The 72,089-nt window shown below is 36.7% G+C and overlaps 4 protein-coding genes and 1 long non-coding RNA gene across 5 annotated transcripts; 3 read left to right on the forward strand and 2 right to left on the reverse strand.

Moving 5' to 3' along the window:
- Nucleotides 1–23,865: 23,865 nt before the first annotated feature.
- On the forward strand, nt 23,866–26,845 carry LOC113066808 (carbohydrate sulfotransferase 1). The gene is made up of 2 exons (XM_026238851.1): nt 23,866–24,354; nt 25,124–26,845. The coding sequence occupies exon 2, from the start codon at nt 25,183–25,185 to the stop codon at nt 26,443–26,445; it is 1,263 nt and encodes a 420-aa protein (XP_026094636.1). The 5' UTR covers nt 23,866–24,354; nt 25,124–25,182; the 3' UTR covers nt 26,446–26,845.
- Nucleotides 26,846–32,222: 5,377 nt separating this feature from the next.
- LOC113066809 (transmembrane protein 263-B-like) lies at nt 32,223–52,318 on the reverse strand. The gene is made up of 3 exons (XM_026238852.1): nt 52,142–52,318; nt 50,946–51,039; nt 32,223–32,931 (listed from the first exon to the last, which is right to left on the reverse strand). Exons 1-3 carry the CDS (start codon nt 52,145–52,147, stop codon nt 32,651–32,653), a joined length of 381 nt encoding a protein of 126 aa, XP_026094637.1. The 5' UTR covers nt 52,148–52,318; the 3' UTR covers nt 32,223–32,650.
- Nucleotides 40,876–44,467, reverse strand: LOC113066810 (uncharacterized). The gene is made up of 3 exons (XR_003279223.1): nt 43,359–44,467; nt 41,845–41,892; nt 40,876–41,762 (listed from the first exon to the last, which is right to left on the reverse strand). It is a non-coding gene; the product is annotated as an uncharacterized LOC113066810 (long non-coding RNA).
- Nucleotides 52,319–55,047: 2,729 nt separating the features above from the next.
- Nucleotides 55,048–57,406, forward strand: LOC113066389 (guanylyl cyclase-activating protein 2-like). The gene is made up of 4 exons (XM_026238295.1): nt 55,048–55,362; nt 55,539–55,688; nt 55,768–55,858; nt 57,255–57,406. The coding sequence occupies exons 1-4, from the start codon at nt 55,123–55,125 to the stop codon at nt 57,404–57,406; spliced, it is 633 nt and encodes a 210-aa protein (XP_026094080.1). The 5' UTR covers nt 55,048–55,122.
- Nucleotides 57,407–63,094: 5,688 nt separating this feature from the next.
- LOC113066811 (actin, alpha cardiac muscle 1-like) lies at nt 63,095–70,599 on the forward strand. The gene is made up of 9 exons (XM_026238854.1): nt 63,095–63,227; nt 64,308–64,450; nt 64,731–64,859; nt 66,422–66,532; nt 66,621–66,705; nt 66,801–66,962; nt 67,412–67,603; nt 69,213–69,394; nt 70,286–70,599. The coding sequence occupies exons 2-9, from the start codon at nt 64,322–64,324 to the stop codon at nt 70,427–70,429; spliced, it is 1,134 nt and encodes a 377-aa protein (XP_026094639.1). The 5' UTR covers nt 63,095–63,227; nt 64,308–64,321; the 3' UTR covers nt 70,430–70,599.
- Nucleotides 70,600–72,089: the final 1,490 nt, after the last annotated feature.

Genomic DNA, 72,089 nt, shown 5'->3' on the forward strand with positions numbered 1-72,089 from the left:
GAAGGATTTCTCTTAAATCAGATCTCTGAGGACAAATTCTGCTGTTACTGGAAAAACGAGTAACATGAAGTCTTTCTAAATCATTGCAATAATATTTGTGTGTATAATAACAAGGAAATGAAAACAGTATCTATGAACAATTAAGCACTGATGTATTAAGAGGTGCAAGTTGCCCTTGAATTCCAAACAATCAAACATATTTTAATCATGATAATTAAAAAAAATAATAATATATTAACTTTCTCGAAAATTAAAGAGCATTTATCACTCTCCTGTGACATTTGGTACCATACTGAAGTGTTATTTTCATGCCATCTGGACGTCTCATTTCATTTGTTAATGGAGGATTTGTCTTAATGTGACAGATGGGCAATTCACTACAAACACTAAACAATTTCAGAAAGCAGCATTGTGCATTCATTCCTCTAAAAATATGGCTGTGGAGTAAACCATAAACTTCAGAAGAATGAATAGATCTGATAGTGGTACTCAAAGCTGCTCACAGCTGTTCAAACATCTCTAGTTGCTTTGCTCCCTGTTTGAACAGACATGAAATATTATTCATCATTTAATTTCCTGTACATTCTGGGGGAACATTTCAGAAGGTAACAGCCAAAAATCACTTGCAGCCGGTGACTGCACACACTGCTTGCATTGTTTTATTAGTTTATTTATTTATCAATTAATAATTTAAAGGAATCGTTCACTTAAAATTTTTTAATTTGATACAAATTTACTCACCCCCAGGCTATCCAGGGTGTAGATGAATTTGTTTCTTCATCAGAACGGATTTGGAAAAATGTATCATTACAGCAGTGTCTTTCTCTCCTGATTCATATGAGATGACTTGTCCCTGGAGAAAGCAATATCAAGGATAGGGGATAGAGATTGAGATGTTTTTATCAGCTGTCTGGACTCTCATACTGACGGCACCCATTCACTGCAGATGATCCATTGGTGAGCGAGTGATGTAATGCTTTATTTCTTCAAATCTGTACTGATGAAGAAACAAACACATCTATATCTTGGATAGCCTGAGGAGGAGTAAATGTTCAGCAAATTTTAATTTTCCAGCTGAACTATTGCTTTAAATTCTCATGGTTTAATTGGAATTTGGGTGGTTATGAATAATCCACATTTCTAAAGCGACGATAATGGGTGCAATACTGGCCCAACTTAAACAACAACTGAACCGAGAGGTTAGGAATGATTTAGCTGTGATTCCCTAAAACGCACCCTTTCAAACCTCAATATGCAAACCTCTGCTTTTTGGTTCCATCATCCCACTTTTATGCGATTTTCATCCTCCCTCTCTCAGCCTCTCTTTACAAAAATAAGATTGCTTTCTTACTCATTTATCTGAAGCCCATCAACAGCCAAAGGCTAAGAAGTGCTTCCTCCAAAATAGATGCATAAGTGTTTTAAGATGTTGAGGGACAGATTGATGCTGTGCACAGCTAAATCTCATAATCTGATCTCATATACTGATCTGCAGAATGTTTCCAGAAAATATACAAATAATTTATTGTCAAATTGTGTGTTATTTTGCAAGCATTTTGAACTCATCTAATGGACCATTTTCTTTCCATCCGATCTTTTGGGCTATTTAAAGTGATCATACAAGGGGAACAATGATTACAAATTAAATCAGCCAACAAATAGTTTTTTCTGTAATTTATAATTCAGTGAAATTATGATGTCTGTTCATTCTTACTGCTGCTAAAGAGGGTCATTTCTTTCTTTTGTGCAACACACACACACACACACACACACACACAAAAAAGTCAATGGGGTCCAGTGCTGTTTTGGACCCCACCGACTTCAACTGTATGAAAAAATACTGTGATTTAGCAATCACTATTTCAGAAGAAAAATGCTATACATAATAGAACAACACTAATCTATCAAAGTTCACTACCTATCGAAGATCTATACTTGAGATTAAAAATAAATATATGAAGCAACATAAATACATGTGAGAAATATTAAGGAGAGCTCAAACTCAAATACTCGGATGGGGGTGTTTAAATGGGAAATCGTGGCATGTGACTGGATCTCACTGGTTTTTTTAATAGAAAGAAAGCACTGGTACAATAAAACTATTGGAGTTTCATTGTCACTTGGATTACCTTGAAGCCTGTGAAAGTTTTATTCAAGTGCGCTTAGTTTTAAGAAGTTTTAATGACCCCTTCTGATTGAGATAAACCCTCCTGGAGCAAATTCCTCAATGATAATGTCTTTGATTGTCATTGCTGGGTGGGATATCATGGGAGATTAGACTGACAGATAGGGCTCATAATATCTTTCATCCAATTAAAAGTCTACAAAAAGATTTTGGAAGTATTAAAGCGCCAGACTGATTCACACAACTCTAATACAAGGAACGTCAGACTGGATTTACCTTACGAATTGAATGATTACATTTAAAAACGAATGTGAATGTTTTACCACATGACATAGACCTGAAATTGGCAATCTTGCATTTCAATGTCTTTTATTTTGTTATAGCAAGAGTGGGTCAAAACAATCAACCAATGTATTTGTATAGGGGTGTTTAGGGGTCTTTTTTCCCTCCTGCTTACATTACGCGTGACCTTCACAGCATGCATGCATCACACGAGAGGTTGTGAAGTAATCAGAGGTGGACCATGGTGAGCATTTGTATTTAAAAAGTGTTTCATTTTCTGAAAATGCCTGAACGGTTTGCTAGAGAAGACACTTATTTGTCCGCTGGGGTCGTGTGGATTACTTTGAAGCTGCCTAAATATGGATTTTGAGTCTTTAAAAATGGTTTACATAAAGCCTGGTTCTCTTGCATTGGAGAATAATCCTGGAATGTTGTCCTCCAAAAGCTTAATTTCACTTCGGTTAAAGAAAGTAAGTCATATACATCTTGGATGGCCTGGGGGGGACATTTTTGAGTGAACTGTTCCTTTAAGGACATTTTTATTAGTATAAAATGTCATTTTACTTACTAGTCTGTCTGAATAGACTATTAGTAAATAGGTCCCATGGGGTAAATTATATAGCACTCGAACCTGGGCCAGTCACAAATTTAGAAAACTTATTGGTGATTAGTGGTAAAGCATGTTTATCATCCAGCGTCAGACAGAATAGGCTTTTTAACTAATGGTCATGAATATTTTTATAGTATCCACCATTTTCTTCAGACCCATGTGGCTTTTGCATGAATTATGGGAGTAATGAAAAGTTCTCTCTACGAATGCAATAATAAGCATTTTCAACTGGGTACAGTGAGGTGACATTATTTGACTTATCCTTCAATCTGCGGACATTAAAAGGAAATGTTAAAATGTAAAAAGCATTAACCAATTTCAACAGACTATGAAAAACCCCTAAAGCTTGATTCTATCTGCAGCCGTTTTAAAATATGACTCTACTAATATGTGTCTATATTATGTAACATGCATAATAACTTTTTAAAGAATCTGCCTGAAAACAAACCAGGAAAGAGACATGAAGATTTGGTAGAAAAATTAGAGATTCTTAGTATGTTCCAGTGAATTATTCATTAGAAATATTATAAATTAAATCAGGAGAGCAGACCACAAATGTGAGGTATTTGTTGTATTTTTCATACTGCAGGGCAATATAAAAGAAAAAAAAAAAAAATCAGGAGGAAGAGAATGCAGTGGACTGAAAATAACTCTTGCCAGATATGCATGTAGATATACCGTGTCACATTAAAGTACCAAGCGTTACATTATTCTCCCGCCATCTGAAAATAGAACATAAAGGAAAAAGCTCATTTAGTCAAACTGATGGATAAGGTTTTTTGTAGCACCACTTTATGATTTGAAATGATTTGTTTCAGTCTTCATGAGTGGAGCTTCCGCAAACCAGAAATGCTTTCTCATGAACCGCAAAATCGCATCTGCTGTCCTACAACAGAGCAATAACCAGGTAGTCACTCTTAAATGACAAAATTAAAGTCCGCTTGAACCAGAAGTTGCATACGACTTTTTGCCAGTGTTGTGACGTATTTCTGAGAGAAACGGAATACTAAATGAGGAAAAATAGTGGGCGTGGCTTTATTTTCCAACTAGCACTTGACTGGATCTAGAAAAGTAGTTAATGACAGATATCTCACAAACCCCATTTCGTGTTCTTTCCAATTTTTGAAGCATTCGCCTGTGAAGTGCTTCAAGCACACCCGTGACCTCTCTGTTATCCCTCCTTCATGGAAATGTAAAAATTCGAGCCATCTGGACCGTAACGAGGGAATTTTGGGGGAATGGGAAAAGTGTTTTGTGAGTGCCACAACCTAAAATGCACCTCCTCGCCATCGCTGTCAGTTCTCGCAAACACACATGCAGCCTGTCTACTGTCAGTTGGAGGGGTGTGGTTACGGATGCTAAGCAGACACCCAAACCGTCAAACCTACTTCATCAGGGAAGGTCCTCCAATGCAGAGGGGAGGGGCATTTTCAGATTTTGATTAAAGATTACGAAGCCAAACTTTTTTTGTGTGTGGATTGACTTGCATGGATGAATTGTTCACCACAAAATGATCAATTTAGGCAAACAAAGTAAAATGGTCAATTTTGATTTCACTTTAAGGTTGCGTTTTATATTTAAGTGAGTGAAGTGACATTCAGCCAAGTATGGTGACCCATACTCAGAATTTGTGCTCTGCATTTAACCCATCCGAAATGCACACACACAGAGCAGTGAACACACACACACACTGTGAGCACACACCCGGAGCAGTGGGCAGCCATTTATGCTGCGGCGCCCGGGGAGCAGTTGGGGGTTCGATGCCTTGCTCAAGGGCACCTAAGTCGTGGTATTGAAGGTGGAGAGAGAGCTGTTCGTGCACTACCCCCACCTACAATTCCGTCCGGCCCGAGACTAGAACTCACAACCCTTCGATTGGGAGTCCAACCCTCTAACCATTAGGCCACGACTTCCCACACGACTTACTTTTTTGAGCGGAAATGGTCTTAGATTTTAAAGAAGACATCTGGCTGTTGATGGGCAAAGGTAATAGTGGAAGCTATTATGCTCACTGTCGCTGTAGTCGATCTGTTATAAAACCCAATTTGGTGGGACAGATTGCACCGCTGGGACGAGCGACTGACCCCTGAGTCTTGTTTGGTTTGGTGTGTGTGTGGTTGAATGGAAACAGTGTCCTCTGCTGCAGCCTCATCACACACACACACACACACACACACACACACACACACACACACACGCGTACTTACACCACGCCCATTCATCATTCTCTTTCTGCCATGCACAGTTTCAGGACATTGAGAAAGTAGCGATTTGAGCCGTTGCGCACACACAGGTCACGGTCCTATTCAAGTGAATGGAAGCATGACCTGGCCTGCAAGAACATCAATTTACACGATACACAGCGCAAATGAAAACAGGACTGCTCAGAGTGAGGTGAGTCTGACTCCTGAGCTCCCGGCAGGGCAAGATGGAGCCGCTGCTAGTTTTGGTCGGAGGCTGATGTGGAACACGCCGTGACTGTACACGTCTCACTAATTTCTGTGTAATGTGCTGGTGACTTTATATACTGGTTGATGGAATAGCGTGCTGTGAGTGTGAATTAGTCATACAAGTGTTAGAAAATCTGGTAACATGAGGGCTTTTGATGGGCTGTCCAAATCTAAATGACTCTGAAGCATGTCAAAAATAATCATTATAAAGAACTACACAAGATATGTATAAACCATTAGCAGAAACCATAGCACTTCAGTGCATTTCCATGTCAGCCCAGTGGGTTTTCAATATGACCCACTGGTTATTAATAATGTGAATAATATAGAAATAGAAGAGTATAAAATTCTTCTACGTTGCGAATATGCAATGTTGGCTAAGATTATATATCGAAATACAGCTAAATTGATTACAATTTAAAATAAGTTTGAATAAAATTGTAATATATTTTACAATGTACACTATTTTTGTGATGTTAAAACTTTTAATCAGTGCTGAAAACAGCTTAATATTTTAGTGGAAACCCTGATACACTTTTCTTTCTTTTTTTTCAAGATTCTTTAAATAATAGAAAGTTGGAAAAGAAATACAAAGTTCTGCTATAAAGTTCTACCTCAATCATAACTCACATGGTGCAGCAGTTTCTTTTCACATTAGCAGCCAAATAGCTTCATGCTTAACTTTCACATACTCTCCTAGTGCTTGGTGTAGCAGTTGCAATGCGCTTCAGAAACCCTTCACCTTCCCCAGCTCCACCTGTATAGATCTGCTAATGGGTGAATTGATGTATGTTATATATGGGGGTTATTTCATTTATGTGCAGCAGCAGTATTCCTTACATGCTCACAGCAGCATGTATGTGGATGCTCTGCTGCAGCAACATAGCAGATTTATTCCACCAAGACCAAACACACTAAAGGGATAGTTCATCGAAAAATTAACATTTATCTGCTTACCCCCAGGGCATCCAAGATGTAGGTGACTTTGTTTCTTAGGTAGAACACAAAGTTTTTTAACTCAAACCATGATTTCCATTCAATTCCATCATATGACTGACAGACTGCAATGGTTTGAGTTAAAAATCTTTGTTTGTGTTCTACCTAAGAAACAAAGTCACCTACATCTTGGATGCCCTGGGGGTAAGCAGAAAAACATGTACTATCCCTTTAACATTGCCATGTATTTTTCCATGCTTTACTCTCAGAGAGTTGCCGTGACAAAACTGTATTCATTTTGAATATAAATCTTTTGTAACTTTATAATTTACTATAACTTTATTCCTGTAACTTTTAACTAATTTAATGCATGAATACAATTAATTTGCTAAATGAAAGTAGATTTCTTTTAAAAAAAGAAAAGAAACAAAAAAGAAACCTTACATCAAACTTTTAAACATAAATATGTATAGCATATTTAATATTAATATAACAATACTTTTCATTAGATAATTCTTTCTCAAGTATGTCTTGGTGCTCTGCAGGCACTTACTGAATTTTTTACCTACCCGTAGGCACTTATAAATGGTAGAAAACAGCTTTCAACGCAACTGGAATCTGACTGGCTTTAATGTAAGTATCTCCAGGTAGTCCTCTTCTATTTGTCTTGAGACGTCCAATCCTAAATCAGGGAATAGAGAGGATTTATAGGCCATCACAACCCCTCAGGTATCAACAGAGAACTACAGAGAAACATGCTTAAAATTACACTTATGTTTCTGCTCGTAACTTTCAAACCATGTGCTCTACAAATACAATTATTTGCCTTTATTGTTTTATGACTCATTTAACACACCTGGTGGTTTCAATTTGCGCCTGGCAAAACTGGCCGACATGTTCAAGTTTTTTGAATACTCAAAAAACTAATTTTAGGCGATACTCACCAAATTTGGCACAGATGATCTTCCAGACCAATCCTCATTAAGGATTGGTTCCATTCCTAACAAATGGCTTCACAAAAATGATGGCAAAGACTACGAACTTGAAGGAATGCCACTGGAAACAGTGTGGGTGCAGTGGTGTGGAAATGTGCGTCACTTTTGATATTTTTATTGTAGTCCATCTGCTGTTTTGAATTCAGAAAATGCTATATTTTTTCTTTAAAAAATGTACCATGCAAAGCACAATCTGCTGGTCATAAGGTCGTAAACTGCTTGGCCTAAAATTGTAGTTCTGGATACACTATTCTTCAGGCATGTTTATTTAGCTGTTCAGGCAGAGCTTGGCACATAACTGCTAACAAATTTTGCCAAGAGAATCCACATAAGATCATTAAAATATATATTTTTATAATAGAAAAACTATTGTTAAAAGGGCAAGGGAGGGAGACGGGTGTCAGTGTGCATAATAAAGACAAAATAATAAATCTTGAGGGCATGCTGAGTGTCACAGCGCAGAACTGTGAAATGTTTGCATGGTAAGACAAAGACACATGCAGTAAATGGGCCAGTTAGACAATAGAGTGAATGGGAGAATGCAAATGGATTTCAGTTGTTTCGGTTGTCCTCTAAGAAAAAAAAATGGTTTTAGGTTTTAGCTGCATTGTATTTCTAGACTCAATAAGGTCGGTGTCATTAACATTTGGTTAATTAAAATTTGTAAACTTTTTGACTAATTAAATCTGACTTTTGGACAACAAGCTCCCACGTGTATACTTTAATAGACCAATTATTTCATATTTTATTCCTTATCATAGCTGTGGAAAATATAGTGTGGGTTTCAGGCAAGAATAGACTATTTGGCTCTAACAACCTGACTGCTATCGTTCGTTCATTCTCTCGATTAAAACCCCTGATTGAATGTCATACCGTGTTGATCACAGTAATAAAACCTGATTGTAATCATGGTTTGGCTCTCTCTGAATAATCAACTGTATTCATGCAAAACCTACAGAGAGGGGTTTTTAACGCCGGCACTTGTGGGAGATTTGGTTATACCTCTTTAAAATCCCAGTGGGTAACCTGTCGGCCAGGTTTCGGCAATTAACAAAAGATTACGTGTTTTTGCAATTAGAGCTCTCTGATGTTTGACTGTAATCCTGTTGACTTGCATCAAGGGATGGATGAACTGACAGATGACATCTATAATCACCCTTTATGGATCTTTTAGGCTCAATTATTTTTCTCGATAATGGCCTCATCTACGTCCCATTGATGAAGCGTGTATGGTGAAAAAAACCTGTTTTTTGAAGAGAGGGAATTAACTGCTGCCGCTACAGAGACTCTGCAGTGGTGATGACCTAGATAGAGAGTAAAAAGAGAAGCAGAGAGAAGGAGGGGGGGGGGGGCGGTTATGGGATGGTAATTAATTGAATACTTTACTTTTTTTTTTGCATTAGGATTGCACTGTATAAGGTCCAAAATGCCTCGAATAACAACAAGACCTGAAATGCAAATTTAAACTTTCTTTTGTCACCAACGTATCAAAATCAGTTGGATGTCATACCACAGCACAGGTGGTTATATTGGTGTTTTTGTGGATTTATTTTGCCTTAAAGCTATAGTTTTCACTTTACACAGTCTAACAAGTCTGAAGCGCAGAAATAAAATGAATCGAGTAAATAAATGATATACCCCACCGTATATACCCCGAGACATCTGGACCGGTTTTTTGTTTTATGAAACAACCTAAATCTTTTATACACTATCAAATGGTGTGTAATACTATACCAGAGAAAGTAAGAGGAGAAGGAGATGGACCATAGAAAAATGAATAGGAGAGTATGGCTCAGAGTATGAATGCTATAGGAGTGAGTTGCAACCATAAGCTATTCAGTTTCATTAAAAATATGTTGTTCTAAACTGTAATTTGGTTAGAAAATATGATTTTAAAGTAAATAAAAAAAATGTCATTCTAACACAGGTTGTTTGCAAACGTCCTAATTATATAAAAAGTTATTAAAGATGAGAATTTGCCTGTAACACAATATAAACTGAAATAGCATGTATTGCTTACTTAATTCAGAGCTCAAAACGTTCTTTTATAAGAAACACTTCACAACAATCAGCAGCAGTTTCTGCCATAATCAAATCGCTCTGAAATAAAATGCCGAATAATACTGAAAGAACAAGTTCTGACATATAATAAATGACTTTTTTTTTGTCTGTATTTGATGAGCTGTTGTCAGTGATGTTTCACATGGTACTCACAGTTAGGAGCCCACGGAGCCCTTTGATGAATTGTCTGCAGATATATAGACATATTTTGAACTCATATAAGCTATTTTTGGTAACCAACTGGGAGAACATCTGGTGGAACAGAAACACATTAATTCTTTTAAAAAGAATCTAATGCAATACAGATCTGAATACCTAAATGAGTCTTCGCAGATCATTTAAAAAACAGCATCTGCTTAGAGTGCAGAAATGTGGAATAAACTAGAAATGCAGAAACATTTCTGGGCTAAAGATAACATATCACAAAGAAATGTAGGTTAGAGGACCAGATAGCATCCAACAACCCTATCTAAACAACCACAATACAGTACGTGAGAAGTGAACTGAATAACTCATTACTTATCTAATTATCTCTGTAGGCTTGTTTAATTCTGAACAACATGAGATATTTTACAACAGGAGAGTGTGAACTGAGCATATGCCCGGGTTAATTAACCTTGTTTAAAGTTGCGTTTACTATTTTACATCAGCTAGTTTTAAAGCGTGAACCATGAGGAGTCACAATGTCTTTCTGCCACCTGACAACACTGCTACTTGATCATTTTAATTTTTGTGTTATCAGTTGATTTACAGTAATCCAGTGCCCACTAACGGCACCGAAGACCCAAGTAGCATTTTTCAAATGTAAATATACTTCCTAGTAGTGCTGTGTTAGCACTTTACATACTGTACATTTAAATATTTTCCTGTTTGTTTCTCGAGCCTTTTTAAGGGGGATTCACAATCATAAAATGAGATGCAACCAAATATGCATTAGATGATGGCAAAGGCAATTTATATGCAAAAATAAGGGAAATTACCATTATTCATGCATAAACGAAGGTTAATATAGGCCATTACCACATCCAGAAGTCACATATGGCTGGAGATATGAACAGGTGTCACACATGCAAAAGCTTGGTCCACTTCCCAATCTCATCCAGTCTCCTCCCATTTTCCAATATCTTCTAATATCGCTCAATATTTTCCAACAATGTCTTGCCATAACCAGGCCATCATTCTCAAAGGGGTTCTCGACTGGGACAATTCGATTGTCCCTACTAGGCTGTTTTGACATACATTCCAAACGATTGGTTGAGGGTCTGTATTAAAGCACTGTGTTGGGTCACTCGTGGGATTCACCCATAATCCAGTCCAGACTGAGACTGACAGAAAATCACTGTAATCCAACAGCTTTGTGGCTAGGTTTAGAAAATGGTCTTAAGTGGCCTCTCTTCTTTTCTTTCAGAGCCGACAAAATGGTTGTGAAAAAAATACAAGCAGATTGCATCCGCTGGCCCTGACACCGTACTATGTGTGATTGGACCCTTGCCACACATGTAATTGCTTGTAAAGGGAAAACCAGTAGCTTTTGGATGAGTATTTTATGTGTACATCAAAGTGAGGGTAAAACACGATTAATGCAACGCTACAAAATCACAACACATGTTGTTTCAGAGTCTGCAGGGATTTTAGTTGCCAATTGTTCTCTAATTGCTCATAATGTATCCTGTGGCACGTTCAGATATTGAGCTTCCACATTAAGTGGATCAACTTCCCCCCATGAAAAAGAGCAGCAGAGGAAGTTACTGCGATCCCCCAATTACCGCCAGACTGCCATCCTGTTACATGCATCAGTTTCAGTGGGTTATTTTAACCTCTGCTCCAGCTCATGTCCTCCGGCCTGGCGTCCTTTCAAAATCAGTCCTGCTCTGTGTGAAAGTGACAAAGAGTGACAGCTCTGGAGTGATAAGACTGTTTAGGTGTCTTTTCCATGCATACCATGGCCTAATGCAAACACAAACAACTGGTCCTGGAAGCCAGGCGTACAATGGTGCCTTCGCGTTATTGACTGGGACAAACAACATTCTCTCCAAGCTTTGTGACCTCACATCTGGAAGTCTATGTTGGGGCTGGCATCAACCTCAAGCACAGTGTTTAGAGAATGAGGTCAAGCACCATGACATGAACAGCATGTCTCAAATCCAGCTGTCAGATCTGTCATCTTCCACTCACATGCACATGCACATGCACACACATCATTAGAGATCTTTTCAAATTTAAAGTCTTACATGAACAAGTCTGAATATGAACCATTATGGCATTAGGCTAAGAAGATGTTTCTGAATTGATCATCCAATAATAAAAGTGCTATGGGACACAATAGTAGTGTGGATTTATCAGTGAGTCTTTACATGATTCATGTTCAAAAACACTGATTCATTCGGGAACAAAACATTGTTGTGTTTATGAAAGAATCACTGAATCATTCACTCAGCCAATTCACTCAAAAACACTACTTTGTTCTGGAATAAAACAAGACAAGTAATTAAATCATTTACTCAGTTGATTCGTTAAAAAACAGTGATTGATTCAAGAACAGCAATACTGTGTTAATGGGAAAAAAATAAACTGATATCTTTGAGGCCTTATGAAAACAGTAGCATATAAAAAGCTACAGTGCTTAAACTTACAGCTATGCTATTGCTTTATCACACCAAGGGGGGTTTTACAGAAAGCCATTTCTAAAAAAAACATTGCTATTAATGACTTAGCTCTTAGTCTCGTTTATAGCTCCTGAAGCATGATTACAAGGCATTTTCTCATGGATCAAAGCCTTGGAGCAAATCAATGAGAATCAATTCAACCCCGCCTTTCCCCAGCATTCAACTTTTTACAGACAATTAATTCCACAGACGTCGAATCTCTACAGAGGCACTTAGCATTCTCCGCTCACATTGACTTCCTTTTAAAATTACAGGATGCATGACACTGGATCTTTAAAAATCCACAGGGTGCAAAAAGACTCCTACCGTCTAAACTGTAGCCGTAGAATTAGAGGATGCAAAAACTTAAACGGTTCATAAAATCAAGATTTCTTAGATCTTTGCGATTTTAAAGAGCAAGAGATTCGAAATCAACAAGGTCGCTTGCAAAGCAAAATTATGTTAGGTCCAGCCCTCGCCTTTAGGTACCCAAGCAATAGTTAAAATTGCAGCTGTGTCTCTCCAATCTTGGAAAAAGAGTAAGGCGAAACTTGAATATGAACCAGAAGGGCTCTGATGTGAAGGGCTAGAGGATAAATTGAGGACAAGCCAGTCAGCTTCTTAAAATGCAACACTCATGATTATTTTCTGAGGCAGCCGCACAGATTGTATCCCTTAGTACACTGGCGCTCTATGTGGAAGACCTTTATCTGGGCTGATGTACTGAGTCTGTACTGCTTGTTTACACATTCAGGGCCTTGTGTTTGCCCGCACACTGTGAGGAAAGTTCCACTCCATTAATCTGTGTAGACTGACATAAGCGTCAACTGGCTTCTTGTTGAAATTCAAATGAGCCTAGAGCTACTCTGAACATCAGGGGCAGCGAGAGCGAGGGAATGGGAGGCTTGCAGCCATCGATCTGAATAAAAGAAAGAGTTGAGAAAAGAAAAATATTGGGAAAATGTCACTTTTTATCAGAACGACTTCATAAAGTTCCCTCAAAATGATCCGCCGTTTGGCAATTAGCACTGCAGTAGAGGAAATAGTGCACAAAGATAAAAGAAAATGAAATGTGAAATATTTCAAGCCGTGTTATAGTAGCACATCTAGTTTTCTTGATTCATTTTATTGAAGAAAAGTGTATTTATGACTGCATGTCATTTTCATAACATGCATGTTCAAGCGCAGTGTATTTATTAATACCTTTTGAAGCGGCTTGCAACAAAGCTGTATACCAGGAAAATGAAATTATCCATTATCACTCTTTTTCTTTTTCGTACGTGGCGCTACTGTGCAGGGCAAATTGCTCAAATTATTCCCACTTGTATGCTTTTACTTTTAAAGTGAAAAGGATTTGGCTTCTAAATCAATAATAATTTAGCCCAGTGAAAAGAAAACCCATCTGCCTCTAACCGAAGCCTAAACACGTTCAGGGGCTGCTATATGGTCGAGAAAAGCAGAGATTCCTTAGCGTCATATAGATACGCTGAATGCAATCTCAATGCTTCGCGAAGACGAGTCTCTTGAGATTGCTTATATCTTATTCAAGACTGCAAATTCAAAAACTCCTTCAGAACACATTTCCATTAATTTCTCCTGTGGCCATGTTTACAGTGAAAGTGCTGCGCTGGCTTTTGGCCGGTCTCTGAGGGATTTGACTGAATTTCGCTTCATGTTCATACACCCAGAAGCAGCATTCGAGCTGGAGGCACGCATCAATAACAATACACGACTTTGTATCGCTGTTGTGTCTTAAAAGTAATGTGCTCCAACTCTACATCGATTATTTGCTGCATTGCCTTTATGAAAGACTCCAGCTACTTTGGAACTTAATTATCCTTGGTGGATGGCGAGCATCAGCATACCCTCTTTCTTGTTTGACGCTTAACAGTGGGACAGTTTGCATGGGCAATAATTTACGCGATCATTACGTGGACTAAATTTCCAATCCAATTTGCTTTATCTGCTCGTTTGTTCCCTTCTTCTGCAGTGTTTTGTTTAGGGACACGCTGAAGAGATACAGGCTGAATTGTTGCAGTTTGTGATTAATGTGGCCTATCAAAATGTTAATTGAAGCGAAATTGGACTGTGCTGCTCGTGTTTGGATTATCTGTTTGCATTGAGTTGGTTTTTTAATTTAATCTTCTTTTAATTTGAATCTGAAGCTTCGTGAAATCCATCTGTGTAATTACAATTAAATGTAATTTTGTGCTTTATGTGATAACATAAAGCACAAAATTTGGGGTTAGTGTGATCAAGCTTTTATTGTTGTTATCTACATCCTACAATAACCAGATAGCTGATAAACAACTGGGAGATACTAAGATATGAAATATCTTAAAAAAACAGAATGTCTAGTGAATGTTTAGGCCTAAATTTTATATAAATATTTTGGTTTATTATTTATGCCTTAAGCTAAGTGTCTAGTACTGTTTAGGGTTTAGCAGATTATGTCCTAATATCTGTGCAGACCTGATTTGCAGAATCCTTCTGGTCATATGCAATTTGAAAAGTCATCATGGAATACAAATAATGCCTATGGGACCATTGTTCATAAGTCATTCTTCTTTTCATTATTAACCTTGAGATAATGCTGCACACCCACGAGACTATTGCTGTTACTAAAAAATCCCGAGTCTGCTTGATATCCTCTCTCACCAATAACTGTGGAGTATAACACAGATGGTTCACAGGTAAAATCATCTCATCTGATCCTGCTGGAGAGGCAGCATGTAATTATGAGGAAGCTTCCAGGCAGGTCTGTCCCTTCCCCCTTTTCTGCACAGGGGAGAGATAATTACTGGACCTGCTTTTCAAGGACAAACAGTGAAGTACTGTCACCGACGACTGAGCTCTTCACGTCTAGAGCGAGATGGCACAAAGATTTTCTCCCGGAACTCCCGGTTCCCCCCGTCTGGTCTTCTGTTCTCATTAATCCACACATATACCATTTATCATCATTAGCATCCCACTCAAGGGCCACGATCATCCTGTTTTAGGCCCTTCTCTGCCTCCTGAGCAGCGGTTTAGCTCGCTGCTTCCCTTCCTGAAGAGAAGTGAGGTTGATTGTCAGCTTTGAACATTTCATTCATTGTACATTTATGCAGTTTAAAGGGTTAGTTCACCGAAAAATGCAAATTCTGTCATTAATAACTCACCCTCATGTCGTTCCAAACCCGTAAGACCTCAGTTCATATTCGGAACACAGTTTAAGATATTTTAGATTTAGTCCAAGAGCTCGCAGTCCCTCCATTGAAACTGTGTGTACGGTATACTGTCCATGTCAAGAAAGGTAATAAAACATCTTCAAAGTAGTCCATGTGACATCAGAGGGTCAGTTAGAATTTTTTGGAGCATCGAAAATACATTTTGGTATTTTCATAAAATTTTATGTATAAATTTTTATGTATAAAATTTTGGTTAAAAAAATAAGTGAACTACTTTCGTCCATACAGTGAAAGACAATATGATCCAAACTTTTGGACCCCATTGACTTTCATTGTATATAAACAAAAAGAGTTCTCCACATTGTCTTCATAGTTAAAAATACATTTCAAACCGAATCATTGTCAGTAGACCGACAGAAACTCCGCATCAAAGCCTGGATGAAAGATTTCCAATCAAAAGAACATTTGATGGTTCTCAGGTGGGATGGTTTTGATAGGATGTTTTCTAAAAATGGACGTCTTTTATGCTTGGTTTTACTGCCAAATCCTGGCTCTGTGATCCATCACAATGTAATATATCTGTCCTAATCCAGCATGGGCTCTTTGTGTTCTTTCTGTAATCTTCTCCACAGAAAAACTATTAAAGCACCCAAAGCTTGTATGATTCCATAATTCCTTCTGTCCCACTAACTCTGCTGACAACTAGAAATGCATCTATTTAGGGAACAAGAGGAAGGGAGAAAAGAGGAAGAGAAGAAGTAGAGAAAAGTATGCCAGTAATTGAAATAAACTAGCACTGAATAAATGGTGGAAAGAGTTCATTCCAATAGAGGGCAAAGTAATTAGAGGAAGGTGATGTATTTTCACTAAACGATCCTTCTAATGTGAAGCAATGGGAGTAGTTTGGTTTTGTGGGGTGAAAGAGGGTGATTTTAATAACGCTTAAAGTATTGAATGATGGCTATGTGGACCTGAGTGTGCTGATATAATACAATTTGAGAACCTGTTTTAATTAGACTATATACTTATGCCTTTGAATGATGTCTCATGGAGCAGTTTATACTGTGACTCATACGGAAAAAAAAATCAAGTTTCTTTTCAGGCCGGAAAAACCTGCATGCAAAGCTAGAATTAAGTTAGCTCAGGAAAGACACAAAGCCCTTGGTTTCTCAAAAGCACATTATGGAAAGAAACATGCTCGGCCCCAAGTGTCCTCAATGTTTAAGGTGGCTCTAAACATTATTTTTGTCATGCGGCTGAGCTGCTTGGAGCAGCAGGTAAAGCAGGTTAAGCTTTTTAGAGGAAAAGAGTAATGCAGAAGTACCCCTCAAGAGACAAAGAGACAACGGTGAGGGCACTGCAAATGAGAGAAGATTATTGCTCTGGGAGCACAAAACACCATCATGGCTTTGCCTTCTTGGTCTCTTGGTATATATATATTTGGAATCCAATATAGTCAATCAGTTGACTCTTAGATTCTATCATCAAGAAAGTTAATAGAAAGAAAACGTCTAGCTTTTCACTGAGAGAGATGAATATGATGTAACAGATGATGATGATGATGGCCATGTATTAAAGTGATGTGCCAATTGCTAAATCATTACTTTAATTAAATATTCACTCATTAAAGTCACCATCTGACTCACTTATTTAACCATTTGTTCAGAAACGTTGATTCACTCCACGTTTTTTGTGTTTTAAAAGTTAATAGAGTCATTGAATCATTTACTCAAGCGATTCAAAAAATGTATTGTGTAAATTGGTAGAGCTTCTGTGAATAAAAATGAATGGAGTTCCAGTAACACCTTCCCTTTTTATTAATGTTGCTTTCAAACCAACTTTGAGAAAAATCACAATGCCATTGTTATTATGACCTAAGCCCATAACGATTTCACAAACAAAATCTCCATTAATGGCTTGATCGCAAATGGATCAAACATCACTGAACACCCTCACATCTTATATTCAGTGCACTTATCTGCCGCGAAATCATTACAGCTCTTGTTCTTGTAGCATTAGGGCTGATATGGCTTTTGTAATGACTCTCTTCCAATTAAACAAAGCACAAGAGCAGTGGGCTGAAAAAGCGATTGCTCTCACTTAAAAGCGATTTGCGCGGCATACATCATTATTAGTGGCCCATAAAAGTCATACAGATTGAAATCACGGTCACGTCTGAACGAAAATAATATTTCCGATGGCTATAATTTATGGTATCACAGAGTCATGATGGTTGTGTGGGGTTAATTAGAAACAGGGATGAGCCATCAAACAACAGTCATCTAGGATGTGTAATTAAGTCTCTCGTTCAAGTGCAAATGACTATTCAATCTCCGTTCGATCCTCAATGTCATATTCAGTGATTCTGCATCACCAAAATTAAATCATCTTAAATAAATACTTTTAATGCAAATGCTTTTAGACCTGAGGCACATATGAAGCTACAGAAAGTGTATGCTACTGTATATATATACAGACATGTTAATAGGATTTTTTTTTTTCGCTTGGGGTTTTTGATGGGATTTGCAACGTTACATGGAGCATCACAATAGCAAGCTATCTTGAAGAGGACATTCTGAATGATTCATAACCGTGCTCTTGACCCTGTTCTTTTCAATGACCTATTACAACATCATGCAGTCATTTACTGCAGCTAAAAATCTCCACACATACATATCAAAAGACATTTGTGCAATTACTCCCTCGCCAAGGGCTTTGGGCTGTTTAAAATGCTCTCTGTGCTTCCCCAAAAACACACTGTGCTAGAAGAAGGGCACAATGTATTACAAGAGGCCATTAAAAATGTCCGGCTCCTCCTTTCTCTTGCACACCAAGGACAGATCCAAAATCTTTAGGTAGGAACAGAATTATATTCCTGTCCCGAACCTTAGCATGTCCTCCAGGTAGCCTGGACTTGACATGCTCTGCACACTAAGCAACAGAAAGCCATCTGGATCAACGCCCACACAGCCCCTTGGCCCTTAATTTCTGCCAATCATGAGGGTCCCCTTCAGACCGCTTCACTCAGTAGGTGGAGGAGATGCGCTACAATTCTGGGGAAATGATTTTAGTTTTACATGAGCATATGATGCTGAAAGCACATACTCTGACCTGGAATTTGTTTATTTGGTAACATTTTAATGACTCTTACGAACCAGTTCTTTTAAGTGAATCAAACACATACAATCCAACCAGTGTAGTCTGCTTACAAACAGCCGGTCCTTTTAATGATTTGTTTTTGAACATGGAATTCTCGCAAACAAAAGTTACCGTTTGATACAGTCAGTTAGAAATAAAAAATAGATGATTCTGTCAGAACATGGCTACTGAATCAACATCATGTTATCAATACTTTTGGGGACTTGTTACTTTGAAGCTGCCCACAACCCTCATGTTCTCTCATATTATTTCACTATTTCTGTTCATTTTTTTCCTAACAAGTTCATTGCTTAATTTGTCATCTTTACATTTGGCCTTTGTGTTTGAAAGAACAGGAATTTGGACACACATATACAGCTCCTGTATGTTTCCTTTAACAAAGGAAACAACTGTGCTTTCATAAAATAAAAAATAAAATAAAAAAATAAGACCCCTAAAGATTTTGGCTACATGAATTTGGGTCACGACTCATACATAGCAAAAACACTGTATTAAAGTATTGTGCCATTTATATCACATAATCTTAAAGGTTATTAAATTGCTCCCTTATTAAAGTCACTATAAAGCCTAAGTAAAATTATTAAACATCCATGGGCAATATTTGTTATTGATTTCTCATGAGTGTTTCAGCTGTATAGAAACAAAATATGAAAAATAGTGTAGAAGAATAAAAAGCGACTCAGCAGTCTGAAATTAAACAAGAAATTCTTTCTTGTTTAATCTAAATCAAATGAATCAAAATTGATAGCCAAGTTTGATAACTTCTATACTTTGAAAATGAAAAACATTCAGATTGTACAAGCTGATACCAAGAAAGAAAAATGCATGGCATTTGAGTAAGACTTTTTCTCATATGACTATTCAATCGAAAAATGCCAGCCATAATCTCACATTTGGCAGCTTCTGAGATCGTAAGACACTGAACTGAGGGAGAAGCCCCATTACAAAGGCCAGTGTCTGGCTTCAGGTGAACGGATAGAGAGGAAAAACAGAGCAGATGAGCTGAAGAATGGAAGAATGCAGCTTTGTGGTCCAAATAAACTCTAAAGTATGTAAGGTTTCAGATTGGTTCCTCCATGTCTAATATTTTTTCCATTAATTTAATCCATCAAAATTTGTTAGCTTCAATGTCCTGAAGCTAAAATAAAAATGCAGTTATCATAAATGAAATTAAGTTAAGATTATTGCTTCTTTTTTATTCTAAATCAAATGAATCAAATGTGATAGCCAATTTGATAACTTCTATTTTTGGAAAATTAAAAACATTGATATCAAAAAAAAAAAAAAAAACCATGGGATTTAAGTAAGACTTTTTCTCTTACTGTCTACTTGATGCTTTCAGTATAACCTGCAATCATTACAGCTCTTGTTCTTGTAGCATTAGGGCTGATATGGCTTTTGTAATGACTCTCTTTCAATTAAACAAAGCACAAGAGCAGTGGGCTGAAAAAGTGGTTGCCCTCACTTCAAACTGATTTGTTTGGCATACATCATTATTAGTGGCCCATAAAAGTCATGCAGATTGAAATCACGGTCACATCTGAGCAAAAATAATATTTCCGATGTCTATAATTCATGAGATCTCCGAGTCACGATGATTGTGTGGGGTTAATTAGAAACAGGGATAAGCCTTCAACAGTCATCTAGAGGATGTGTAATCAAGTTCCTTTGTTTAAGTGCAATTGACTATTCAGTCTCTTTTGAATATTAAATCTGGTATTCAGTGATTTTGCATCAGCGAAATTAAATATTTATAATAAATACTTTTCACCATGATGCTTTTGAGAGGCATGTGAAGGTACAAAAAGCATGTACGTCATATTTATGGGGGATTTTATTCAGTCTGGGATTTTTGGTGGGATATGCAATGTTCCATGGAGGCATCACAATAGCAGGCCTCATCTCGAAGAGGACATTGTGAATTATTCATAACCGTGCTCTTGACCCTGTACTTTTCACCGACATATTACAAAATTGTGTAGTCATTTATTGCCGCCAAAAATCTCCACAAATGCATATTAAAACACATTTGGGCAATTACTCCCTCGTCTAGGGCTCCAGGCTGTTTAAAATGCTCTCTGTGCTTCCCCAAAACACACTGTGCTGGAACTGGAAGGAAGGCAGAATGCATTACAAGAGGCCATTAAATATGTCCAGCTTTTTTTCCTACGCACAACAGGGTCCGAAATCTTCAAGAAGGAACGAGTTGATATTCCTGTCCTGAGACCTGAGCATGTACAGTACTCTCTGTGCAAACAGATGCCATCTAGATTGACAGCCACACAGACCCTCGGCCCTTCATTTCTGCCAGTCCCCTCCAGACCTGCTCCATCAGTGGATGAAGGAGACACACTATAGGGGACAGAATGTTAGTTTTTGCGAAAAGAAATTGGAAGAGGGGGATTCTACTAAAAATGCTTGAGTACAGCACATCAAGGGACTCAGCAGCCAACGCAGTGAACCGGACGCTGAGATTGTCTCATGACATAGTTGATTACACACAAACTGTTTGTCAGCAATTTTTAGACAAGCTCGGCTACAAAGCTGTCAACTCCCCCGAGGAGCTGAAAACATTGCTTTCTCTGAGAGGACAAAACCTTCAGATCGTTCTTTTGCAATAAAAACAGTCATGCACATGGATATCTATCAATTTATATAATAGACAGAGTGCTACACTTATCACAAAGATATTCAATATTCTTGTCATTACCTTAACAGCAAATGTGAATATTCTGAAATTATGAAGCTCACATTTTTAAGTTACACATACTAATATAAAATAGGTTCAAACATTCTGACATTCATCTTTTTTATTCAGTAATTACCTATATGCAATACAAACAGGATATAGCACCATAAAGAACATTAGAAAAAGACAAAAACTATACATTTATGAGTAAATATTGCAGAGTAAGCAACGATAAAGATAATATTTACAAGCAGATGTTTATTTATGTTGTTAGTGTTGGTTTGGCAAAAGTTTGGATGTCTATTATTTTATTTGATTTATTTTTAAACTTTCATTACATGCAGGAGAAATTACACCCCCTTGTGGTCTTGAACAATACAGTAGCTAATCATGACTAGTTTTTTTGCTAATAATATGCAGGCCGGCATTTTTAAATGCTTAAGCAAAGAGCTCTAATTTATCAAATTTTGACGGAGAACAACACAATTATATGCAACACTACCCACAGTGCTTTTAACATATTTTCAACAACTGGCATATTCCCTTCAGCATCTGTCCAATAAAAAACAAACGCCTCTGTAAGAGAAACCAAAATGAAAATGTAAACATAAATAAAAGACGCTTATTATTTGGAATACTGTCGGTCTCTTTTCATCCCGGGTTGTTCTAAAGTCAGCTAGTCTGCTATGCGGCTTCTGATCTCAAATCCAGGAAGCTGTTTGGTGTAATGTACGGCCCACTGTTTTCCAGCCCTTCCTCTTCCACACAAACTCTTTTAAATGACAGAAAATAAAGTCAGCTGTCTCGTCTGGAGGCGCTGATCCAAATCCGGCAGAGGAACAACCTTGACCAGCCCAAGACCCAAATGTTCCTGACTCACGCATGGACCATCAGAGACACCGCTCAGACAGTTCTCATATTCATGTCCATGTAGGTGAAGTCTGGATTATTAAGATGGGAAAATTTGGCTGTAAGCCTAACAAGCTTTTACCCATCAATAATATGTCATGTTGACTCGATAGAAAGCATAATATTTAGCTATACTTTACTGAACACGATGGGAAATTATGAACAACTAAAACATTTTTTTAATTGTAGGTCTTCCTGCTAGTTCATTAAATCTGGCTAGAGTATACAAGGTCTTTCAGAGTATGTCATAAGTCTGTTTACACAGTGCAATCGCATATTGAAATCATGTTTCATGCTTCGGGTTTCCTCATTTCTCTGGACACGGTTGTCATAGGATCTGTAAATTCTGAGCACTAGAAAATAACTGGCGAATCGGTGATGCATCGCAGTGTATGGTGGACAGAGCGGGGAGGATCATTTGCATTTTAAAGCTTATTACCGTCTCTCAGACGGGTGGATAAAGGGGACACACACCCATCTTCAACCCAGCACTGCAGACTTTATGCCATGCCAATATCCAGGCTGATGTTTTCAAATGGGTTGCGTTGAGCATGCAAAGATAAAACTAATTTCAAAAAAAGCAAAGCATTATCTCACAATTGGCAGCTTTTGCTATTTCAAGACACTGAACTTGGGGAAAAGCCCCATTTGAAATGCCAGTGTCTGGCCTCAGGTGAATGGATAGGTAGGAAAAAACACAGCATATGAAGTCAAGAATGGGAGAGCAGCTTTGTGGTCCAAACAAACTACACAAGTCTCCAAAATCTGCATCCATGCTGATATTGGGAAGCAGTACTTTGGTTTTTTTGGGGGGTGGGAAGTATCAAAACAACACATGGATAGCTGAAAACAGTCCCATCTTAGTTCCACGCAAATGATATTGTCGCTTCTCAAAGACATTAGTCAGATGTTATGTCATTATACCACAGTGTTTCCTGTGCACAAACAAATGACTCTTATGCAGCAGTCGTTTTAAATGAGTCAAAAACATTCACAAAATGATTCAAGAATCATTAATTGGCTAAAAATATTCCCTCCTTTACAGCTCTCAAATCTCATTTGTGTTCACATACACTCAATTATTGCGTGTTAAGGTGCCAGAATACATTGCACAAGATTTACCATTAACACAAAATTAAATATTAAAACTATGGTAGAGGAACAAGCATGTAAAAGCATGTCACATCCTTAATATTGGTCTGTTTCTCAAACAAAGCTATCAGAAGACTTACAGTGTAGTGCATGGGTCACTCACATGGATCCTGTTATGGCACATTTGTGGTTCTTTTTGTCATTTAACACTTAGGACATCCTATTTTGTTTTTTTTTCAATAATAATATAAGTCAGATTTGCTACAATATAAGGGTGAGAAAATGCTACTTTTTATTTTGCGGATTTATAGATTTAGATTTATATTACCCTATGAATCTATAGCTATGTGAAATGCTCTTTCAAAATAAATAAATAAATAAACAAAATAAAAATGCACAAATAGTTAAAACCAACATATGATCATAAGGGGGAAAAACATTATGTGTACTGTATGAACCGTGATTTGAAAAAGTTGCACAACCCCATATAATGTGGAACACACAATATTTCTACACATACTTTGCCATTACATAATTATTTTTCAGCCTTTCAGTCAGTCAATCAGTAGGCTACTGAAATCCACCAGCTGGTCATTTCTGTCTTAGAATATTCTTAAATATATATTTCCTGCTCTCCTCAAAGATATAGCGACGAATGACTGAGAAAAATAGCTGAAATTTCTAGATGCCACCAGTTCACCTCATCCAAACTAACTCCATGTTCAAAGGCTTTTAGCGTCGAGCACAGACATGTTCGGAGGGAGGACGCGTAGGCTATAATGAACCGAATCTACCTCCCCCCGTTCTGCTTTGTCCTCCTCAGCCTTTGTCAGCTGTGGTTTTCAGGGAAGGGGATGAATATTCGCATAGGTTAATCTGGGACCGACTGGCACACCTCTTTTCAGTCGTCTTCTCGCGTCGAACGAACGAAATATCAGTTCGGCGTTTAGTCACAGAGAGATGTCTGAGGATGCGCTTCAATACCTTATTCATCCGTTGTCTCGCCACGGAGCCCTCCTGTGAATGTTTTACCCCGAGCATGAATGGAGCTGCTTGAGGAAATACGACCTTTTCATCAGTTTTAGGGAATTAAGAACCCACTCGCCATCTGAACACATGAATAAAAGCGATAAAACGTCTATGACGGGCGTTACGGGACGACTAGGCAAAACCATCGCGGTATATGGTGATATTTTTACAATTTCCGTCATGTTGTCATACAGCTTTATATGAGGCAAGTATATCGAAGTATTTATTTCACTTTATTTTCGACCCTATTAGGTGTTTGAAATGTTCGTGCTGGAATAAGGGAGAAGTTGGTCACCGTTTGATATAGTCTACATTTATTTCTTTTTTTTTTTTTATTTCCAACTGAAAACCGAGTTGTGTTGCACTGCGGTAAATCAGAGCTCGACGCGCGCGGTCGTCGAAGGCTGCCTTTCAAACCTATCATAAAAAGCATTCATATAGTATTGTGGGAGATTGCAATTAATGCATCTATCTCTCTACAGGTGCCTGAACCGGTGCCAGTTTCTGAAAAGAACTGATTTTGTAACCTGTCTGCATTCTAGATGCTGGTTTGCATGAGCCTTGGCTGATTTCCCCAAGGGAAAAACTAAATACCTCAGGCTTGTGAAAAAGCCTTTAGAAAGCACTTTAGTTGTAGGGGTTTGGCTGCATTAAAACCTGAAGTAGTTTTATCAAAGTGTCATACTGCAATAAAACGATTAAAAGACATATTAAGGCTTGCATTGTGAAGCATAGTGCAGAATGCAATATTATATTTGCTAGAGGTTTAGAAAGAAACTTATTTAAATTAGTCATTCACACTTGAAGTTTCAATGTGCTCTTAATACTGATGCATTATAAATCACATTTTAAAAGATGAGTTCCTTTAATTCAGACCTGGTTTAAAATGTAATCAAATGTTATATCTATTTTAAAATCTCTTCATGTCTTACTTTATTTTTGAACTAACTCTGAGACCCCCCCCCCCCCCCCAGCTGTGTCTTTGTTGATAGGAACAAATCGGACTGCATCATCTAAATGAATTTACCCAGCCATGCAATGTTCCTGGAAGGCTGTGATTCTGCTTGCATTGGTGTCCATAGCGATCCAATACACAGCGATCAGGACTTTCACAGCTAAGCCTTTTCATATGTGCTCCGTTCCCAACCCTTTGAACTGTGGCTTGGGGCAGGATGTGGAGTCCTTCGATCGGATGTGTGATGAGTACCCATATTTTAATTACAATTCCTCCAGGAAGACTCACATCCTCATCTTGGCGACCACCCGAAGCGGCTCCTCTTTCGTTGGACAGTTGTTCAACCAGCACTCAGATGTGTTCTATCTCTTTGAACCACTCTATCATGTCCAAACGACCTTTATCCCTCACCTATCTCACAGCAGATATGCTGCTGAGCGCAGAGTGATGCTGGGAGCCAGTCGTGACCTTCTTAGGAGCTTGTACAACTGCGACTTGTATTTCTTAGAGAGCTACATCAAGCCACAGCCGGCAAACCATACCACGGATAAACTGTTTCGACGAGGAGCCAGCAAAGCCCTCTGCTCCATGCCAGTCTGTGATGCTTTCAGCCCCAGTGATGGCAATATAGAAGAGGGCGATTGTGTTCGAAAGTGTGCCTCCCTTAACTTGACCCTCGCCACCGAATCATGTCGGGAAAGACGCCACATGGCCATTAAAACAGTGCGTATTCCAGAAGTCAGTGATCTTAAGGCACTGATCGAGGACCCTCGGATTAATCTGAAAGTTATCCAGCTGGTGAGGGACCCGCGTGGGATTTTATCTTCTCGGATTGAAACCTTTCGGGACACATACCGCTTATGGCGGATCTGGAGAGCCACAGGCCGTAAACCGTACAACTTGGACTTGACTCAGCTCACGACAGTGTGCGACGACTTTCTGAACTCGGTGTCCACCGGCTTGAGCCGACCGCCGTGGCTTCGTGGACGGTACATGCTGGTGAGATACGAGGACCTGGCCAGGAATCCACTCCAAAAAACCAAGGAGGTTTATGAATTCCTTGGCCTTTCTTTGGAAAAAAGTGTGGTGGACTGGATACATAACAACACAAGAGGCAATAACGACGTGTCAGCAAAGCATAAGTACGGCACATTGAGGGACTCAGCGGCCAATGCAGAGAGCTGGAGGTTGAAATTGTCTCATGACATAGTTGATTACACACAAACTGTTTGTCAGCACATTTTAGACGAGCTCGGCTACAAAGCTGTCAACTCCCCCGAGGAGCTGAAAAACATGTCACTTTCGCTCATTGAGGACAAAACCTTCATACCTTTTTTGTAACAAAGCTAATCATGTGCTCGCACAACTATTTTTCTAAATTTATATTCTTGCCTTAATGTGATTGACATTTGCACTATGAACTTCTTTTTACTTTCGGAGACTCCCTCGCAGTAACCCCATGATTTTCGGAACAGCACAAGAACCAAAACACTTAGCTGTGAAGAGATCTCAACTTCACCTTGATTGCAGTGATTGCTTTGTTCATTATTTATATATTCGAGCAGAGCAACACACTATTGACATAGAAATTCTGTATGCTGGTCATTGATTTGACAACAGTGAATGTGAATATTTTTGTCGGTCAGAGAGCTCAGACTATTCTCAAGAAATCTTTAATGTGGGATTGAAATGCTGTCATGTATGATAACAGCGTGCAATAAAATCGTGAATGTCACAGTCAGACTATTTCTCAGGTTGTTTCTCCGTGTAAAGTCTTGTCTGCCATAGAGTTTTGGGGATTTAAGCTTGTGTTTGGTTCGCTTTTAGAATGCATAATGCATCGGTGCTGTATCCGGGTAAAAAAGCTAATCTAAAGTACACTCATGCACTTCAGTCTGCTTGCTTTGGGTGGTTATGATTTAAATATGATTTAAATAAATATGAAATAAATTGTAAAATTCAATCAATTGTTATGACATCACAATGATATGTTTTTTTTTTTTTTTTTTTTGCGAAATGCCATGATGATTCTTCAGAGAAATCCAATGCAATCCAGTGTATTAAGGTTTGGAGTGGACAGTTTGGTAGTTTAATGTAATTTAGAGATTCATGCATGAAATTATTCATTCTTTAGTGGCTGTCCTCGTCATCATATCACTACTTTTCATTGATTCAGTGGACACAGATTTGTATTTAGATCATGGAACATTGTTTGGCTCAATGTATGTGAAAGAGAATTTTGCTATTTTTGAAATCTTAATAAATGTAGAGAAGCATAAACAAGATGTAATCACTGGCAAAACCGCTTTTTTCAGATATAGATGAAAATCAAATGTTTTCAGCTTAACAGAAAATTGTGTGCATGCTTCTTGTTTGGCTTTTAACAATGGCCTTAATTTGTTTAAATCCTTCATGGATTTTACATAATCTAGACACGCTGGATTCACATTTAGGTTGTTAAACCAGAATTAAAAAAAAAAAAATCTCAACTGCTAACCCTTATTCCATTTTAATGGGGAATATTAATGGTTCAATCTTCAATTTAAGATTAATGTCAGCAGCATTAGTATGAAGAGGGTGCGAGGATGAATTATCTTTCCTTCCACAAGACTGGAATCATCAGATATACATTCTCCACAGTAATGTACCATAATAGACATTGCTATCTTAATCACATACAAGGTCCCATTGTATAGACTTTCCCATGTTCCCTTGATTTTTCAAGATATTCAGGAGAAATAGCCCCCCCTTGTGGTGTGAATATTTGCTTTTTTTATGTGTGAGACTGATCAATATAGTGATTACAATAAACAGTACATTGCAGGACAAAACAGGATATAAACGTACAATGATAACTATGATAGTACAATAAGGTGCATACAAACTTATATAATAACAGCACTTATGTGTTCAGTGAACTAATCTAACGTCTTCAAGTGGAACTTCTTCAGGAACTAATGATTGTGCACTAAAGTCATGTCTTGAGATGGTGGAAGTGCTAGTTAATCAGCCTTGATGTTTACAAAGCAGCAGGAAAGAATGAACCTAATGAACAGTAGTGTGATTTATCAATTATGCAAGCTTTAAATAATGTCATGGAAAATCTGTGCACAAGCTTAGCTGAGCTTTACAGTTTATTATGGACAATTATTACTACCTAGCTAATAATATCCAGTATTGCAAAAAAATAGCCATAAAAGACACACTAAGTTGAATCCGTGACCTAGTGGTAGAGTCTAGGCTCTGACATATGATTCTGTAGTGCTAACGCAGGCAACGAGTTCCAATCTGATTTGTGTCACTTGCCAATCCCATTTTCTCTCATTATTTCCAATCACCTCTCGACTATCCCTGTCAATAAAAGTGACAAAACAATCTGTAATTCAGCAAAATGTAAAAAATTGGTTGAGATTGTCAAGGCACTCGATACACATACACACACTCTCTTGGCAGGTGGCTTATTCTGTGACCTAAGGTTTGAAAGTATCACAAGTTTCTATCCACATTTAAGCCATTTGTTTGGTGAACTTTAACGTTTTTTTTTTTTTACATTAACCCCATCAAAGTGCACAAGTAAATGGATCTTTGAGTCATCTCACATCACCCTTTGCCAAAAAGCCACCAATAATTTGGCTGCAACACTGGAGAAATCAGCTAAAAAAAAATAATATGCTAGCTAGAAACCAAAGTTTAAAAACAAGGGGGTTAGTGATACTTCAAGGCAGATGGTGTAAATTACCCACTTACATTTGTTTTGCACATCCAATAGTCTGTATTATGCTGAGGAAGCTTATTTTCTTAAACATACAGTGATGGGAGCAAATCCTTGAGAAAATGTGATGAATAAAAATGGCCTCAGAGATGTTTAATGGTACGACTTCCCCTGCTCAACAAGAGTCTCCTGCCCCCAAACGCCAAGAAGCTGATTCTGGTTTTTCGAGATTATATAGGCTATACATGAATGGCAGCAATGCAGAGTTTTGCTTTGTTGAACTTGAAGCGCTCTTCAGAGGACAACAATTGATCATGCTCCTCAGTGCCCATCTCAACACGCTTGAGCTCTTCACAGTAGAAATGACATTAATTTAAACCACTCATTGTGATTAATAAAACCATTTTTTATGCTTCAATGAAAAAGCATGGTGTCCTAAACAACTAAAATAGAAAACAATGTCCTCACAGTTAGCATTGCTGCATTGTGGTCATGAAACGCTTGTAATATACTTGCTGCTATGACACATTTTGGGGTTTTAACACAATGAATATAGGCTAAATTTCCCCAACGCTGCAGTAATGTTTCCACGTAACGTTAGGCCTACTCTCTTGCTATGTTCATTACGACGTCCAACGTAGCCAACATGTGACGTGGCATAAATGTTTTACAACTGTAAATTTGTGTTTATAAATAACATTTATAAAGTTATTGATAATATTCAAAGTCGAGGCTGGTTTATCTGCTTAGCCGGTGTTTTGATGATTTGTGCTAACGTTACAGTTAGCTCCCATTAAAAGAGACAAGTAGCACAAATCGATAGCGAAAAATGCTAGCTATCAGATTGTGCTACCAGCATCTTATTCATGTAGTTTGAGGCTTTTTTTTTTAAATGTCCATACCTATCCCTAGCCTAAACATTCCCGTCCATATACCCTTACACAATTATTTTCCCATCTACACCATCAACTTCATCCTCAACATCAACAGATGCATCACTTCTCAGTGCTGATGTTTCCTCTATATAGCACAAGGTACCACAAGCTCTTTAATTATAGCTGATATCCTGTACAGCCCAGAGTTTAAACTGATAAGTGTGTGCTGTCATATTATTAGGAAAAAAAAAACAGTGCAAATCAATATTGAATTCCCACTAAACTATTTTTTCAAGCAGTATTTGCACTGTAAACCTTTTTTATTTATATAAAGTGTGGGTGAACCTGAACTGTATGGCTATGCTGTGGTTGCTGTAGGCTTTGCGTGTGTGCTGGGGGGTCGGGGGGCCTCTATGTCCATTTTGCTTGGGGCCCCGAAATTCCTTCAAACGGCCCTGCTTACACTAAACTTACCCTTAAAACAATGCAATAAATATACACAGTACACACAGATATATTATGCGAACAGAACTTATATTTTGGATGTGATTAATCGCGATTAATTGTTTGACTGCACTACTTTTTTCCTTTTTCTTTAAGAATTAAGTGTACAATACTTTACTAAATGTAACAGATCTGCAATCTACTCCACTTTACTTCAATGCTGCAATCCTCAGATTTAAAGTTTGTGCTCTTTTAATTCAGATGAGAGGTCACATGTCATATCAATGTTCTATTACTCAATCAGCTTCACATGTCCAGTATGGATCCCAAAAACTTAACTGCACTGGCTGTGTGTAAAGACGAAAACACATGATTTTCACACTTAACAGAAGAGCTAGCTTTTATCACTTTATTGCATTTGACCTGGTTATGACATGGTGTGAGGTTAAAAAAGCCACAAAACAACGTGCCCTTTTATAGTGCACTTAATACTTGATACTAAAATCACTAATGTCCTTGGTTAATATTGTGGAACAATGGTGTTGTTGAGCCATGCAATTGTTTTCAGAGATAAAACCACTGACTGGCTCAATAATTTTTTCTGCTGATTCAGTATGTCATGAAATGACCGAGAAGGTTTATGAGCACCTGGATTTGCCCATACTGGACACCGGACATATAATCTAAAAAGCTAGTGTACTGCCATATCAAACGAATAGCTATTTTTTATTTTTAAAATAAACATGTAACCCATTACTGATGAAAATCCCTTATAAGCTTATAAAAGTAGATGCAGTCTAAAAAGTTTACTTCTTGTAAAAGAGCAAAGCAGCATTATGGGTATTTTACTATGTGACCTTAATTATGTGGTCACTTGTTTTTATAAACTGCTTATGCAATCCAGATCTGGTAAATTAGTGCATTCAATGTTACATAAATGATTAAATCTAAAAATTAATAATGGATCAAATAAAATATCCCTACCTGAAACAGGATCATTGCAGAACAGTCATTCTCCTCTTTGCTCACATTCTTCTGATGCATAATATTTCAAATACATCAAATAAAATAAAAAAAGAAATTACAAACTCGTGCATTTCTAAAATACAGAATGTTTTATTTGTAGAATACAGCATCAATTTAGCAAAAATAGTTCTATTATAGACAAAATCTACTTCGTCTTAAAAGTACAGTTTATAGTAACAGCATCTTCAAGACATGGGTACCAGCCAGAAAGTGTGCAGATAGCAAAAAAAATAAAAAATTAACATGAAAAAAAAAAAAAAAACTGACATATGTACTCATAATCAACAGGATGTTGTACAGAGAACTAGAGCTTCAAACATGCATTGCAACAATTGAATAATACGCAATATGTTATTTTTGCATAAATAAACTACAAAAGGAAGTAAACATTTAAGCAGTGGGGAAAAATGACAGAAACATATTACGAACAAACACTCAAATGTGGAAATTTTCAATTGTGCTGGTTCTATGATGTAAACAGCTTTAAAAGGGTAGCCGGAAAAACACCTGTGGTTATTTTTTACTGTTCTGAAACACTAAACACTGCACAGTGAGCTTTAAGAACTCCCAAGACATTCAGGCACATGTACGGCCAATAAAACATCATCTCTACGAACTACAAGCGATGCTTCGCAAACAGAAAATGAGTAGTTTAGACTGGAAAAAGAGATTTGTAGTTTCTGTTTCCTTGCGTCCTTTTTTAGATGTGAATAATTTATTTTCTTAACTCCAGACACTGGTTTCCTGGCTACAGATTCAAAATTGTCTTACGAAATGGAGTGTTTACACTTGACACTCAGCATTAAATGTAATCTACGCAAATGTTATCAGTTGTTATCAAACATTATCAGAGGACAAAGGTAATCTACTGCCACGTGTATTAAATTAATGAGTTAAATAAAAAGAAGAAGAAAAATCTCACATTATTTTGTTCAAAGATGGGCTTGAAACAAGATAGTAGAGCTAAATTCGATCTTATTTTGCGTACCCATGGAGTGTTTGAACTGATATTACAGAAACATTTAATTAAACCATGTTTTCTTTTTAAGAAAAACTGCTGGTATATTAGTATTTAACATTTCCTATGTAAGAAGTGGTCGATTTAATGAAGAATGTCTGATATCAGCATTTGATCCCTCTTTATCCCAAAGTAAGTCTTTGTCGCACTAATAATACAGATTCAGTCCACACTCAAAATACACAAGTACAGACAAACATAAACAAACAAAAGGCATTAGATCCCAATTATCTCATGTACCTCTGCAGTAGCGTTCTAATGTTGCTAGAAGTGTATTTATATACCATGTTGCAGTTCTTCACATTAACTTAACTAGGTAGGGATGTATTTGGTGAATCCAAACCAGTAATTTTCCCATGGGCTAAATGAACCTGCCACCTTGCTTTCCAACACTCTTGAAAGTGAGAATGATCCAGGCAGACAACCACAGACACACCGAATCGAACAAAGGGTGGGAGCGAGTCAGCGAGTCTAATCCGACTTGTCTTTTTTCTTTGGTGTAACTTTACCAGCCACTGCAGACCCCACTGCCCCGACACCTCCCGTCACCACGGAGACACCGCCTTTGACCAATCCCACTCCAGCTGCAGGAACGCTCGTCACAGCCGTCTTGGTCAGCTCAAAGCTCTTGCTGCCTACCCAGGCCACTCCCCCAAGGGTGGCACCCACCGCTCCTCTGGTGAGGTTGAACAGCCCGCCTGTCACTCTCCACACCACGCCTGCTTCAGTCTTAGGGTGGTCTTTCTCCAAGTCTGAAAAATATTAGGGTAAACCGAAGTGTAAACGAGCTTTCAGATACAGAATTACAATAAATATTATTCAATAAAAATATTGATAATCTGCATGGTAAAACATAAATAATAAAAATGTGTATTGTAAAATAAATAATACAAAAAAAAATTTTAGAATACAAGAAAATAAAAATAAGATGTTATCATGTTATGTTATTATATGTGTTTGTGTAAGTATTATTTATCCTTTTTTATTGAACAAAATGTAAGTACAAACCTTTAATGCATGGTTTTATTATTATTTATATAAAAATCTGACATTACATGAAAGCCATTCTTGCATGCATTAAGAATATTAAGTTAGACCAGACATAGACCAATTTTGTCTTTTTATGACCGATGAAGAGTATTTCGATGTTTAAGTGTCTAAAAGTAGATATGCAAAAAAAATAAATAAAGTTTTTGTTTGTTTTAGTTTTTTGACACAATGAGTAAATAATTAGACAACAACAATCAAAATAATATCCACAGTACTTATGCATAGTTATTTATTATTTATAAAATGTAATATTCATAACAACAACAACAACAACAACAACAAATAAAACAACATGGCTTTCCCCCCAAGGTTTTGTCCAATAAGCAACTACCCAGAAACAACCAAGCAAAACTTATTTGGCAATGTAAAAAAACGAATGTATACAAATCCATCCTTCCGATGGCTCATTAAACACCTTTTACAAATAAATCCAGAGCAAACATAATTATCATCTCAATGCATCAGTGCAATTTTTCAGTTAAGAGCGTTAACTAAAGCCATGATTTTCAAATAATGTGCTCCAGGAAACTCACTGAAAAATAATAGCCTTTATATACGTTTTTTTTTTTCCTCACTGTGTTGGTTATGTGAGACTTAAATCTTCAGGGCAGCATTTAAAAATCAGTTCACATCTAGGCCTGACACTGAGTAATACACTGAGCAGATGTGTTCTGAAACACACACACACAACACACACACACACACACACACACTGTCTAAATGGCATCATCTTTCCCCTCTGTTGTTCCTTTCGCAGACTACAAGAAAAAAAACACTCCTTTCCTTCTGGCAGACAACTAGCATTTACGCACCCCTCTGCGGATTGTGAACAGAAATTATATCTTTTACATTCGATCAATACTGTCTAGTACGGCATGGCTGGGTTGCACGATGAGCTCCCCGGGTGAATCGATGTGCCGGCGAGAAGCCGTGTGAATGACAAGCAGCACGTCTTCAGATGAGTCCCACGGGACGGCGGACGGCAAACTTCGCGGCACAGTCAAGGTCACCCCACACGTAGTCCGTGCGTGCGTGGATAAACAACAACTGACACATGCTGAGATCAACAGAACAAGCCTTGATGTGAAACACTTGTGAGATGCGACCAGACAGGAGATGAACAGATTTAACTAATGCCTGCTTTCCTTTTTTTTAACAGCCTCTCGCAAATGTGGAAATGTATTAATATGTATGAAACATGCCTACAAAGCTCTTGCTTCTACCAACACCATTTCTATACTGTGAGTTTCTCACTTTCAGAGTAGATTACGAACTGTGTGATGTTTTTTAATGATGTATGATAACTGGTATGCAGAAGCAATTTTAATCTGGATTTCTGTTTTTTGGCAAAACAAGGCAGCTGTTGAGAAGGTCAAGATAATAGTGGTAAAATGCCGTCATAGACGATGTTGGCCAGTAGAAATAACTAGCTCCTCCTGATTCCAGACATGTGATTAAGACCTAACTCTTGCCATCTGGGCCTGGGGAGATACAATTACGCTTTTCACGCTACCAAACCTCAAACCATTTTTATATTAAGCCCAAATAAGCAAAATCAGTGACGCATGTTGCAAAAAAGGAATGGGGTTATTTCCAATTAAAGAAGGGTAGACCAATTATAGTGGCTTATGTTTTCTCCTAGGATAATAAGTAGGCCTGTATAGAATCTTTCCACATGGTGTGCCTCATAAAACTCAAGGAAAACTGATCATTCGTTCTTGTGTAAATTCTCATACAAAACTGTTTGTGAAGCCAATCTAATGTAAATCTATTTTTCGCAAATCCATTGTCATATAAACAGTGAAATTCATATCACAAGCAGTTTTTGTTTAAATTGTTCATAAAAACCATTCTAACTTAAAATGCGACATTCATATAATAAAAAAATAATTTGTGCACGAACTGTTTGTAGAATACATTCTAAACATAAGCAATTTTCTCTTATGTTCATAAGTGCATTCTAATGTAAACTCATATTCATATGATGAAAATGTAAGAATGGATGTTTGTAAAAGTGATTTTCATTTAAATTGTTTTTAAATTCATGCTAATGTGAACTCATTCATATGACAAGTAATTTGCATATAACTGGTTTTTAATTATTCAAATGTAAACTAATTCAAGTGACAAGCAAAACCAAAAACGGTTGTAAATCCATTCTTATTTAAATATGGGTGCAGTGATTGCAATTTTCTTGGTCGATTCCAAGCTCAGATTTTTTTTTAAGTGACCTGCCGATTCTGATCTTTGCCAATTTTCTTTCAAACAAATATAACTGACAGCTTATACAAACAAAAATACTTGTTTTCAATGCCAAAAACATTTTCTCTCACTCTAAAAAAAACTCTCAAAATAAAGTGCTCGGTGACAAGACATAATTATGATAATACATTAAAATAATATGCTAAGACACAACAGACCCATTCTCATACAAATGCCCACTCTTACAGGAAAAACAAGGTGGATAAGAGTGACACGTCTTGGGTCTTCCATAGTGTTTGGTGAGACTGACCGGCCTGTCGAAGGGTGCATCTCTATAAACATAAACTGTCACATTGATATGACAAGCTACTTTAGTGTAATTTTTTGTAACTTTAAGTGTGACGAGCAATTTTTCTGCAAATTCAAAAATAGATTTTACATAAATTGTTGTATACATATGACAGTCAATTGTGGTGTAAATTGCTTGTAAATCAGTGGTTATGCACAATACTGCATAACTTGTGTAACAATCTGCAACAATTTACATAAGAACAGTATGCATTTCATGAATGAGGCAACAACTGATTGTAAGATGCACACAGGCATCAGGGACAAGTTTGCAAATGACAGCCATTTTAATTCAGTAAAATTCAGTACAAGAAGTACAATAACACTGCAGATAACCGGTGAAGACACTCTGCTACAGTACCATGCCATGAATGAAGTCCCATTAAACTAACAAGATGTAAATATTGTCTTGACTACATGCCCATGGATACTAAAATAACAAATGTGAAACAAATGAGTCTATAATTTGTATATACTGCATGCAAATAACGGTCATTAATAGCATCGTGTGACAATGCAATGTATGCAAAAATTCTGGATTGTCAGTCCAACACATAACCCACAAAATAAAATAGAATATGGCAGCCAAATAATAAGTCATCAGCAACATACAGAAGACATCCGTCCTGGATAGTTAAACATTATATACGTCATATGAATCTCATAGACATTATAGACAACAACAAATCTGTGCACATCATGCATGATTTCTGATGAGAACAGAAAGGAAAGACCTCGGCCTAATCTGGTTTAACCCAATTACTGACCAAAATAATGGGATAATACATGTAGGATCTGACTGCAGGGGAGGAGAGAGACCACAGCGATGTGTTGGATGAATCATTTTTTACTGTTTAATCACATCGCTGCTGTGGATAACAACATTAAATAATATAGATCCGGGTTCATCAGCTTAAGTTATTAGTTAGACAGAATCGTTGTAATTCTGTGACTCTTAATGGACACAAATCTCATGCTAACGCATATATTAGAGTCGTGACTATGTTTTCAAAACAATATGCATTTTAATGTTTCTTCAGGACAATGCCCTATAGACTTTTAATGTAAATGCATTACTGCAAACATGATTTATGCATGTTTTACACATTGAAGACTTAAATTATTGTCTGTGGTAATTGATAGCATCCCGTAACCGGTCACATGTACGGATCGTGAAATATTATATTTATTTTTCTTCAGAATGAAATCATATATCCACTACAATTTGCACAGTAAACAGCATTGAGATTACACTCAAATACATTAATCCTCCACTATTTGAACAATGTAAAAATGATTCAACGCACACAACCACAAAACGCTAAACAGCTTGCTTGCTTTGGAAGAATTACCAATTTATTCTTTTTGACCAGAGCCTTTGGGATCAATCCAATTATATAGCACATAGAAAATGTCAATTTGTCTTCAGATGGAGGAAAGAGAACAGTGACATTTGAAGGCTTAGATGGAAAGGTTAAGATATTCTGAGACAAGTTGAGCTCTTTCGAGAGCCGGCACGAGTTCTGTGGAGGGTGAGCATCAGTAGCTAAAAAAACGTCTCAACAAGCCCGGTACAAAGGTTACCATGTTGGTCTTGACAGCTAAATAAACGAATACTGGGTAGAATATTTCACATGTCACTAATGCTTTTAAACGAGCCATGGAGTTCCACGGTCTCTGATGAACCAGAAATCAAATTGAGTAGGTTGTAGAACTGAAGAAAAAAAAATAATTTGACTCATTTTTCCCAGATTCCTTTCCCAAGTCACTCTAAACATTAATTTGAGTAAGAAGCCTGCAGCAAACTTAGATGAATAAAGTTTTCTGTTCCAAAAAGCCCCACCTGAAGTGAAATAAGAGGTCTCCTTGGTGCGCAGAGCGAGCGGAGGAAATTATCTGCGCACACTTGAACATTCTCATAAGATCTGCTGGTGTCTGAAACCTGGCCTTAACTCGAATATGTTCCTGTCGAGGGCACCTTTAGATAACACCAACAATGCTGCATTCACAAACCGATAGGCAGAGAATGGAGATAATGTTTGAGAGAGAAGAGACAGATGAACTGCGTTTTCCTCCAGGAACCCACTCAGACAGGAACATTTTGTAAAAGAAAGAAGAACAAATAGGTCTGAAGTAAGAATGCTGGGGTCATTGGGGGCATAAAAAGTCAACCAATCGTGGAGGAAACACCAAGACCGCATCTCCTGGAACAGATCTCATCTAATGGCGGGGTGTACAAAAAAGCCAACAAAGAGGTGCATTTTTGCATTATTACTGTAATTTGAGTGTTGCATACTCCGTCACAATGCTTGAATGTGGATTTAAAATTATGTAAAAAATATACACATTGTAATGGAATAAACGCATAAATGTCAGTGAATCACAAGTGTACTAATATCAAAAATAAAATAAAATAAAGTATTGAAAGGAAAACTGAGTAGTTTGTATAATTAATATTTTATTATATTTCACACCAACAACATGAAATCCGATTTTTTTTAATCCCTGCTTATTAATATTTTATCCACAAAACGAAAGGCATTTGGTCCAACCATCATTCATAAACATGTAGAATTAAAATTAAACAATGAGAATTTCACCTTCTAAAAAAAAAAAAAAAAAAAAAAAAAAAAAAGACAAGTATAATTTCAGGTTGGAAACATTCTGGAGTCTCCTATAACTTATATTTATGAATTAATAATTAATTTTATTTATTTAAAAAAATAAATAACTTGAAAATACATTTAAAAATGCTTTTAATATAATTAAGTCACTCAGCAAAATATTTTTTTTTCTCTCCTCAAAACAGCAAACAAAAATTATAATCCATGGAAATCATTACAGTGTTCTCTATGTCAGAATGATTACAAAACTTAATTGTGTTTTAGGGGTACTAATGAAGACTTGAGCCTTTAATTTGCAAACAAGTTACTAAAGAGAGAGAGAGAGAGAGATTAAGGGTGTGTGAATCTGAGTCTGTGCAACCCTCAAAGGTGTTCGGCAGCAGCGTTTATACTAATATTGAAACTGTAAGTTTAACTGCTTCAAGAACGTCGCTGTTGTTACGTCCATGCTGAGGCTTTTCAGTTGCAAATCTACTTTACTGATAAAGTCGCAGGGCAGGGTTGACAAGTTTCGGTGCGTGTTTGATTCGCTCGTGTGCTGGACTGTGCTGTATGTGTGCACGTTTTTATGAAAAAGAAAGAGAGAAAAGAAAGTGTGCGATTCGTAGATAAAACAGAATTTTGTGCGAGAAACATGAAAATAGCTTGTTTTTTGGTTTGCAATATTTTTATTTCAGTAGAACGTAGAAGTAGAAGTATTAGCAAGCAATACAGATAAAAACAAACAAATAAATAAAGTACGGTTTGTTGTAGCAGGGATTATGCACCATGACGCACATCCCATTTGGGGAGATGTATGACTAAAGTATTGAGCTTATTGTATGTACCAAACTGCCATCACTATAAAAACCAGTGATATAGTCCTGTGATTTAGACCTCCCTGACCTAAGCTGAATTGGATAGCCAAGAATCCATTCCCAACCAATCAAAGCTGTTCCTGAACGAGAGTAGGGCTGCCAGCCTCCGGCGTAAATCTGTCGCCTCTGTAAATTTATGAGTCTATATCAATACCCACATCATCTCTCTGTAGTGCTGAGAAATAATGGTGAAAATATTGTTCTCCTCACTTGGCACCGAGATTTACAGCGAGCGAGGGAGTGAATGAGAGCGAAAGAAATAAGAAAAAGAGTAGTGAGAGAATGTAGGGGGTAATCGGACCTTCCCCAGTGATAAAAACCCCCAGCGGGATTCTGTTCTCCGCAGCTCCAGTCCTCTCACCGACAAGAACCGTGTCAACTCCTTTTCTCTGAGGTCTCTATTTTTAATCCCTGTGCCCGTGTTGCCTAGGGCAAAACACAATGGAGGGTCAAGTTAAAATGAGGTTTCGCGAGAACGGCCTGGAAGGGAATGTACTGAATTACCATTGGACCTTGCTGGACATGGTGTTAGTACAAGAGAAGATGGGGGGAAAAAAGGGGGGTAAACATGGAAAAATTCAAAAATGGAGTGTAAAAACATTGACGCACCAGTATGTTGACACAAATACGCATTAAAAATTACCTGGAGGAGTGTTCGCAAAACTCAACGGTAGCCGGCTTTGAAGAGCCCACCGCTGCTATGTTTAGAAGCTCCAATTCGATGACGAGCTTGGGCAATTATGGGACTGACAAAAAGTGGGCTGAAATGGAGTCTGAATGTGGCCTTTTTCCCTGCTGGCTTGATACAGCTGCATTAAATAAATAACTAAGTACCATGAACCACTTATTGGAAAGGTCAATGTTTCCACCGGGTGCGCAAGCTTGCGCGCATCTGACCTATCAGGACAGACACGTATGACACTTGAACCTTTGCGCTTACTCATCCCAGTCCTCCCAATGTAGGTTTTGCTCAAAAACTTCCCCCGCTGTGCCAGGATCTGATAATGTGTGCAAATGAGTCACTCATGTCGTTTGCCTTGAGATTTATATCGATGACGGAGACTATTGTGTGATTTCAAATGTCAGCGTATTGTAGTTGCTTCACAAGCCTGTGATGGAAGCCAATGGACGCCGCCTTGAAAATCCTAATAAAACCTTTAAAAGATGCATAAACGTCCCTTTTCAGAAGAAAAAAAAGCTGTTTTTATGAAAACATGCCTTGGAGAGTTCCTATGAAGTTCACTTGCTTACCAATGGCCTTTTTCATGATTTATTAGCTTGGCTCATACTATCACCATTAGCCCTGACATTTATAACCTATTAGCATCTCCAAATTCATTATTATATTAACCTATAGCTCATAATATGTTCTTTAACCTATAGCTCACAATATCTTCAATAGCTTATTAACCTTGCTCATGATATCTTCATTAGCCTATTAGACTTAATTGCTTCAGTAGAAATACATTAATACGACAAGTGAAAATGTATTAGCTAATTCACACACCAAAAAGGAAAAGTGGAATGCAAGGACTAGCAAACCGACTTCAAGGATGAGCTGCTACGGTTTCTGCTAATTTACAAATTCAGAGAGGCTGAAGCAAGCAAATGTTATTCTTTGCCAAACAGACTGTGCAATTCATTTAGCTCTCAGTTATCCTCCAATCAAAACATTTAAATGTGCTGCTATCAGTCACAAGACGTCTGAGAACAAATCCTTAATGTCAAACAAGAGTACTGGACTACTAAAGAAAACTTGGAATATAGCCGTACAGACTATTTTTGGGGCATTTCTCTGGTGTTTTTTTGTTTGAAGTGTGGCAGTGTACTTTTCCATTCAATGTCATTGTAAAGAGCAGCTCAGACATTCTGCCAAATATCTCCTTTCATGTTCCATTGAAAGAAAATAAAAATAATTGAGCTTGGAACAACATTTTTAGGTGAACTGTCTCTTTAATATCGATCAATTCTCTTAAACAGCTTTCAAACAAATCTTTTTACAGTACAACAACCAAGTAGTTTCAGTTCACAGTCCTCCGCAGCAGCAGATCGAAATGAAACACAATCTTACTCCTTCAAAAAAGATAACCATTCGATCTTGCTTATATAACAAAAACTGGTGGAAAAGCTCTACTTTTAGCCACCCCGTGCCTGAAATTGTGATTCTATGACCCTCAAACCAAGGCCTGCATTTTTATCTCAGTGTTATGACACTGATCTCAGATCAGACATCCCTCTTTTATAAGAAATTATAGTCAGAGGATAGCAAAAACAGTACCTATCTAGATTCAGCAGTGTGACACTAATAATTCAAACAGTCTCTATCTTCCCCAGATGGATTTTGCTGCTATAAAGTGTGTGATTGACAGGCGGATGAGACACGCTTGCACTTCAGTAGCTACAGATGGAGGGAAAAAATCGTGCCTGTTCCTGCTGAGCTTATTGGAGGAGAACCTGGCTTGCGGTTCCTGCCCTGTCCTGCTTTTCATGTCAGACTCTGTGCTTTGGGGATTTAGAAAGACACATCAATGCACAGGAAAAGTCTCAGAGCATGCTGAAAGAAGCCACGTACATTGGACCTTACCATCCGTAGATGAAACAGCAAGTGTAACTGGAATTTGCGGTACAGACTCTGAAATATATATCAAAGAGCGAAGCTTTTAAAAGTGGAGATCTCTCATATCACACACATCAAACGGTTAAGGTTACATAATGTTTGGACCTGCAACACTGTGACCATTCAATGCAGAGCGCTTCATTTAAGACATCCCCACCCTGAGCATGTCTCTTGAATTATACATCAAGCAGATGGTGTGCAGAATCGTCAAGGTAAGACCTTAAATAATTCAGTGCAGGCAAACCCCCAGTTCACCTCCTACTGCATTTTTTTTTTTGTTTACCGTTTTTCCGATCAGGGATTTGCAATGATAGCAGTGTGCAACAACACACCAATGAGAGATTCTGCTGACCGGGGTGAGACATGCACAAAATAACTTTATTATGCTTTCATATTAGAGAGGACAGATGTTCCTTTTTCATCTGGCTTATGCTAGGAGTCTCAATATCAAAAGCAGCTTTGACTGAAGCACCAACATGATTGCATGGAAATGCAGGAATTGCTTTGACAATGATCCAAGTCATCCTTAGTCGAATGTACAGTTTAGTCTATACTGTATATAAATAATTATAAAATAATGCAATTTAAGTGGTAAATTATATAGTATATTTTACATTATATAGTAAATTTACATTATATTAAATTAAACATTATATTTAGGGGTGCACAATAAATATCGGCCGATAATTAATGCACATGTCGTCAATAAAGCCGGTTCTCTAATCAGCGGTAAATTCCATCAGGTGCGTGATTTCAATAGAGCAGCGTTTACTACACAGAGACGTTGTTAACTGACAAACTGCGCAAATCCACGTTTATTATCAGCGTTGATTTGCGCAGCTTGTCAGTTAAAAATGGCTCTGTGTAGTAACCGCTGCTCTATGTGAAATCATGCACTTGACGGAATTTACCGCTGATTAAAAAAAAAACGGCTTTACTGATGAGATGTGCATTAATTATCGGCCGATATTTATTTACATTTACTAAAACAATACTATACATATAAATGTATGTATAAAATAATATAAATGTAATGTTAACTGATGAATAAATTAACATTTTCCTGGCAAGAACAGAATTATTGGACCTGGTGGATGATTACATTGAGCAAAAAAAATAAATAAAGAAAATAATTCCTATTGAGGGGGACCAGGACCAGGTTATCATAGAGACCTGTGGGTGGGTTCTTAATCTTATGACTTGGAATACATATTAATGACCGGTTTTCATGTCAAGAAACGGGGTTTTAGTCGACCCATGGGCTTTGCGGTGTCCTGATTTAATTCTTTCATAGTAAGCAACACAGTGCTGAGGACAGGTGTCAGCGAGAGAGACAGAGACAGCGAGACAGAGAATGAGTAAAAACCAGAAAGACAAGAGTTAGTTAGTGAGGAAAAGAACAGAGAAAGCAAGAAAGAGAAACAGAGAGAGGGAAAGAGAGATAGAGGAAGAGGAAGCTGTAATGAAGTGTCATAATTTACCAGTCATACTACAGATGGCAAGTCGGCTCCTTGCTGCTTTTCATTGTTCTATGCCAAAGAGCTGGTGGAGAGCAACTGTCAGTCCTTTGAAAACAGCCGTAGAGAGAGATGCATTCACTCAACCTGTCATTTCACCCACCATTATGTTCCCGTTCTAAAAAAAATGATTTCTGCTCGTCATGGCAGAAGAAATAATTGGATGTGAAAAGCGTGGTCACATTCGGGTCAGAGACAGCCTTTGCCTTTCTTAAATTAAATCCAAACTGTTTGAATGTGATAAATTTCTGCCTGTCCCTTTTTCATTCCTTCTGTACTGCTGGATATTCATATTATTTTTCTGAATATTGCTCGTATTATCATTTTCAGAAATGGTCCGTTCCTTCCACCCACAATTTCCTGAGAGGACGCTTTCATGACATGAATCCTCACCCCATAAAGACATAAAGGACAACAAAATATTTTTTTAACTGATCTAATGAGACCTATTGATTTTCTATGTCCCCTTTAAAGTCAGCCATTGCGGAAAGAGACAGAAAAATCTCAGATTGCACTGTAAAAAAAGAAAAAGAAAAGGTTCACCCTGAAGCAGTCATAAGTCCTTCAAGGCTATAGAGCAAAAGGTTATGAGAAAAGTTCTAGGTTGGCCTGTGTTTTTACAGATAATGAAATGGCCTGTAAAGCTAGCTGATGTGCATCATTCCTGATGGCTTCTGAGTTTCGGTTTTGAGCGTAAGAGACGGCCCAGCATTACTGTGCATACTGTATAATGGCCTGAAAACTTCACACTTCATTTGGTTTGTTCAAGTGACAAAAGTCTCCCTGTGATCAAACAAGCATGGAGAGCCGTCGACTGCAGATGGTGCCCACGGCCACTGTCCTAAGTAAATTGACAATATCTATTTGTGTGTACCTAGGTGCCTAGTTGGTATGCATTTCTGGTTTGTTACACTGGACAGGTTCCATTAATCTCTGGCCATTAAAGCTCAGAGGCTCGAGGGGCAGGAGCTTAGAGAACAACTGTAGTTGTGCCCGAAAAATAGCAGAATAAAACCACAAAGGCAGCCACATATACTTAAAGGTAATGTGTTTTTTTTCTTCATTAGTAAATTATTTTGTTCTGTACAAGCTTAAAGGGTTAAGCTTAATAATGACATTTCTATCATCATTTGTTCAACCTCATTTCGTTGCAAACCTGTATGACTTTCTTTCTTCAGTACAAATGGAGTAAATGACAGAATTTTAATTTTTGGAAGAACTATCCCTTAAAAAAAAAAAAAAAAAATATATATATATATAATAATAATAATAATAATAATAATAATAATAATAATAATAATAATAATAATATATATATATATATATTTAAATTATATATTAGTATTATAAAACTGACTAAATTGAACAAAAATAAAAAAATAATAATAATAATAAAATAATAATAATAATAATAAAAAAATAATTTTTTATATTTTCTGATGTTTTAATTGTAATTTTAGTTAAAGTTTTGGTAATTTTGTTGTGTTTTTTGTTTCTTTACTGTTTTGTTTTAAATATTTCTTTATAGTTTTTATTCATTTTTTAATTCAGGCTTAGTTTTAATTATTTTAGTACATCAAGTTTAAATAAAAATGAGAAAATTTGCCTTGAGAGCTAGCTGAAAAAATAATAATAAAAAAATACTATAAAGTTTATTCTATAAAGAACTACTATAAAGTTCTTATTTTATGTCAAGAAACTTTTTTTAACGGTTTTAGTTTTAGTTAACTTTAATAACCCTTCCCTGTTCATAGGTTGATTTAACTGAAAAGTCTTAAGACTCTGATGTTATCAAAACTTTGCCCAACATGGTAACACTGGCTCAATCAATAGTGTGAGTTTGGGGGCGGAGCCATATGTTGGGCCAACCAGGAAGGAAACCTTTTTGAAAAGTCATTACTTTTGCAATTTGTTGACACTAGTTGTGCAGAAACGACCCACTCCATCTTGAAGTCTATGATAGATATAGCAGGTGTCGGATAGCAGAACAAAAATAACCGTCCAATAGAATCAGTTTTAACATTAACTAAACAAATTATAAAATTTACACCAAATTACCTGGAATTTAATTTACCTTCACAAGGAGGATGCAATTTCTTTTGCACCACAACATCTGATAATTCTTAAGTAATCCATCTACGCCAACCTATTTTTAATTAAACGCATTACTTACGATGAAAAACAAGTTGCAAGAGTGAACCTGAAACTACTGGCTTCTTTCCGCACTCGAACCGATCCATCATCCCGTTCGGGGCTCTTTGAACAGCGCATATGTTGATCTGTGTTTTCGGCTATGGGGACCTAATGAAAACGGCGAGGCAGAACCACAGGTGGACGATGCACCGGGAGCCTCGTGCGGCTGATAGTCCATCCATCATCCTTTTACACAACATCAGATTGAGCCCCTCATGCGCACTGGATCTGTCAGGATGATGGAACAGGCGCACAGCTCCAAGCAAACAGGACAGAAGTGCACAAACTCAATAAAACATAATTTTGTAGCTATTATTAACTTGATTCTTTTCTTTATGACACAAAGGCAAGATTTATTTAATTTCAGCTGCTCTCTCAGGCAAATACACACCTTGAATTGTAATTGCACAGGGCGGTTTGAAAGATTGCTGGGTTTGTGCTTGGGTGAGGTTAGATGAGAAGCTCAGCATCAGGCTACGTGTGGCTACAGCAGCAAAATACAGGTTGGCGGTCCTGTCTGGAGTGCTAAATACAGTTATGTACATAGACAGTTTGGTTATGAAAGAGTAACAACTGCATTCTGTGCCCAAAGTAAAGTAAATTTGAAAATCAAAACCGAATTGTGATAATTTATTGAGACTAGTAAAAATGTTATTCAACTCAAATACTTTCCTTTGTGCTTTTGTTTGCCAAAGACAACAGCAAAATGTACCTGAACAAATGCACTTCTAAGTGAATAAACATACTTTTCTACTGAATCTCTTTTTCGCCGATGAATCTACAGTTTTTTTTTCTGAATTAATTGTGATTAGATAAAAATATGTATCATATCTCATGAACTAATGGCAATAAAAGTTGTTTTATCGAGTTGTCTTCATGGGCTGCATGCACTAACCGTGAGCAGTGCAGTCTGATTCGAAAACAAATTAACCAATTATTTTTAGACAATTAAAACAGGGTTATTATAGTTTTTATAACAAAATGGCAAAAAATAAATAAAAATACAACTAAAGCCACAATTTTAATAATAATAATAATAATAATAAAAACATACTTTTTATTTCAGCTAATTACCAAGGAAACATTTCTCATTTTAATTTCTTTATAACTTGTATCAAATTACACTAATATAGGAGTATCATAGTATCATTTTTAAATTATATTTTAAATCTGAATATAATCCACTACTACTTTGTTAGTGTTTTAAACCATTTGACCACAAAATGTATGTGTGTCCCTGAAGCACAAAACGAGTATTAAGTCGCTGGGGTATATTTGTAGCAATAGCCAAAAATACATTGTACGGGTCAAGATTATAGATTATTGTTTTAGGCCAAAAATCATTACGATATTAAGTAAAGATCATGTTCCATTATGATATTTTGTAAATTTCCAACTGTAAGTATATCAAAACTTAAAGAGCCACAGAGATGGGAAATCAAAAATTACCTGTACTACAGTGTATGATGTAGCTGTCCATCTGTGTAAACAATGTGCAAATAATTAAACTAAAAAATAAACGATTTATAAAGTTATTGGCTTCTAAAGTAAGGAGTCGACCCCCCCCCCCCCCCCCACAGACGTTGGTGTGAGAGCATCATGTCGAGGAGACAGTGTGTTTTTAATTGTAAAGGCAAGTTTGTTTTATTTTCACTGCCAAAGAATGAAGATCAGAAGAACCAATGGCTAAAATTAATTTTTACCACAATACCAGAGCAGTACAACAAATCCCTTTTTACAACATTTCACTGATGACTGCTTTTCTAATCTCGGTGAGTATAAGGCGAGATTTTCAAAGTGTTTGGCCATAAAAGTGGGTTCATTACCAACTTTATTTAGAACAACGAACATCTCCGAATCACAACGCGAAGTATGATTATGAAGTTATGTGTCTGTTTTCTCCCGAGCGTCTTATCAGTATGTGTGCTGTCTGCAGCCTTTGTTTGTGCTGATCGTCATGTACAAACACGTCATTAAAATGAAGTGTAACTCTGTGAATACTCAACGAAGAGATATGAGAGAGATATCTATAGAAAGCTTGACATGTCTACTTTAAAACTAAACAAGTGCTACCAAAAACAGATATTCTGTGATAAAGTAATCCATATGAAAACTACGCGATGTCTGTTTTTCATGTCTCCCTTGTTATATCTAATGTGACCACGCCCCCGCGCTGAACGTGATATTCAGATTCAAACTGAAGCGCGCGGCATGAATACACCCACACAGAAGAAAAAGCAGCGAGACTGTTCAAGCTTTTTATTTTACTGTTTGCTTCGCGGTGAGAGGAATAAGACATAATTCACCCCAAACAGATGCTAACGCATAGTTTACCATGGAGGTGTGTGCGGAACAACCAATCAAACCTGACTATGTTAGTTGACCAATCAGAACACAGTATGCTACCGAAAGGTGGGGTTTAAGGAAACTGAATCTTTTGAACAGCTTCGCGCGAATTGTTTGGGGATCTCTGAGAATTGAGGTAATTTTAAAATGATATTTTGACAAAATGACAATGTTTTTTAACCTTGGATGGATTTAAACCTAATGTACAGGACTTATAAACAGTGATAGGAAGCTTAGAATTTTCATCTTACTGGCTCTTTAATTTTTGATTAGTAATATGCATTGCTAAGAACTTCATTTGGACAACTTTAAATGATATTTTCAGATTCCAGATTTTCAAATAGTTGTATCACGGCCAAATACTGCCCTATCCCAACAAAGCATTCATCAATGGAAAGCTTATTTATTCAGATGGTGTATAAATCTCAATTTCGAAAAATCGACTGGTTTTATGGTCCAGGGTCGCATATGATGAATATCAACAAGGTAATGAAAAATGTCAGAAAAAGGGGGTATCGTGCAGTCAAGGTGCGAGACAAAAGAAAACAAAAAGCACAGAAACTGAACTAAACCGAGTTTTTGGCATTCTGACTGTGAGGATGAAATACAAATTAAAGTGCTTTGAGACATTTCCTACAGTCACAGGTTGCTATAGTTACAGGTATTATGAGACAATTTAAGACTCACACCTGCTAATAAAAACAGCTGTCAATCCCAGCAAGGACTGTGTGAACGTATCCAATCATCTGCTCAAAAACAGGCCATGAAAATCAAAGCAGTACTGTAATTACTCTGTCAAAAATCTCAGTTAGCTGATATTTTACACATTTGGATCAACAGAATCAATGACATACATAAAAACACTTAGACAGGGTATGGATGTCTAAATGGACACCTCAACGAGTAGTGCTTCAGATAAACAGTGGAACCAGAAGCTCAAATTAGCCGACAGACTGAATCTATGGTGTTGTATTTCTCAGGTTTGCGTCAGTTCCAGCCTGTTCGCTCAGAAAATAAAGTGCAAGCACACGACAGATCTTGACCTTGATTGAATTTCGCCATCCTACTCTTGCACTAAAACACTACAGGACATAATTGTGAAACAACTATGTTCACCAGCCATAATTTGCTAAGAATTACCACCCTGGCTATCGTTCTGTCCTCACATTTGACATTTACAGATGAGGCAACTGTACAAGCTTGAGAAGAAAAATCAGGTGCAAATGTTGCATCAACAGAAGAAACGGTCTGTAAACTATACACGGTCTACAGCAGCGTGAACGCCTCTGGGAGGACCGCTCCATTTTGGCTGCATTTTTCCACTTGAATATTAGCATATGTACTAGCCTGTCTGGTCCCACTCCAAATCCTCTGTGACTATGTCTGACCTCAGTCGACCATACACCCTAAAGGGACTCATTCTGTCTACAACACTTCAGGAAATAAAACTTACTGGCTTGATAAAACATATACATGGCTTCTATAGTGGTTCCCAGCATCAAAGATGGACAGCATCTCAATGATATAATAAACTATTTCAGAATCTGCACTGAGGTAGCAGCCAAAAGGCCGGAGAGCAGGCGTCTGCTGTTATGCAATCACCTGCGATGCACTGGTGGGCAGCAGACACAGAGCATCTCAAAGCAATTTATATCAGCCATTTAAACTAAAGAGGTTGTTTCTGGCAAAGCAGCGGCATCAGAGCCTTCACCTCGAATAGACTTTTCATAAAGAGCTTTGTTTCTTTGTGCCATCCCTGCATGTACAGATCAAATAGCACAGAGAACAAAGAGAGGACATTGATCATGGTTTGAGCACAAAAGCCCACTTTAACTTAAACTTGTAGAGTTTAGGTATTAATAGAGCCTACGTGCCCGTTATTAACTACAGATGCAGTCCCGTGTGTCCCACAGAACACCTGCAGGTCTTTCTGCGAAGTGGAAAGATGAATGGATTTAGGAATTGTACTTATCTTCGTTCATTGTAGCACTCCAAATATTAAGAGCGATTTTTAACTACAGAAATCTTTATTCATCTTATGTTGGCCAGTGTGGCCCTCTGCAGATCACTGTACTTTACTACAACATTAAAAAGTAATAGATGGTGTATTCATTTTTTGACCAGATTTCCATGAGGATTTCTGTGCATTTTAAAATCAGTGTTAATTAGGTGGACAAAATCAGTGATTAGAATCACTTATGAATATTTTTTTTTTTTTTTTTTTTTTTTTTTACCAGGGACACCTAAAATTGACAGTAAAGACATTTATAGTGACACAAAACACTTTTATTTCATATAAATACTGTTTTTTTACTTTCTATTTGTCAAAAAATCCTGAAAAAATAAAGAGGATAAAGATATTAAGCAGTATTGATATTTAATATTAAAAAATGTTCATAAAATATATATTTTTAAAGTTTCTTGAGAATGATTACTGAATGATCGTGTAACACTGAAGACTTTAGCAATGGACTCTGAAAATGATTGATTTTCCATCATAGGAATAAATGACATTTTAAATAAACTAAAATAGAAAAGAGTTATTTTATACTGTAATAATTGAATTTTTCTCAATATTACTGTTTTCATTGGATTTTTGATTTTTTTTAAAAATGCAGCCTTGGTCATAAAACATATATTTGTTGAAAATACATTTTTCTTTAGAAAAAAAAACTATACATTTCTAGACATTTCTAGCCTTTTGTTACACAACAGAAACCTTTAAAATAAACCAAGGGGGCAGAAAAGTGACAAATTATGAAAGACTTCAGTGCTTTATATATATGCTATATATATATTCCTTTGTACTTTCATATGAAGTGACCTAAATACATAAACAAACCAGGTTTTGTGGCCACATCAGCATTAAATGTTAAATAAATACATAAAAACCTTTTTGGATAAAAAAAAAAAAAAACATCCATGTACACATTACACCAAAATAAATGCATTCAATAACATATCCCAATTAATATTCCAGAACACAATAAGCATGAATAAAGCTGAACATACCCTCAGGTGGTTCTTCACGCAGGTAAGGTGGGAGTTCTTCATTGTTAGGGTCAACAGGTGCGTCCTCGATCACCTCAGTCTCTGCACTTGGGCCCTTCAGTTAACATGATTACACAGTTCACACTGTCAGTACATAAAAACACACGCTACAATACAAACAATAACAGTCATTCCTGTTATGCTGTACATTTTCATGTACCCCAAGTCAAGTCTTATCATATCTGATAAAATATTAAACTCACTATTTTAAAAGACCATCATATTATATTTGTTATTCTTTATATCATATAGTTATTTTACCATTTTAGTTATTCTTAGTAGCCATATTGGTTTTACAAGATAAGTTACACGCAGTCATACCTACATGTGAACTTTGATAGTTGCTAAACAAGGACCAATGACATCATTAACCTTGCAAGAAGTGACATCAATTTGGTGGGAAATCAGCGCAACCACGAATAAGTAATACAAATACATTCAATGATTTCAGTGATGTTTTGTAATATTACTTTTGTTCCACTCTAAAACTTCCCATCATGTATCAGATATAAAAATTAATTTCAAATTGATACCCTCACTTAATTTAATTGCCAATCCATCACTAAACAATTGCTTTTGAATTTATCATCTTGTCAGGGATTCTTGTCATTGTGTAAATCAAGTAATAATTAGATTTTTTTTTTCTAAGTTCAAATGTTTGGGCACATTTATGAAATGCAAATGTATATGATACATCTTGAAATCACAAACAAAACATACTTATTTCTGCAAAGTTATAGAAAGCAAAAGATACTGCATAGCAGGAATGACCCAATTACAACATTAATCATCATAATCATCATCTCTTCCCTTGTACAGCCTGTGATGCAGCTAAAATCATAAACTTTATGGCTGCAAAAATAAATAAAAGTACAATTGCATAGCTCATACAGTGTATTTTGCACTATTTATTTATCATGCTGATGAAATATTACGTTATATCTATGGGCATCGACTTATCGTCAGCTGCCAATCTATCTATTTATCAGAGCGAGATAACACAACATCTATCTATCCGATTGAGCCGCGTTTAATGCCACAGTATCAAAAAGGCCCGTATGTAAATATAACTATTCAACCGTTTGTGCGTGCAGAATCATGTAAGAACAGGTTTGCCTTTATACAGTCTCGCAAAACAAACCAAATACTCCACTCACCTTCATTACTGAGGCTATTAATACAGACGTACTTTAAAAAGTGCGTCTCTGCACTTCAATACTGACGGACGCGCTAAAACGTAGAATGGAAATAGCGCTTAATACGAAATAAATACAGCGTTTGCTGCGTTTTTTCATGCGTATTTAAGCGGATGTGACGTTGGCATGTTTACGGAATTTGGGGATGACGTTGAGGTGTTGGTCGATAGGGGGCAGCAGCGCGTTAATTGTACTCACTGAAGCTGATTGTTAAGAACTGCAGTAACTACGGTATTTTGACACAATGCATCACAGTAAATGTTTCATAATGGACTGAAAGTACGTTCTTATTTTTGCCTATTTATCTATTTATGCCTGACTTCTTTCTTCTTTCTTTACAAAAAACAGAATTGTGACATACATTTGGGTGCCATATTTGGCCCTTTTTTGTTTCTCAGAATCAAACTTAAGGCAATGATTGCAAAACAGAGCAAACAAATACGATGTTTACATAAATGGTCTTAATTTTTATGTATTTATTTTAGAAGATTTATGGTTTAAGGCTTTATTTTGTGTAGTTTTGTAAGGTTTCAACACCACATATATTTAGGGGAGCATTTATGTTCAGATCTAAATTACTTTGTAAAAGATTAGTGGCACAATACACTTTATTGTTATAATTGTATTATATTATTGTATATTATTGTTGTTTATATATATATATATATATATATATATATATATATATATATATATATATATATATATATATATATACAGTACAGACCAAAGGTTTGGACACACCTTCTCATTCAAAGAGTTTTCTTTATTTTCATGACTATGAAAATTGTAGAGTCACACTGAAGGCCTCCACAGTCACCGGACCTGAACCCAATCCAGATGGTTTAGGGGTGAGCTGGACCACAGACAGAAGGCAAGAGGGCCAACAAGTGCTAAGCATCTCTCAGGGAACTCCTTCAAGACTGTTGGAAGAACATTTCAGGTGACTATCTCTTGAAGCTCATCAAGAGAATGCCAAGAGTGTGCAAAGCAGTAATCAAAGCAAAAGGTGGCTACTTTGAAGAACCTAGAATATGACATTTTCAGTTGTATATAATTCCATATATAATTCCACATGTGTTAATTCATAGTTTTGATGCCTTTAGTGTGAATCTACAATTTTCATAGTCATAAAAATATGGAAAACTCTTTGAATGAGACGGTGTGTCCAAACTTTTGGTCTGTACTGACCAAATATATATATATATATTGTATATATATATATACAATAAAATGCATGTTGCATACTAGCTACAGACCTTACAGTCCTGTGTTTTCTGAGCATGTGGGATTGTGGTGATTCAGAGCGGAGGATTACAGTGACATTAATGACAGGTTTCTCACCTCTTATCTCTCCACTGTCAGTCCTGACAAACTATCTCTTACTTGCTGCTTAATAATGTATCACCTCATTAAAAAGAAGACTAGAGGTGAAATGGGGTGGATTTAGGTTTTATTGGCCGGAAGTAAAATTGATGTGATCTAGGCCAAAGTTCACTTGACAAGGCATTAAGCTTTGCTGTTAAAACGGTGTTCAGAAATGTTGTGGAAAGAGGGCATTGATGGACTTGACCTGTTTAGCAATTATTAAATTATAATGCTACTCTTACCATATGGCATATTTTTCCAGTCATTAAAAATATATATATGTTTTTCTTGAAGTATTTGTTGACCTATTTAGCAAATGATCAATTGTAATGCTACTCTCATCATATGGCATATATTTGTTCCAAATAATAATAATAATTGTTTTTAATCTTAACAATATTATATTTGAAGTATTTGTGGACCTGTTTAGCAAATATTAAACTGTAACTACTCTTAATATATGGCATATGGAATATATTTATTTATTTATTTACAACAATGCATATTCTTTATAGGTCAAGTATCAAGCATCCTAATCCTAATAATTTATTAATTATTCATGACATCAACAGTCAATGTAAAATATGTAAATTCTGTCTTGCTCTGTCCTTGTGATTATGCAGATTATTGATTTATTTATTTTAATTAGTTATTTACAAGTATGCTTATTCTATGCAGAAATGTCCTGTAAGGGCAGCTACTTGGGATAGAGGAAAGGTAAGACTGGTGAGAATGGTTTGGTCCTTTAAATCCACAGTTTCACAGACAGGGCTTAGACTAAGCCAGTATTAGGCTGTAGTTCAATTAGGACATTTAAGTAATTTTTAAAAGCACGCCTTAGAAAAAAAACACACACATTCTTTCAGTTGAAACAGCTCAGAATTACATTTTAGTCTGGGACTAGGCTTAAGCCTTGTCTGCGAAACCGGCAGACAAAACATTTTCGGCCGACTAAACGGAAGAAAGTTTCAGGGCTGTGTCTGGGTATAGATGAGCAAATCTCACAAAGGATGTTTAAACATGTTTGGGCCATGTCATATCTCACTCCAAAACCAAATTATGTAAATCAATAATAATAATAATATGTGGAATACTGTAATTTGTATAAAAAGTATTATTCAATTGATAATATAATGATTTGGAGTAAATGTTTTGTTTGTCTGGGTCATATTTCACTTTTGTCCAATAAAATACATATGCAAATTGAATATTTTTTTTTTTACATCATGATAGTATTTGTTATACGTTAATTGATGCATATTTATAATGTAATATAATATAATGATTTATATTGTTATTATAGGATTTATTTATAAATTAAAAAGAAACCTGACACATCTTTCTCTAACAGGCAGAGTAAGTTCATATTAGATATATTATAAATTAGATCAGGAACTTTCACTGTGAAGATTCTTCACGTCAGATCAAAGAGCAAAAGAGATTTATGCCTTCTAAAAATACCAGTGTGTTCATAGTAAGACAGCATGTTTCTAGTTGTAAGTAGATTATGTCAGTTTACCTGCGAGGAGAATGCAGCACCGCACGTTCACCTCAGTTATCGTGGACATTTTCATATGATCAGCATAGTGAGTTGTGGACAAAGACTGTCTTTCAGTATGGGTCAGATTCAAAGCGATGAAGATAAAGAAGTGGAACTATCAGACATCCAGCCTCTTTATACCAAATTCATGAGAGAGTGCCCAAGTGGAGCCCTGCATCTTCACGAATTCCGCAAGATCTTCGGGATTCAGAGCACATCAGAAGACGAGGCTTTGTACATAGAAACCCTCTTCAAATCTTTTGACACAAACAGGGTAAGCGCACGAGTTGAAAAGGTCAACTATTTATTTTTTTTACAGAATTTCATTTAAATTTTTTAAATGAAAATGTTTAATTTCCTTAAAAACTGAGTGCTGATTGCGAAGCAGCAATTTCTATGCACAATCTGTGATTTGCTAATCGGCTGGAAATCATTCATGTTTCTTTGCAGGATGATGTTATAGACTTCATGGAATTTGTAGCAGCCGTCCACCTGGTTCTGAGAGGCAAACTGGAGGACAGACTGAAATGGTCTTTTAAAGTTTACGACAAAGATGACAACGGAAAATTGGACAGGCAAGAGGTCAAACGTGTTATAAAGGTAAGAGTGGTCTTGAGTCTCGCCGTTCTCATCTTTTTTTCCCCCCTCTTCTAATGGGTTTCTTGCTTTTTGCTTGTAGATTATTTGCCAACTTCAGAGAAACCACATCAACATGACACCCGGTGACATTTGCGACAGGATATTTGAACATTTGGATGAAAACAAAGATGGTAGGAGCCTGTTTTTCCTTGCTCAAATCAATAGTTAAAGACTAAAACGTGTAATATCTTGCCGTAAACAGCTAAAGGTACATTATATAGCCAAAGACACAGACCATATGTGTAGGCTTAGACTGTTGCTAAATTAAGCCTGTCAGTGGTCAGGGAGGGAGAGGCGTGGGGGCTGAAGAAAGAACTCATTAAACACTCTTCCTCTTCCTCTTCACCAACAGGTCAAATTTCCCTGTCAGAGTTCATGGAAGGGGCGAAAAAAGATGCCTCGATTATGGACCTCTTAAAACTGGACACTAATGCACGTGGCTGGTTCAGGAAAAACTGGGCGAAAAAACATGAGTTTTCATGAGTTCAAGGCCCATGGACCTCTTACAGTCTTTCAAATGTTGGCGGCTGCAAATGGGAGAGACCTGGTATGGAGGTCAGAAAATATTTGCCTTCTGTCACAAGTGACGTGTGTGCCTCACCATTGAGCTCATTGATGTTCAACCAACTCACATTTCCTTCTTCGTCTGGTGCTAAAACTGATATAAGAGCGTGAATCATGTTTTTATAGAGGGAACTATAATCATGTTCTGCAGTAAATTTTACTATATAACCCATTTGTATCCTTTGTAATTAAGAAGCATTTTTTTTATTTTTATTTCACAATTATGTTATTATTCAGGCATAGGCAGTCCTGGTAATATTATATTACATTAATTAATATTATTATCAAAATAATTTTTTCTATATTATACATTATTTATTTGTCTTTACAGTGCATCTGTTATCTTACTGTTTAACCCAATTTTATGTAAAAACAATCACTTATATTTCACTTGTATTATAACTGTGCTGATTTTTATACCATAAAATATATTATTTACGTTCATACAGTACATATGTAATTTTACTATTCAACCCAATTAATTTTCATGTAAGAATCTATATTTTTTACTTTTTTTATCACAATTATGCTATAATAAGATTATAACAATACAATATATAAATTATTATTATATTATTAAAATAATTTTTTTTGTAATATTATGACAATGTCTCTTTTTTGTTTGTTTATTTATTTAACTGATAACATATAACTTGTAATGCCTATAGAAGATTCTTTCATTTTTGTGTTTTTTATATTTCTAACTTAAAGGTGCTATGTGTACGTTTTTCAATGTAAAATGCTTTCCCATTGTGCAGTGTATAATCAATATGCAAATGAGCATTGTCCGATTCTGTGATATTTTGAACAATGAGTGCTACAGCATTGGCTTAAACTATCCTTTAAGATCTTGCATGCCCACTGGAATAAATTAATTGACTTCAGAAAAGAACATTGACTATGCCCTTTTAATAAGTGGTTCTTCCCTCAAGGAAAACACTTTCCCTAAATTTTTTTCTGGAGGGGGCACCACACACCAAGGTCCAGTGGCCATGGAGCTTGTCATATCACAGTCACCAGCACTTGCTGTTTGGACACTGCTCTACTACTCCTCCAGAGCCTGCTCAAGTCCACGAGTCACCTGTCCTTTCACGGCCAAGGAGGCCATTCCTTAACTCTCTTCTTGCCCTGTTACGGCCAAAGATGCCGTCCTTGAACGGTCTCTCTGCTCGCTATTTCAGTCCCACCTGCGCCATCTTGGTGGTCCCCTGCACCATCAGCCCAGCTGAAGTGGTTTTAAGCCTTATCTTCTCCACCGTAGAGAACGTCTGACCTGTCTGCTCTGCTGTCAAGGTCATCTGCTCTGCCGTGGGGATCTTTGGTCCCGTCTGCTCTGCTGTGGTGCTCTTCAGCTCCGCCTGGGCTTCCTGCTCTGTCGGCTCTGACCTGGAGGTTTTCTGCTCTGCCTCAGTCTCCAGATCCTCTGCCTCCAGCACATGGGCCTGGTCCTCAATCCCTCCCTCGTTCCGCCTCTGCTCCACCGCCTTCCTGGACTTAAGTCTATTCTTGTTGAGGAGCGTCTGGAAGCTAAAAATACTGGATTGTTATGATCACCAGCTGGAGTGCCCTTGAGAACCACCTGGGGGCACTCTGCCCCAGACAGTTGTCACATTCTCACAGACTACCATAATCCTTTGCCTGGACTCATCACTGATTTCATTTACCTATGTCTCTTCACCTTTACATTTATGCATTAAACAGACTCTTTTATCCAAAGTGACTTACAGTGCACTCAGGTTATAATTCTTCTAAAATGGTATGTGTGTTCCCTGGGATTTGAACCCTCAATTATTTGCACTGCCAATGTAATGCTTTACCACTGAGCCACAGGAATACCTCATCAGTCTGACCCTTTAAAATAAAAAGCTGCATTTGAATCCTCAGCCTTTGTGTCTCTGTGCAGTAACATACCAGTCATGTACACGCTTTAGAGTTCTTTTATCAGGTAAATGTCATAAACTGCTTATATTTAATGTACAAATGATTTATGTGTATCTTGAGCAGCTCATCTTAGCAATATTGAGGATAAAAAAAATGCTTGAATGCTCAAGCTTATTATACAGGGTTGTAGAATCTGTGCATGAATAAGGGCTGTAATCAAACAAATTCTGCAGGAAACCCAGCCTGGAGCCAGAAGCTCATTTATAATTCATGTCTGCATGAGTTCACACATGCCAGGTTTACAGGGCATGTGACACACAGGCCACTCATGCATGTGCATGCATCTTCAGCACAGAATTAAACCTTATTTCTCTATGATTTATTGACCTGAATTGGAAGACAGATTTACTCCAGCATGGTGCCTCCCAGTATGCGATGTGTTCACAGATGGTGCTTAGCAATGAACTATTTTTAACAGTGACATAATTCAAACTATGTTTTTTTAACCCTTGGAGGTCCATCCTTTGGCCAAACCATAATTAACCCCAATAAATCATCTAGGCAGATTTTTAGGGACCTTATATGAAACTGCATTCCTCAAATTAATTTATAATTAATTTAATTTGTAATTCATTTATTTTCTTCACTTGATTTCTCTGTGATGAACAGTTAACTATTAACTAACTGGTGCCAGGTTAGCATGTTCCAGAATTACCCAATTGATTGTTCTCTATACTTTTAAAGCCATTAGGCAAAATATCATTTTTAAACATAAATGTTTGTGAAATACCAACAATGTCGTTTCATGTTGAAACTGACTACAGTTTGGCAGATCATGCACTATTACCTAAAGTGCCCTAAGTCATACAGATGCTAACACAATGGTAAAAAAAAAAAGACCTACACATATTTAATACACTTTTATCTAACGTAACATAAAATTAACACAAATATCTTTATCTAAATTGAAGCTAAATTTACAGTGCTGTTACCTCGCTGTTATATATTTCTATTTTTCAAATAAACATCAATAATAAGTTACTAGTGTTACTCTTAATTAACATTTACTATAGGACATTTATTTGCAATTTCAGAGGTGATTTGTTGCTAGATTAAAGAATATAAATTATAGAGTGAAATGGTGGTGAACTTTTTACAGCCTCAATGTCTGACTGTGTTTTGTCCTATTTTTCCAGTTTTCACTTTAGCAATCTGCATACATGTAACTAAATTTAGACTCATCACTTCAAAACAACTGTAGCTTGTTGTATCTCATTTTCTCAAACTCACCGGGGTTTGGTATTCCTGAAGGATTAAATAAATTTCAATCTACTTTCAAAAGCATTTCTGCAGCATCAAAGAGCTTGAAACAGATCTGTTGTAACACATCTTTTTAACAGCCTTCTGAAGCGGTTCCTGGCAGTTTGTTCAAAATTCCTGGCCCTCTATAACAAGCGCATTATAATTCTCCATGACATCGTTCTCCTAGTCACCAGGAAGATGCTAGACACTGTGTACCAATAAAACACATTGAAAAAATAAAATAAAAAATAAAATAAATGCTGTGCAGAGTACAGATACTTATAATATACCAAAAAAAAATTTCATTATGAAAAAATATATACATATAACAAAATACAATGTTTAATTAGACTTTTCTTCTTAGTATTTTGCATATATTCATTCATAATATTCAACAATATTCACACACACACACACACACACACAAAATTATCTTTATATCTTTTTAATTTTAAAAGGAATGCTTGGGGAAACCTCCGATGCATGTCTGAGAACTCCTGTGCTATGAACAGCGACTTCTGAGCAATAAAATATTCTGTGAAGATAACATTGTGAAACTAATTCTGATCTGAATCCCAAATGCACCATTGTGGCATTGCGAATGGATGCATCTATGTTTAGTGAAGAGGAATTTCAGTTATGAGACAAAGGCAATGGCAGCAGAAGAGCAGAGGACTGAGGGCACATGATCCCACAGTGATAGAAACGCTTCAGTGTGGAACCACTATAAAATGATGCTTGTTTTTATTCACTAGAGAAACCCTGGCAGGAACGGACTCCTGTGTGCTTGAACACAAGTGTGTAGCTTTACTTTGGGGTCAAATTTGCCATCAAAAGTTAGCTAGACTTGACAAAACCTTTTATTGTAGCCATATACAGTATGTGTGCATGTGAATGTGCAAATCATGTGTCACTGTTGCTGAGGAGGCTGACGTTCTAGTCAGATGACAGGACAGTGTGACAACTCTAAAGTAAAGTGTCAGTCACACAGTTTTATCACCAGCATTTTTTAACTGTTTAATATTGCATGCAATCCTGCAGCGAGAGTCTTTATATTTAACTTGCTGTTGGTATGTTTGTGCATTTGATTGGCTGCAAACACTACCGTTGTCCCTTCAGGGACATTTGGACTAAGGGAAACAGAAGAAATACATAACTGTCAGAGTTAATGTATGCAGTTACTATGATTAGAACAGTATACAGTATACAGTATCTATCTAAATCATTTGAATCCCTATCTTTACTCATAAATTATAATCATAAAATTTATAATCATAAGCTCCAGTCAGTTATGTAAATGAATATTTCAGGTTACAAGCCTACCTTTACAACCATTATGTGTTTCTGTGCCTTTACTGGAATGCCATTGGTGCTTTTGACACAGCATTACTGTTTAACCTGAAATAATATTATAAGAGAGAATGGTATCTGTGAAAACATGTTATGCCTTGTGGAAGTATGTGTGTGTGTGTGTGTGTGATTGTGTGTGTGTGTGTGTGTGTGTGTGTGTGAGAGAGAGAGAGAGAGAGAGAGAGAGTGGCTCTTTTACCATCTACAGTCAATGCTGATGGGTTTGTCAGTGTGTCATTAACAGAATGTAAGGTCAAGTGGCAGGCCGTCACAATTGTACATTACTGGGTGGCCTCCAGTTGACACATTGCCAAACTTTAGGCCTCTGGAGAGACAAATGAGAGAGATTGTGGTTCATCTCTGTGTGAGCTGAAGAATGCAAATGGCCAGCTGCCCTTGAGAATGAAAACTTTGACTAACGTTTGACCTTAAGACTCAATACAAGTCATCCAGTGTTGTTGTTATGACCTCCAGTAGGCCATTTTGCATTAGGACGATGTGGCACTACAGGGTTGCATGGTTGCAAAACAACCTAAAACTTTTTTTCAGTATGCAGTATAAGCATGTATGTAAGTACAGATATATACACTGTATGCTTGAAAAATGGAAAGCTATGCCACAATATTTTTAGCTTTATAAAAGCAATTGCCTAAATTTATAGTTACTCAACAGGAAAGATGTTGGTTTTGTAGATAACAATAGACACGTTTTGAATATAAAAGCAATTTTTTTCTTACAGTATCTCTGGTAACGGTTGAAGGCTAAAGTCAACAGAAATATTGAGAAAAGAATAAAGAATAAAAAAATCTAAATGTACAAAAATGAAATAACAGTATCTATCTATCTATCTATCTATCTATCTATCTATCTATCTATCTATCTATCTATCTATCTATCTATCTATCTATCTATCTATCTATCTATCTATCTATCTATCTATCTAGCTACAGTATCTAGCTAGCTAGCTACTGTATCTGTCTAGTCAACAGACATTTTGTGAAAATTTAATGAAATAACTTTTTATTTGTCTTCCCACCAATCAATGTTGGTTGTTGGGTGTCACAGTTTTAACGTGGCAGTATTATTTTAGTATTACTTGTGAACTATTTTAGTATTTGTTCATATTTTGAATGAGCTTATTTCAGTTTTAAGTTTTAGTAATTATGTGATGTGCTTTTATCTTTTTCTTTAGTTTGTTTCGTATTACATTTTCAACCCAGTCTCTACTTGAACTTATTTCAGTTACTTATTTCATTTCATTTCATTGAAACATTTTGTCTAACATTTATATTTTTCATTATATTTTGGCTGTATGTCAATTATAAAAATAAAAAAAAAACATTTTGTTTTTAATAGTTTTAGTTCTAGTTAACAATAACAACTCTGGGTAACAGTGTTGCACTACATACAATCAGCTACATATAATATACAGTATTTAGCTTACTTTATGTTATATATTATCGTTCACTAAAATAAGTTCATAATTGAAATACGTTTTTTACACCAATAAAGTAAAACTCAAATTATGTTGTTGCAAAATATGAATTGTAAGAAACAGTTGAGAAGGTCACAACGTCACTATTTGATGTTTTTAAAACTAGTTATTATTTATGCTAGGTTAATTGAATGTTAGACAATGGTTTATCAAACATGTCTAAGAGTTCTCACGATGTAAAAGATGGGATTTGTGGAGTTTAAAAAGTCATCGAAACTACTTACAGAGCATGCCATGCCGTTCTCTTGACACTATGCAATCAAGTTGCTTTTGTGTTGTTCATGTAATTATTAGACCACCCACACGTACAATAGCCCTACAATCATCACAAAGTGTGGCACACTGTCAGTTTCCTAGAGGCCTTGATTTTCTTTTGGGAAGAGACACTGAAAATCATTCCTCATTTGGTAGGCTTTGGTTCCCGGTGGAACGTCCACACCCATATGGGGCGGCAATGTGCATTTCCTTTGAAGGCCAGCTAGAAGTTCCTCACAACTGACAGACAACAGACAACAGCCAAATGGTCATTCGTCCATTATAACCAATGCTCTGTGTCTTATTTATAACGGCCGGTGGGATGCCATTCTCTCCCAGTGAATTGGCCACCTCTCTTTCCAACAATAGTCCACAATGTCCTCGAGAGCCATAAATTATCTTCTAATATTAAATGCAACTGTCAGTCAACAGTCTCCATTGTGAGATCCGTTCCAATACCCCATCTTCGCATGGGACGGCCCACCTTTGATTGATGCAGGGTTGTAATGTGTCCTAAAAAGGCTTGAGGTTCTGAAGCCCTGGTGACAAGGTTTTATATAAATACAGGACAGGTGAACTGGCCGCTCACTCTCTTATTTTCTACCGCTCTTGAGGGAGCAAGTTTTCCAGGCCTGTTGTGCGAGCTCTCCTGGGTGAGTCTACTTCAATGGATGTTTATATTAAATGATTTGTTGGACTACAGCAGATAGTGTAGCGAAGCTTGGTTTTTGGATATACTGGGGATGTTTGTGTGGAAAACAGTGATGATACTTCTTATAGAAGATAGATTTCTTTATTTTTTTAAGGAAATTTATACTTGTATTCAGCAATGATGCACTGAATTGATCAAAAGTGACAGCAAAGACAATTATAATAATACAAAATATGAATATTTCAAATAGTAAATTTTAAATGCTGTAATTTGACCTTAAAAAGAACCCCCTCCCCATCATCAAATCAGGACATTAAAATTATTTCTGAAAGATCATGTGACCCTGAAGACTCAAGTAATGATGCTGAAAATGCAGCTTTGCCATCACAGGGATAAATCATATATAAGAATATATTAAAAAAGAAAATTGATATTTTAAAATGTTATAATATTTTTAAATATTACAGTTTTTACTTTATTTTTGATCAAATAAATACAGCCTTGTTGAGTATAAGAGACTTCTTTCAAAAATCGAAGTAACCCCAAACTTTTGAACGGTAGTGTATGTTGAAAGTCAGTGACTTTTACAGTAAAAATCACTTCAAATTATCTTCAGCAGAAGAAACAAACACGAGGGTGTTGACAGAATTTCCATTTCTGAGTGAACTATCCTTTTAATAATGAATTATTTCATGAATTATTTGTTACATACAGTACACAGTGGACCAATGAAATGCTTATATTTTGCATTTTAAAGCAACCTTTTGAATGCAGAAGCAGCGCTATAATAATATTACAAACTAAAGCTTTTTATGCTCAACTCAAGATATCAAATAATAATAAAATATGGATTATTTATAGCACATTACGAGTCTGCCGTAGGGAGGGTAAGTCTGCATAACTGAAGATGTCAGAAAGCTCTTTTTAAGCAGTGGAGATGAATAATTTACATTTAGCTTCAAGTGCTACATGAATTCAACAAGCAAAGACACATATTTTTTATAGGCAGGAGAAAATCCTTCTGCTTTTTAATGGACATGTCATGTGTTTGCTTCCCATGCCATTTGTGTTAAAATGCCAGCTGTCTAAGTAAGCATGTGCGACGAGGAAGAAACCACCGCTCTGGTGTGCGACAATGGCTCAGGTCTGGTGAAGGCTGGTTTTGCCGGTGATGATGCACCCAGGGCAGTGTTTCCCTCTATTGTGGGCCGACCCCGCCATCAGGTGAGACGACAACGTTCATTCACCTCATCTGGGATTTAGTGTTATTTTGATCCAATTAGTAAAGCAGCTCTTAAGTCACAGTACTTTAGTCACAGTAAGCTTTGACCTTTGACCCGTAAAGGCGATACTCTGCTAGCATCGATCCTTGCTTCAAATGTTAACAAGCAAGCATTAATTCTAGAAAAGGAGTGTTGCAGAATTTATATCAAAAACAGGACCAAAAGTTGCCCTGAATGTGTGGATTGTGACTGAAAGCTTGCATTATTGTTTCTTTCTTTAGGGTGTCATGGTCGGTATGGGTCAGAAAGACAGCTATGTAGGAGACGAGGCCCAGAGCAAGAGAGGCATCCTCACCCTCAAATACCCCATTGAGCACGGCATCATCACTAACTGGGATGATATGGAGAAGGTAGACCATACAATTATTTATGGTTTAATTAGCAAAAGTTTGGTCACATTAGGAAAAAAGGTCCATTGTCTATTGTTAGTAGTGTAGCGACCTATGAAGCAAACATTGAATGAAACTAATATAGAGGTCACTTAGCAAAACAAAGCAACTTTCTGTTGGTCAGTGAGGAAAATTCATATAAACAACTTCAATCTATTGCAAGATCTGTTGAACTTTTTGTGAAATTCCCAATCATGTGGATTTCAGTTGAAATGAATGGATTAATATGGAGTTCAATTGGTGTCAAAAAAATTAATAAATAATCAATTACATCTGTAGTCCTTAGAGTACATCTTCATGCTTTGTCATATTATTCAGTGTTTTAGAAAGATGGTGAGAAATGTATCAGGTTACGCATGTAACAATGGCTCCCCTGAGAGGGAACGAGACACACTAGGAGGACTAGTGTCTGAAGCACATGGGAAACAACTCCAGTCCCACTGGCCCACATAGTCCATGATGTCACAGGCAGGCGCCCGGAAGTATAAGAGGGTGCTTGCAGAATACATCACCAGCTTAGCTGTCTGAAGGAGACGAGAAAACATACAAACCCTAGGCATGGCAAGGGGACGCAGTGTCAGGTAGTAGGGATGGACAAATCCCTGTTGAGAAGAGAAGTGTTAGTATACGCTCTCTTCCTCTTAGTGCTTGCCCACCTCTGTAACCGACTCCTAAAAGGAGGAGGGGTGCGAGTGTCCATACTGCTCTTCTGATCCTGCCTAGGTTTTGGAGGAAGACTTGGGACTGTGGGGAATGAACTTCCTGAAGGCAGCGGACTGCATGTTTGCTTCCCTAAACTTCTCGACCAACACCTCAACGGAAGTGCCAAAAAGGCTTTCTACTTCCTCCCCGATGTCGGCAAGATTTACCCGTAAATGCCTCTCTATAATCACCAATGCTGACATCGCACACCCATTGGCAGCAGTCTATTTACTGGAGTGAAGAGCCAAGGCTGTGGTGTGGATCTATCTGTGGAGAGGCATTTGTGGCACAGTTCCTCGACTACCTCAGGGGACAAACCCTTGCCCTCGTCTACATCTCTTAGCTTGGTAAGCTTGTAACACAGCCATTGTGTGCAAGGCTCTGTCAGCTTGACCCGCCGCTACATACTTTCCCCATAGGGTCTTTACATGCACTGGCAAACAAACGACTCCTGAAGACAACAAAAGTTGGTGACATATTTGGCAGGCACTCTTACACTTATTTGACATCACAGGCTACGTGGGCCAAAGCGATTGGAGTTCTTTCACGCGTGCTTCAGACACCAGTCCTGTTGGCAGCAGTCCCCCATAGTGTCTACTAGAGGACACAGCGCAGCTGTTCATTACTAAGAGACAGAAAAAAACAGATATCAGTGGAAACAAATGAATGTAGACATGGGAAAAGGTATGGTACAAAACAGATGAATCATTTTTGGCACTAATGGAATCCCATACATTTTGCTCGTGAAAATTCACCAAACTGTGGTAAATGTGACCAATGTTTCTCTATATATAACAAAAAATGCAATACTGTCTTCTCAGATCTGGCACCACACCTTCTACAATGAGCTCCGTGTGGCTCCTGAGGAACATCCTGTCCTTCTCACTGAGGCTCCACTGAATCCAAAGGCCAACAGAGAGAAGATGACCCAGGCAAGTCCTTTTGAAGACTTTAAAATCATGACATTAATGGTATTATTTCCATAATATTAAGATATATTGGTTTCGCTCTGTATTTCAGATCATGTTTGAGACCTTCAACGTTCCGGCTATGTATGTGGCCATCCAGGCTGTCCTCTCACTGTACGCCTCTGGCCGTACCACAGGTCAGCATTGCCTACAGTGCCCATCATACAGTAGGTGCTCTAAACTGCATCTCTTTTGTTCTTTGCTTTTGTCATGCTCTTATGATATGTTCCAGGTATTGTGCTGGATGCCGGTGATGGTGTGACCCACAATGTGCCCGTATATGAGGGCTATGCCCTTCCACATGCCATCATGAGACTGGATTTAGCCGGCAGAGATCTGACTGACTACCTGATGAAAATCCTGACTGAGAGAGGCTACTCGTTCGTCACCACTGGTAATATACCTCACTCTCTGCAGCTTTCACATAAATTATACATGATGTGAAGGTTATATTCTAATGCACTCACTTAATAGATAATAAACTGTGTGTTTAAATGTAAAATATCAATGAATTATTCATCTTTTATACGTCGCGTAAACGTTCTGGTTTTAAAGTTTACAATGTAATGAAATCGTCATTAGCTAAATAGCACCACCTCTTGGTCAACGCTAGTAACGGCAGTTAAAAGTGAATTGAACCAGCTGTTTATATATATATATATATATATATATATATATATATATATATATATATATATATATATATATATATATATATATATATATATATATATATATATATATATATATATATATATATATATATATATATATATATATATATATATATATATATATATATAATTTAAACGCGTGTAATACCTTTCTAACTCGCTATTACAGCCGAGAGGGAGATTGTTCGTGACATTAAGGAGAAGTTGTGCTACGTGGCTCTTGATTTCGAGAATGAAATGGCCACTGCTGCCTCCTCATCATCCCTGGAAAAGTCCTACGAGTTGCCCGACGGTCAGGTCATCACCATCGGTAACGAGAGGTTCCGCTGCCCCGAGACCCTCTTCCAGCCATCTTTCATTGGTCAGTTTATCATTTGTCCTTTGAATATTCCTACATTATTCATCTCCACCGCCTTGTAGGTAGTTGTTCTGTTTGATTTAACCTAGTCAAAAATAATATTGTGTTGTAACTCACCTGTGAATTTCAGCTGCCTATGAGGAGTCTGATAAAGATAATATCCAACTATAAGAATCAAACAAGAGTATAAATGATTTAATAAATAGTAATAAAAAAATAATAAATAAAAATAAATAAAAATTCAGCAACAAAAATTAATGATTTTAATTCACTTTTTTTCACATGATTCTTATTTGATTCGATTAGAATGAATGTATCTTATTATAGGTATCTAATGAATATTTCTAAAAATAAAATAATGAATAATAAAATAACTTAAAGAGTAACTATTTTGTTTTTTCCAGAACTATAAATTAAAATGTTCTTAAATCGATAACTCTTATTTGTTTTAATTAGAAGTGGACCTAAATTATTAGGATAAACCAGAATCCAATGATTATTTATAAATAATTAAAAATACAAATCATTTAATAAAGAGTAATCATTTTACCCCATTCCATCAGGAATTAATTAATTAATTAATTATCTCTCTCTCTCTCTCTATAAATATATAAAACCCACCCATATACATATACACACACACACACAAACACACACACATATATATATATATATTAATTAGGATTGGATCTAAAGTATATGTTTCTAAATGAATGCAATAATTATTTATTTATTTGTTTTCTCATGATCACAATTTAATCTTCTCACAAGAAAAAAAAATAGTTGCTCATTATTTTGCTGGTCAGTCACAGATGATTTAATTAGCATGATCACGTTGCTCTTGAAAAAACAACATTTGTTATGTCGAGTTAACAAGCAAACAAGACGAGACAAAATGATAATAAATGGCCTCTTAGGGTTCCATAGAATCATGTTTGGATTCCTTTAGGATTTTTGACTAGATTTCTTCTTAATGATAGACACGCTTTGCATATCCCTACATTTTGTCTTATTTTTTTTTTATCATTTATTCATATAAGTTTCTAGCAATTCTGAAACAGGGCCTTCAATGAAACACTAAGCCCACACTCAAAATATATTCTCCATTTTGAGCCATTGCCAAGCTTAGATTCCCATGATGAAAAATTCACATTATTAATAATTCTCAATCATTTGCACATCAGTCTATGTGTAGCAACACAATTAAACCCACCTTTCATGGGCACAGCGAAGCAGTCAAGTTTTCTCACTGAGAACAATTCATCCAACTGCATTTTTAGAGCTTTTTCTTACATTACAGTGCACTTTTAGGAGAGGTGACATGTGACGGATCACTTTTTGTCAGGAACTAATTAGGAGTGTTTCAGTATATGCCCAAAGGCTGAGGGTCTATTTATGGTGTACAGGATTGTTAGCCTTGACATTGTACATCAATCACTGTTTCCGTATCTAGTAGACCTGATAGGACAACGGCTAACCAGAAGTTCTTCCCAAAATGAAATCAGCGCTATTATGTTATCATGAATTACATGGTTCTGCATATGTAATGTATTTAAATGGAAGTCTGTTTCATGTATAATCCCATTCATCATCTAAATGACATTGTCTGTAGGTATGGAGTCTGCTGGTATTCATGAGACCACTTACAACGGCATTATGAAGTGCGACATTGACATTCGTAAGGATCTGTACGCCAACAATGTACTGTCTGGTGGGACCACCATGTACCCTGGTATCGGTGACAGGATGCAGAAAGAGATCACAGCTTTGGCTCCCAGCACCATGAAGATCAAGGTACAGTTTTTTTACATGAACGTTTTATTTCATGTTTAGATTATGTTTAAATGTACAATTTCCGATTTCTAATGATATATTTCTGTTTTTTTTGACACAATAAATAAAGCAATCATAAGAAAAAAACGAATGAATATTGATAAACTGAATGTGTAAATTATCATTAATTATTATTTTATTATTATTTATGCAAAGTTCTTTTGTCATCTAAATGATTTTTGTATGACAGATACAGATTATTTATATTTTTAAGTGTCCGATATACAGACCAAAATGCATAACCAATCTTTTATTGTTGTTATATTTCCAGATACAAAAGCAAATTCATAATAGCCAGACTACAACAATTAAACAAGACAATAATACTTAATGCATTATGGATATTAAGTAGTAATAATAATAACGACAACAACAAAAAAAAAAACTATTATTTTATTTAATCTTATATATTAAATCTCTATCGTTATATTAAATCACGATCTAATGCACAACGTTGAATAATGGATATTGTAATTTTTTTATTATATCACAAGTAGTAGTGTAAGTGATCATAATAAAACATTTATAATGTACTTTGTATTATTGAAAATATGTATTATTGAAATTTAATACAAAATGTAATAATAATAATTATCAGTAGTATTACTATGTACAATGTATTATTGTATCGATGGATTATTGATTTTTTTATGATTATTATTACAATTCACAAAATAATGAAACATTCTATATTATGGATATTTTGATAATGATAATAATATCATCATCATAATTATAATGTACATTTTATTATTGTTTTTGTAATTTGTTACAATAATTTGTTATATTATTATTATTATTATTGATAATGGTAGTACCAATAATAATACATTTTTCCTTTGTCAACTACAGATGATTGCCCCTCCTGAGCGTAAATACTCTGTCTGGATCGGCGGCTCCATCTTGGCTTCCCTGTCCACTTTCCAACAGATGTGGATCAGCAAAGATGAGTACGAGGAAGCCGGACCCTCTATTGTCCACAGGAAGTGCTTCTAAATCCCTCCTTTTCTCGTTCTCCTCTGTCCTGGACTCTCCTTCTAGTCTTTGCACCATTTCCCATCTTGTGTTTGTACTGCGGATGTTTGTTTCAAGTTCCCCTGTACAAGGATTCACATCTACAGCCACAATAAATTGTTCAATAAATACATTAACATATTTTCAATAAATTTCTCTTTGTATATATAAGCGCTTTCTTAGACATGAATTGACAGTACGTTCTCCAGCTTTCAGGTTTGAGATCATTCTTCAGCGAGGCCACCGGATGGCAGACTGCTGCTGTGATATTACCACAAAACACCCTTGAGATCAGTGTCCTAAGTTGTAAAATTACCTGCTTATAACCACATTATAATGTCATTTTATTGTCTGAACCAAAATGCCAGTTTACTCTAACAACATCGCAGATTTGATCCTGCCCTCTGAGGTTTTAATATAATCATCAATAGCCCTATGATGATGATGAGAAAACAGGTCAGTTTAATGTAGGCCAGAGGCACAGCTGATACTCTGTGGCTGAGCAACAGAACAGTACACTGTGTTTCACAGCCGAAACCCAACAATCTAGGGCAAAAATATTGGAGGTAAAGAATACTATTGCAGTAGCATCTATTATTGAATCAGTGCGAAAACATTTTTTAGAGCTTTGTTTAAATACTCTTAAAATCCTTCTAGAAGCATACTGTTACATATTGTTCACACATCTATAATCTGCTTCTGAGAGAAAAGTTTCAGAAATGAACCAAAAAATGTTTCAAACGCTGCCACCTTAAAGGAATAGTTCACCGGTGGATCCTATGGAGTGAATGGGTGCCATCAGAATGAGGGTTCGAACAGCTGATAAAAACATCACAATAATCAAGTCCATCCATCAACATCTTGTGAAGTGAAAATATGCATGTTGCTTCTTGCTAAACAAATCCTGTATGCATAATATTGCTTTCTCCTGTATCTTTATTTGGTCTTTCACTCTGACGGCACCCATATAATGCAGAGGATCCATGGGTGAGCAAATGATGTAATGCTACATTTTTCCAAATTTGTTCTGATTAAGAAACAAAGTCATCTTCATCGTGCATGGGTAAAATTAGTACATCTACCAGTAGCTATTCCTTTAAAGGGACAGTTCTTCCAGAAATTGTCCAAAACAACACCGATCCCCAACATTCTTCAGAATATCTTCTTTTGTGTTCAGCACAAGAAAGATATTCATACCACTTCAGAACAACATGAAGTTGAGTGAATGGCTCCCGTTTATGTATCATATACCCCCGAGTTTCTAATTATAACACAGAGACCCAGTTTTGGGTTCTGGACGATGTGGGTTGTAAAGAGTGTACAGTAGGAGAGGGTTAAGAAGCCAGACTTATTACTGCAGACGCTGCCCCACTTCTGACTGACGGAAAAATCAAAGACAAATGAAGGTGGAGACATCTAGGAGGTTACAGTGATTAATGCATCTAGACAACAAGAGAAAGAGAGAGAAATAGAGAGATGGGGAGAGAGGGAGGGGAAGAAAGAGAAAAAGAGAGTCGGCTCAGATCCATTATGAAATCTATTCATGCTTATTAAAATCTTATTACGCTGCTCCTTTATTTCGCACAAAATGCAGCACATTCATTACTAGAGAAGAACATTGCAGTCTTCTAGTGTTTTGCTC

Source organism: Carassius auratus, chromosome 50, assembly GCF_003368295.1.
Source record: "Carassius auratus strain Wakin chromosome 50, ASM336829v1, whole genome shotgun sequence".
Classification (NCBI taxonomy): Eukaryota; Metazoa; Chordata; class Actinopteri; order Cypriniformes; family Cyprinidae; genus Carassius; species Carassius auratus.

What these genes read in the sequence shown, in the direction of transcription:
- LOC113066808 (XM_026238851.1), top strand. Translation starts at nt 25,183, where the DNA reads ATGCAATGTTCCTGGAAGGCTGTGATTCTGCTTGCATTGGTGTCCATA.
- LOC113066809 (XM_026238852.1), bottom strand. An exon ending in GCGTGAAGAACCACCTGAGG is followed by an intron (nt 32,932 to 50,945) that starts GTATGTTCAGCT and finishes AATATTTTTCAG; the next exon opens with ACTTGGAGAAAGACCACCCT.
- LOC113066389 (XM_026238295.1), top strand. Translation starts at nt 55,123, where the DNA reads ATGATCAGCATAGTGAGTTGTGGACAAAGACTGTCTTTCAGTATGGGT. An exon ending in AATCTTTTGACACAAACAGG is followed by an intron (nt 55,363 to 55,538) that starts GTAAGCGCACGA and finishes GTTTCTTTGCAG; the next exon opens with GATGATGTTATAGACTTCAT. An exon ending in AGGTCAAACGTGTTATAAAG is followed by an intron (nt 55,689 to 55,767) that starts GTAAGAGTGGTC and finishes TTTTGCTTGTAG; the next exon opens with ATTATTTGCCAACTTCAGAG.
- LOC113066811 (XM_026238854.1), top strand. Translation starts at nt 64,322, where the DNA reads ATGTGCGACGAGGAAGAAACCACCGCTCTGGTGTGCGACAATGGCTCA. An exon ending in CTACTCGTTCGTCACCACTG is followed by an intron (nt 66,963 to 67,411) that starts GTAATATACCTC and finishes TCGCTATTACAG; the next exon opens with CCGAGAGGGAGATTGTTCGT. An exon ending in CTTCCAGCCATCTTTCATTG is followed by an intron (nt 67,604 to 69,212) that starts GTCAGTTTATCA and finishes CATTGTCTGTAG; the next exon opens with GTATGGAGTCTGCTGGTATT.